At 50.4% G+C, this 70154-nt stretch overlaps 2 protein-coding genes and 1 long non-coding RNA gene across 6 annotated transcripts in view; 2 read left to right on the forward strand and 1 right to left on the reverse strand.

Moving 5' to 3' along the window:
* The window catches only part of LOC102019343, a 7128-nt gene extending 1465 nt beyond the window's left edge, over positions 1–5663 (forward strand). Inside the window, exons 2-3 of the long non-coding RNA XR_262521.1 lie at positions 1757–2006; positions 5353–5663. This is a non-coding gene — a long non-coding RNA (uncharacterized LOC102019343). The remainder of the gene's footprint in view (positions 1–1756; positions 2007–5352) is intronic.
* Positions 5664–14991: 9328 nt separating this feature from the next.
* On the forward strand, positions 14992–46708 carry Pstpip1 (proline-serine-threonine phosphatase interacting protein 1). 4 transcript variants are annotated; one of them, XM_005393479.2, is made up of 15 exons: positions 14992–15445; positions 35161–35261; positions 35478–35552; positions 39641–39675; positions 39877–39983; positions 41347–41409; positions 41912–42019; positions 42671–42716; positions 43237–43316; positions 43724–43822; positions 44185–44281; positions 44642–44732; positions 45435–45490; positions 45677–45804; positions 46493–46708. In XM_005393479.2, the coding sequence occupies exons 1-15, from the start codon at positions 15410–15412 to the stop codon at positions 46622–46624; spliced, it is 1254 nt and encodes a 417-aa protein (XP_005393536.1). In that variant the 5' UTR covers positions 14992–15409; the 3' UTR covers positions 46625–46708. The 4 variants fall into 4 exon arrangements, with proteins under 4 accessions (XP_005393536.1, XP_005393538.1, XP_013374478.1 ...); XM_005393481.2 differs by lacking the exon at positions 14992–15445 and adding an exon at positions 33266–33397; XM_013519024.1 differs by lacking the exons at positions 14992–15445; positions 35161–35261 and adding an exon at positions 38099–38263.
* A 7797-nt stretch (positions 46709–54505) lies between these two features.
* Positions 54506–70154, reverse strand: part of Tspan3 (tetraspanin 3) — a 21298-nt gene continuing 5649 nt past the window's right edge. Inside the window, exons 2-7 of the mRNA XM_005393482.2 lie at positions 64516–64707; positions 64033–64107; positions 62472–62573; positions 61371–61523; positions 61030–61113; positions 54506–55372 (exon numbers count right to left, since the gene is read on the reverse strand). Of these exons, the coding sequence (XP_005393539.1) occupies positions 55280–55372; positions 61030–61113; positions 61371–61523; positions 62472–62573; positions 64033–64107; positions 64516–64707 (699 nt within the window). The 3' untranslated portion in view covers positions 54506–55279. The remainder of the gene's footprint in view (positions 55373–61029; positions 61114–61370; positions 61524–62471; positions 62574–64032; positions 64108–64515; positions 64708–70154) is intronic.

Genomic DNA, 70154 nt, shown 5'->3' on the forward strand with positions numbered 1-70154 from the left:
GACATCCCAGGAGGAGTGTGGAGTTGATCCTGTGGCCCTGGGAAGTGTGTGGAGAATGGATCATTAGCAGAATCAGAAGAGAAAGAGGAGTCAGGCTATCAGCTAGGATGTGGATTCATCTGGGAAGAGTAAGGAGCCCTGGGTAGGTCAGCAGCAGCAGGGACAGATGGCGGGGACATTTTGGTGGCAGAATCAACAGGACCGATCTGACACAGCAGTAAAAAGCAAGCCCTGCATCAAGCTCAGGAAGGTAATCTACCTTTTATGCCCTATCAGGTAGCAAAAATATGATGCATATGAATTATATTGATTCTTACCATTAATTTCTAAATGGACTTTAATTTTTATTAACAGGATTTGGGGGCTTATAATTCAATAAAGAAGCAGACTTTTTTCTCCTGGGAGAGCGTTTAGACTAGAAAAACACTAAAAGGAAATTCTTTCCTTGCTGGGTAATAAAGAGAGACAAAGCAAGCAGGGCCTATGTAGAGCCCTGGAACTCGCTGTCACCGCTGTCACCCAAGGTCCCCGTCAAACCTCGGTGGGCATTATGGCAGCTTCTCTTAAAGGTTACAACAGGAACTCCACACATTCTCATTAAAGCCCATCCAGGTTCTGATAGGAGCTGATGATGGCTTGAAAACTTTGGCATTTCCAGGTGGCAATAAAGCAACTTTCTAAGCAACAAAAGGGCAAGCCTTTGAGCACGCTGCAGGTGAGATGAATTCCACAGCGGGAGCTAAAAAGCCAGAGATGAAGGCTCCTTTCCTACAGCTATTGGCCACCAATTGACAGCTCCCACCCCAAAACTAAATTGCCTTCTCTCTTGGTCCAAGAAATTTCACAGTTGGCTGTCAGTCTTTGATGCTCAGGTGGTGCCAAACATTTTAAAAGCAACAAAACCCCCCAAACCCTAACACCTCTTGTCCTGATGACATCCAGCTCCCTCCCTGCTTCCCACTGACTGCTCCAGGGCTGTAGATCGGGTGTCTGGAGGTTGTTATATGAGAGGACCTCTCTTCCCTTAGGAGCGCTATCTCTGGGACTGGCAGTTCTTACAATTCCCAGGTTGGGATGTAGCTCAGTAGTAGAGTGCGCGCGCGCACCCAGCCACCCACCCACACACACACACACACTCTACAGTGTCCCTTTTTAGGGTCCCTAGGCCAGATCTTCAGGACCCTGGAGCACATCCAGGTGTTCCAACTGCACCAAGGTGCTCTGTTCTCTGACCTTTGCCACCTCTGGGAGGAAATGGCTGTCTTCCTATCAATTCTTTCTTAGAGGTCAAAATCAGGCCCAGAGAAGAGGTTTCCTTTCCCCTCCCCAAAATGAAATGCTCAGCAGAGCTGGGCTAGAGGTGTTCCACTCCACCTCCATCCAGGGACTCCATGGGGGAGAGACTGGCACAGGGGAGAAAGTGCCTGGAAGTGCAGGTGGCCCAGCTGGGGTTAGGATTGGGTTGCATCTTGCTGGGCCCTTGCAAACACCTGTGTTCTTCCACACCTCACTTTCTTGGGTGTCCCCGTGGTCCCTTCATCCAGTGGTTCTCAAAGAGTAGTCCTGAAATGGGGAGTCACTGGCAGTTTGGTTCCACCCTAGACATTCTGAATCAGAACTCTAGGGGGAGCCCCGCTCCAGCTAGCACCCAGGTGATTTCCAAGCACAGTCAGAACCATGGGTTCCAGTATCCCTTTGATCGGTGTGTGCCTCAAACTGCTTCCCCTGGAGTTCAGTCTGTCTCTCTGCTCTCCAGTTCTGCACCTGTGAAGTCGCCTCACCGTGTAAGGCTGCCGAGATCCGCGACAGTTCTGTGACAGGCAGGAAGGACAGAGGAGAGCTTTTGGAGCCTGGGGAGGAAATCGGAAACCTGCTGGGGCCTGCTTGAATCTTCACACCTTTACAAAGGGTGAGAACTCACACCTGCAAAAAAGCAAACAACCAACCCAACACCGTTTAAAGAGAAAAAACAAGTGCCATTTGAAGGAGCAGCACAGCAAATTGAGGTGATGGCCATAAAACATTTTCACTTCTGACCAAGAATTGCTTAGGGCAGGTAATGGTGTGTTAAATATCAAAGGGGAGACAGCGGCCCTTGGACATTCAACATGGAGCCAAGAGGAATGGGGAGAGGAGAGGGTGTGGGCAGAGGAGAGGACCAGGAGGAGGCATCTTGATCCCCAGCCCTGCCTGGTGATGGGGACATGGGAAAGGCAGGAAGATCCCCCTGGCGCTGAGGGTCTGTGAGTCTGGGTGGCCATGCAGCAGCGGCCATCGTGAAGGTGATTCTCATATGAGCCATGAAACTACACTAGGGTCAATATTTTGCACATCTTAAAACTTTTAACGCAGATAATACACTATGTTGGCTCGATTCGCAAACCTGATGGAGGAGGAGCCTTTCAGGTGATCGCTGGGTTAGGGTCCCGGAGCCACCCCTGGCCTCGCCCTATTCCTCAGTCTCCCCTCAGGGTCTCCGAGGAATGCATGCTCATTCCCAACGCAAGCTTCTCCTGTTGTTTCCTGCTTCTTCTTGATGACTCTGCCAGCCTCTGCTCTTATGCTCCCCAGCTCTTCCTCAATGTGGCCTCCCCAGGAAGGGGAGTGGGGAACCTCCCTGGGATGGTGCAGGGAAGGTTTTTCATGCTGAGGGCAAGCGTAACTAGGCAGCAGAGGACAGAGACTGAGATCCAGGTTGACAAGCAGGATGTGCCAGGCACTAGCCAGTATCGGTGCAGACAGGACAGAAAGGCAGGCAGAGGCCAGTGCCAATAGGCAGGGCCTGGGTAGAGCTGGTGTGGTCATGCCATGCAACACTCATCTTGTCTGTTTGTGTTAGTCTAGATATGTACTTCAGGCTGGCCTTAGACTTGCAGTGATCCCTCTGCCTCAGCCTCCTTTTTTTTTTTTTTTTTTTTTTGGTACGGGGAATTGAACTCGGGACCTTGCACTTGCCAGGCAGGTGCTTGTGCTGCTGAGCTATATCCCCAGCCCTGCCTCAGCCTCCTAAGTGCTGGGATCACAGGCATGTTCCACCCTGAAGGCAGCCCAGGTGAGGTCTCAGAAGTGAACACAGGGACTGTCCCAGTGCCGAAGGGGCTAAGTATGAGAGGGTCATGGCCCTGCCATGGAAGCATCCAGCCAGAACCCTCTCTTCTCTGCCCAACACTTGCTGGCTCTGACAGTTGTTTTTTTTTTTCCCCAACAGAACCAGTTTTTGTCATAAAATTCTTGGACTACTTTAGCTTCTGGATTATAAAGTCTTTTTTTTTTCCATAGTGATGATAGCTCTAAACATCTAACAGGCAGAAAATGCTTTCCCTTCAGAAGGGAAACAAAAAGAAAAACACTAAGGAGATTTCATTACAGTGCAGCCAGTTCCTCTTTGGCAAGAGGCACAGCTGACCTGGAGCTGTTTTTATTTACTGAAAAGGAAAGAAAACTATTCACTCATTCAACAAAATCTACTGAGCACACACACCAGGGAAGGTATTCAGTTGGCCCCAGCCTGAGGCACCATCAATAGATGGGGCGATGGGCACAGGAGGGTCACAGTCCAGGCTGTCCCTGCATCAGTGACTGGTTTACCCAGGCTGCTGCCTAGTTTTCCTGGAGAGGAAGAAAGTATGACATCTACAAGATCAGAGCCTGTGAGGGCCACAGAGTCAGGGAAGGTGGTGCTGGCCTCCTGGGAGGAGAGGATGTGGGAAGTGCTGGGGACAGTGGTGCAGAGCTGGGGTGATGGCTGGGCTGGACAGGCCCTTGGGGGCCTCAGAGCTAAGGATTTGGGTGTCACCCACCAGGAACAGGGTCACTGGTGGGTTTTAAGCAGGGGAGAGTGGTGACCACGTTGCACTTAGAAAGACTCCTCTGAAATGACACAATATCTAGGATTTGTATGCAACAACTCAGACCAAAACCCAAAAGGCAATAATTCTGGGATGATTTATAAATGGGAAAGAGTCCAACTCTGTATCAATGGACTTGTCAGATAAACTATGACCTGTCCATGCAGAAAAGTACGAAATAGCACTAAAAAAGAATGAGGACTTATCTCCATATATGATGTACTATTAGTGCCTCACTTTTCTCATTGCTGGGACAATTAAAAGGAGGAGATGTTTCTTTTGGCTCATGTTTTAGGTTGTGGTTGGCTGGCTCCAAGGCAGGTGGCATGGCAGAGGGTATGGTGGAAGAAAGCTGCTTACAGCATGGTGTACAGGAAGTAGAGTGAGAAGGGAGGAACCACGGAGGGAGATGAACTAGGCCACACCCCCTCCAGGCCACACCTCCAATGACTGACTTCTGACCAGGCTCCACCTCCTGACAGTGGGTCAGCTATCAGTCCCATGAGCCAATCACCTCCCCAAAGCCCTACCCTGAGTACAGCAGGCTCTTGGGGGACATTTAGATCTAAACCATGAAAATTAGGTTATAAAAAGGAACACGTATACAAGATTTACCTAAGGAAGGCAAGGCTGCTGGTACATAACGGTACAGAGGCTGTGTTAATATTGGAAACAGACAAGTAATGGAAAGAAACCAGGGAGAATGGGCTATGGTGGGAGAGGGGAAGGACTAAAGTGGAAGAGAGAAGCAGAAGCTGGACTTTTCTGAGTATATCTTCTTTGTTTATTTGACTTTGGAGCCACAGAAATATTTCATGTAAGTAAAAAACAAAATTAAATCAAAAAGGAATCCCTAAAAAGAAACAAATGAACATGGATGTGCATCTGTTGGTGGCGGGAACACGCAGAGGAACTGTTCCAAATACAGTAATTGGTCTGCTTAGCCCTGAGGGGGGAAATAACCACAGACAAAAAGAGCTGCAGATACACAAACAAAACATCCTGAACCGCTTCCAACAGGCAATTGGCTGGCTGGAGGATTGGTATTGGTGCTGTAATACTGTCTGTTTACATTGTGGGATAAAGTCAATGTGAAATTCCGATGCTAGGATTTCTGATGTGGTGAGACCCTGTCTCAAAATTTTAAAAAATTTAAAAAATAAGAACTGGGGATGTAGCTCAGTATGAAGGCCCTGGGTTCCATCCCTAATACCACAAAAATAAATAAATAAATTGCAATTTTTAAAAAAGAGATGTGGTAAAGGGAAGGGGTGAAAAGGGATCTGAGGGGAAAAAAAGAGATGTAAAGGGAACTGATAGTTAAAACATTAAGAGAAATATCACCCATCACAATGTGTGGGGCTTGTTCAGATTATAACAATTTTAAAATGTAAATAAAATTTTGTGACATTTGAAAGACAGCTGGAAATTTGAACATGGCTGGGCTTTAATGATGTTAAAGTTTAATTGTTTTCAGGTGTGATTTTTTTTTTTTTTTTTGCAGGAGTTTGGAGAGGAGAAGAAGCATCAGCTATTCTCAGAAATTTCTTCAAAATCATCCTCCTTCGCCAGCCTCTTCCCTCCTTAGAATGCACATATTATCTCAACCTAGGGCCAAGGCAATGTGAAGATGAAAAATAATTTGAGGGATAAAACGTATTACGAATGGTACATTCTATTCCCACTGAGGTTTACCATTATTTAATCAATTTCTAGAGTTTTCAAGTACATTTCAAAGCCCTGAATTGTTGGAAATACTCCTGAAAAAGTTGCACATGGAGAAGTACTTATTATAGGTGAGGTGTTGTACAATCCTGTTGGATTATGATGCTGGTGTCCTGATTTTAGATAAAAACATGTTCCCCTGGGAATCAGGGCTGGTGCCACAAACCTGTAATCTTAGCTGTTCAGGCAGGAGGATCACAAAGTCAAGGCCAGCTCGGGCAACATAGCAAGACATTGTCTCAAAATTAAATTTAAAATGGGGTGGGAATGTAGGTCCATGGTAGAGCACTTCCCTAGCACGAATGAGCCCTGGATTCAATCCTCAGTATGGGGACAGGGTGGGGTTGGGGGGGTGTTCCCTAGTATCTTAAAAATAAACAAAGTATTTTAAAGCTAACACATAGGTGCCAAGGAGTCCCGTGTTGCTATTATTAACTCAAAGCAGTAACAGATTCTGCAAGTGATGAGTGACGAGCGGCTCGAGGCTGACAGAGGGCAGGAGCAGGCACTGGGACTCTGCCAGGTACCTGGTTCTGTACCAGCTCACTGTGTGATTCTGGACAGAACTCACCCTTGCTGGGCACTGGTTTACCATGTGCAGAAGTCATGGGGGTCCTTCCATAGTGGTTGCCATGGAGAATGAACGGCGCCCCCACCCAACCTGGCCATGAGTCAGTTTAATGCCTACCCAGTGGGTTCCCTGCCAGGAGACCAGATCTGCCTGGCTCCCTGGGAACCAAGGGAAGTGTAGGGGCAGGTACCAGGACACATTCTGAGAGAGGGGAGGGGCAACCACAGCGGGGCAGAGGGGAGGGGGATGTGGATCATGCATCTCCATGCCTACCACACAGTGGGCAGAGAAGCCTCTGTTCAACTGTGCATGGCAGCCTGCAGCAGAGAAACTGCAGAGGTGCAAGACTGCATCTCCACAGGCTGTGAAAATGTGGGAAGGCAAAGAAAATCCAACAACAGAGCTGTGCACTTGAACCGAAGAAGTTTCTGACTGTCAGGAGGGTCAGATCCTCTGCGCCTGCTGGTTCCTGATTTTGCGGCTGGAGGTTTTGAAATGTCCTGCTTGTCACAGCTCACCACTTCCGTCCCTCTCCCGTGCTGGCTCTGGGTTGCTAATGTGCTTCCTGGTGGCTTGGAGAGTCAGATTGGTCTTCAGTTCTATTTTGGGCAGAGAATGTCATTTCCCTTCTTTCCCTATTTCTGTGCAATTTGGACCTGAAGCCTTGAGGTTGGGGATGAGATGCAACTCTGAAAAAGAGATGTGACCTGAATCCTCCAAGAAGGCGACACTCTAGTCCCCAGGCCTCCAGGCCTCCAGTGCCCCTAGAGCATGCGTGACCATGGGTGAATGTGGATGCTTATTATTCCTAATAACGCTAGTAGCAGTAAAAGACATACTTCCCTAGGCTCCTGCAAACCATCAAGGCTTACAGGATTCAGTACCAGCAATAACCTAGTTCGTGACTTGCCTGCTCACACAAAAACCTCAATTCTCTCCTTGTCTATTCCACTTTCTGGGAGACAAGAGACAAAGAGCAATGCATAAATCCCAGCATGATGGTGGCACAACTATAATCCCAGCACTCAAGAGGCTGAGGCAGAAGGATAACAAGTTGCAGGTCAGCCTGGGCTCCATAGTAAGTTCAAGGCCAACCTAGACTACATAGTGAGACCCCAAATCAAAACAAAATGAAAAGTAATATGTTAGCTTTAGCCAGTGGTGGTGAACCTATGGCACATGTGTTTTTTCCTTTTAAGACAAAAGATGTTAATGTATGACTTGTTTTTTCTAAACTAAAACCTCAGTATTTGGGTTTAATTGGAGTGTTGGCACTTTGTGATAAATAAGTGAATTTTGAGTTGCAGTTTGGGCACTCGATCTCTAGAAGGTTTGCCATCACTGCAAGACCTACACTAAAAGGAATCCAGGACCCTTGGAGAAAATTTGATTGTAGAGCTGAGAACAGGTACCTTACAAATGAGCCTGAAATATCTTGTGCTAGAGAATAAAAATAACTCAGTAGATAATGGAGCCACATGAGAAGGAAATGGAAGGCACTTGCTATGGTTTACAGCCAGATGTCCCCCCAAGAGCCTGGAAGGTACTATCTCCCTCCCCAGCTCCTCCTGGCTCCCTGCTTCCTGTCTGCCATGTGGTGAGCAGCTCTTCTCCACCAGGTCCCCTTGCTATGCCATTCTGCCATGGAGCCAGCTGACCACGGACTGAAACATGAGCCAGAAGAAACCTCTCCTCCTTTAAATTGTCCCAACAACAAGGGAAGTGACTGAGACACCACCCTAAGGGCTCTCACACCAGCCAAATCTGGGAAAATTTATGCATCATAAAGAACAATAACGGTAATCGATTACAACCCATTGAATGAGCTAGAAATTCCCAAGTCCCACTAATATAAGTAAGTGAGTCGATAAATAGGAAGAGGGGAATCTTCTTGTAAGTGTAGATGAGATGCTGGAGTCAGAAGCACCAGTGTCTGCTAAAACAAGTGGGTGGCATTGTGAAGAGGACCAGGACCTGAATATTTACATAGCCTCACAGGATTTTCCTACAAGAGACTGATTCATCAGAAACTTACGGTGAACACCAGGTGTGGTGGCACACACCTGTAATCCCAGCACTTGGAAGGCTGAGGCAGGAGGATTGTTGCAAGTTTGAGACCAGCCTGGGCTACAAAGTGAGCTCAAGGCCAGCCTGAACTGCATAGTGAGATCCTGTCTCAAAAAAGTCCAAAAAAAAAAGAAACTTACGGTGAAGCACAGCAGGAGACATCACTTTAGCCAAGTGATCAGAGTTAACATCACCTGTAAGAGGACAAACCAACAGCCCAGGCTCCAGAGAGCCAGGTGCTAAGAAGAACCACTCGTGGGTGTCCTGCTCCCACCTACGGCTGTCACCTGAACCTAATCTGAGGAAAGGACCAGACATAAGCTTACACTGAAAGATAACCCACAAAATGACCTGATCGTGACCTTCCTAAGTGTCAAAGTCATGAAGTCAGAGGAACTGGCCAGCTATCGCAGATTGAAATAGATTAGGAGAAAAAAATAGCTTTAAATGACATTATAATTGATGGGAATAAGTTCAAATATTGTGACAATAGCACTGTATTTGTTTTTGTTTTGTTTAGTTTTGTTTTTTTGAGACAGGGTATTGCTATGTAGTTCAGGCTGTCCTTAAACTCACTATGTAGCCCAGGCTGGCCTCAAATTCATGGCAATCCTCCTGTCTCAGCTTCCCGAGTGCTGGGATCATAGGTGTGTGCCACCATGCCCAGCGATAGCACTGTATTGCTGTTACCTCCTGTCTTTCCTTCCGGCCTTCCTTATGGTGCTGGGAACCAAAGCTAGGGTCTCATGCCTGCTGGATAAGCTCTCTACCACTGAGGTATGCACTCAGCCGGCTGTTAAATTTCTTAATTTTGAAAATTGTGGTGTAGCTATGTAAGAGAATGCCTTTATTTTAAGAAGTATACACTTAAATTTAGTAGAAAGTTGCCATGCCTTCAACATACTAAAGTAATATAAAAACCAATATGCATAGTTAAAAATAGAAAAACAATAAATCAAGGAGGTAAAACAATTTAATGGATTTGAGTGGAGGGAGCAGGAATCCCCTGGACTCTTTAAACTTAAAATTCTACCAAAATAGCTGGGCATGGTGGCACACATCTGTGATCCCAACACTCTGGGAGGCTGAACCAAGAGGATCTCAAGTTTGAGCCCAGCCTGGGCAATTTAGAAACTTAGCAAGACCTTGCCTCAAAAAATAAAAAAGGGCTGGGGATGTAGCTCAGTGTAAAGGCCCTGGATCCAATTCCCAGGGCTGAAGAAAATGATACAATAATTAAATTTATGAACTAAAAAAGAGTAGAAGAAGAACATGAAAACATATGCCTCTTACAAGTGACCCGAGGAGGGGCCTGGAAGGCTTGTGTTACTTTTGTCTTGTCAGACAGTGGGGAGGCACACTGTGTACTTCTTACCAAGCGTAGAGTAACACTGTGAGAACCATGGGCTTATTATCCCTGCCTCCCGCTTCCTGTGTGAGGAAACCAACACCTAGCATGGTGAGACTGAAGCTCTCCAGCACTATGTCCAGTACCCACATACCTGAGCCCCAGTTCCTGAATATGGTGGGTGTCTGCCCTGGGCACAAGCTGTTCCTTCGGCGGGCTTGAGCCCCTCCTCTGGCTCTGAACTCTAGGTTCTCAGCGACAGTGAGACACCACCTGGGCTGAAATCGAGCTTGCCTTCTGCTGAACAAGTCATTTTCCTACTAAATTAGAGTCAGCTGACAGGGTAAGGGTGCTAAAAGCAGTTTAAAAGCACTGGAGAGATAGCAGCTGAGGAAACAGGTGAGAAGGGTGGGCATGGAGGGGCCAGCAGAACTCCTGCCATTGCTTTCCCTGTCGGCTAGGTTGCCATTCCGTTCCACGCTGGGCCCCAGTTTCCCTATTTCAGAATCAGGTGGAGCAGAAGTTCTGACTGAAGCTGTGTCTGAAACCTAAAACTATGCAGACGTTCTGGCTCCACCCAGTAGCAGGTCTAGGTTGGGCCTCCTGTACTTTATGTTTTTTTTTTTTTTTTTTCAAAGACCCACAAGAGGTTCACCTCTGCCCTCCGGCACAGAGCGTTCAGGTTTGGGACTCAGAGGTGCCCCCACACCCACACCCTGGGTTCCAAGTGCCCTGCCAGCTGGCACATGGCTACTTTGCCCAACTCTGAGGCTACTCTTGTTTATGTTCCTGACCAGCACCAGCTTCTAAAGCCTCACAGTGCTTGGAAACTGAGTCACTCGGGCGCGAATGAGTCAACCCGAAAGCTCTGGCAGCTCCGAAGAGCTGGTGAGCAGAGGAAATCTCATTTCAGTCAGTGCTGTCCTGGAGCAAACTGATAGCCCAAAGCTATAGTACATCTGCACTCTTTGCCCCACGAGAACTCTGGGAAAGGAGGTTTCCTGGTGTCAGAGTAGCAGGCTTCCATCTGAGGGCCTGCCCAGGGCCTACCCTCCCCACTTCCTCTTCTAAGGTTGACTTCCTCTCCTTCCCTCCTTCCTCAGCCTCTGCTCCAGGCCCGGCCCTCATCTCTACCCCGAATTCTGAGGAGGAGAGACCATCTTTCGCAGGGATGCCACAGCACGGCTGACCTCTCTGAGCTTCCATTTCCTCGTCTGTCCAATAAGGCCATAACACCCGCCATGGCTGTTGGGAAGATGGAGTGACAAAAGGGAAGTGCTCAGGACGGACACACTGAGAACCCACAGGCTATTACTGTCACTCTGTAAGGTTTTTTTCTTTTTTTGGTATGGGGAATTGAACTCATGACTTCACGCTTGCCAGGAAGGTGCTGTACCACTGAGCTACCCAGTTCCCCTGTGCAGGGACTTCCTGGCCTGCCCCCTCTTCAGCATGGCCTCTGTCCCTGGTCATTCCACTGTCTGCCACTCCATCTGTCCCCAGACAGGAAGGCTGGGTAAATATGGGTGGTGCACTGTGGAGGGGCTTGCTTTTTCCATTCTGGGGCAGTACAGTGGACCTGTGCTCTGGCTGCTGTAGGGACCCTGTAGCATTCCCCCCAGAAATAGTGAGACCACTACATTCAGCCAGGAGCTGGGGGCAACCTGACAGCCATGGGTAACATGGTAAACACTGTTCAGGATGCCCTGGCCACAACCCACTAGTACATGGAGGGCTCTCAGAGAGAGGCTGTTATTGCCCAAGCAGCATGTTAGCAAAGGAAGGGACAAAACAAATGCCCCTGAGACCAGTAGCAATGGCATGAACTCCATAGCACAGGCTGCCTGGCTGCCACTGGAAGCTTCCAGCAACTCTCCAGGTCCTGCTGTGTTTGAAAGGCTCCAGGCTTGTGCTTCAGGCTCGTCTTGGGTTTTAAGTGATGTTCCCATCTAGCAGGGCTGCCCCTGGCCCAGGCTGCCAATGCCCGGCACATCCAGCAGGTCATACTTCCAACCCAGGTACCTCATGCATCCTGGCACAGGGTTCCCAATAGCCTTGGAACTATATAGCCACTGTGTGTCAGAGATAGGTCCATGGGAAATGGGGTACTTGCCTCAACTTCCCTGTCCCTAGCTTGGGAAAGCATGTCATTCTGGTGGCTGGCAGAGAACCCAGTGCCTGGTGGGGTCTCATGCATGACCACATCAGGAGGTAGGGTGTGGATGGGACTTGTTTATAAACATGTTCATGCTGGAAGGAGTTTGATACTGAGTAACAAACACAGGTCACCCTAGGTGGTGACGCTCCCTGCAGTGGCCACTGCTTTGTTGCTTCTGTGGTCCAAAGGCTGGATAAAGTGGTTTCAGGACTGAGCCTGCTGGGCAGCCAGCTGTGGAAATCAACACTGTAATCACAGCTGATGCTACCATTTACTCTCAGTCCTTCAACCTACTGCTCCTTGAATTCTGCCAGCAGAGGTGCCCAAACGCTATGCAAAAAAACTGGGGCTCCGCCTGGGTGGGGCTCTCCCTGACAGTCTGGCCTGACACAGCTGCCAGACCTCAAGGCAAGCAGTGGGAACGGCGGCTAAAAGACAATGATTTTCACACAGCTAGGGCGGCTGATGGGGGAGGCCTTGGACTGCATGGTTCCCTTTCCTGGGGGTTGTTGGATATCTGGTCCTGCTCTACTCAGCCCCATGTGCGTGGCCTCATTGCCTGCATCCTCCACCTAGGATGATCACAACACCCTCTCTGGCCTCACCCCTCCCAGCCACTCTCTTTAGCAAGAGATCTTTCTAGAATCTTTCTGTTGCAAACCACTGGAGGCAGGAACCAAGTGTACCTCCCCTGTGGGCCCTGGCTTGCGGGGGTGACCAACAGTGTTTGAGGACCTGGGCTGAGGAGAAGGCCATGGCGGTCGGGGGTTGGCACCAGCATGCACAACAACCCCATCCAGGGCTCCCACTGCCATGGCAATGATGGTGAAGTGGCAGTGTGTGGCTGCTGCTGGGCCGTGAGAGCCCAGAGAGGTGTCCTGGAGGCCAGGGTAGGCGCAGGACACAGAGGACATAGGACATATGGCCAGACCTCTGCTTTCTGCCTGAATGTGGCCACTTCTAGAGTCAAGGACTTAAGCTGCTGCAGCTCCTGGTTCCAAGCCTGAGGAACAAGAGGAGGATCCTTGATGGAGGAGACTCAGAGAAAGGTCCCTGAGGCCTAAGGCACCTCCCTTGGAGGATGCGCTACCTGCAGACCCTTGTGCGGGTGATAATCTGCTTCCTCATGCCAGTCCTCTTGTTTACTTCCTCACTACCAAATGTATCTTCAATGGATACAAATGACAGTGGATAAAGAAGAGTAGGTGCCACAGCCATACTCTCGTCCCAATAGTCAGCTCTGACACCTCCATGGGCTGCATGGCCACCTGTCAACTGGGGTGAGCATTTCTCACAGTAGAATCAGGGAAAGCATGAAACCCCTTTAACAGAGGCTGCTGTAAGGGACAACTATGGTGGCTGAGGGCGTGTGCTCTGGGGCAGACAGACCTAGTACCACACCAGCCTCTGCTTTTACCCCTGAGACCTGGGCTGAGTTGTGTAAACTCACCCCTCGCTGTTCACCTGTAAGGGAGCAGCGGGGACAGAGGCAGACTGAGTGAGATGGTTCCTGTAAGTGCCCAGTCATGAGCAAACCAGAGTGATGGCTCTGGATGCCTGGACTTTGGGAGCTGCAAAGGTAGGGGACAGGGAGCACAGGAAAGACTCCTTTGTGGCTGAGAACTCCTGCTGGACCAGTGTGATTAGGAAAGGAAGGCCCATGTGTGGGCCCCTCGAGGCTGTCCTGGAGGGGTGGGAGGGTTGACCCAGACCAAGAAGTGGGCTGAGGCCTCCTGGGAGGGGAAAGGCAGACTCTGTGGCTGGTGCCTGTGGGAGGTAATGGGAAGAACACCTGGAGGGGCGGAAGGAGCCCAGTCGGAAAGTTCTGCCAGTGAAAGGAGGCTGTAAGGGCTGGGGATTTAGCTCAGCAGCAAAAGCGCCTGCCTGGCAAGCGCAAGGTCGTGAGTTCGGTTCCCGGTACCGGAGAAAAACCAAAAAAAAAAAGAAAGGAGGCTGTAGAGTGCGGAGTCTGTTGCAGAACTAATGGGCTCAGCCTATCTGACAGATGAAAAAACTGAGCTCAGGTGGCACCTTGGGGAGGAGAGGTGCAGCTCAGTATGTGGCTGCCAGGGCCCCAGGTGTGTCTTCACAGTAACATCTGCTGCTGCAAGTAGCAGAAGTCTGTGCAAGGCGCTGTGATGCTAAGTGTGTTTATTACCCCAAGCCCAAGAATCCTGGGGTCTGTGGCCTGGCTGCTGTGACATGCTCCCCTGATGGTGGTCCCAGGGCCTGGGTGTGTCCCTTCTCTAAACCCCAGCAACAGTAATTGGCATGTGGGAGCTTAGCTATTTCCGCAGCAGTTGTCATCTATCTTTTCAGCCCAGATAACTGTAAGCCAGGCACCAGGAGAGCAGTGATTCATGGAAAGATCCTGACTCCCCTTTTTACCAGCACCCCCTGGTCTTGGGACTCCTTGCTGGGGTCTCCAGCAGAGGATGCAGGCCCTAGTTTCACCCTATCAAACCAGAGGTTCTCCAAGTGTTCTTGACACTGTCTTTTCCAGAGACTGGGGGTGGCAGTCGAAGAGGCTGAGGCTCAGGGAGCTGGAGGGTCATTTAGGGTCCTTCAGCCACGGAACAAAAACTAGATCTCAACCTGGGCTTCCCAGCTCCTGTCTCTGTGCCTTTATGGTCCTGTCTCTCAAGCCTGAATCCAGTCTTTTTTTTTTTTTTTTTTCTGAGACAGGGTCTTGCTGTGTAGTGCAGGCTGGCCTTGAGTTTACCATGTAGCCCAGGCTGGTCTTGAACTTGTGGTGATCCTTCTGCCTTAGCTTCTCTGAATCCAGTCATTGAGCTTAAAGACTCCATCATCTTCTGGCAGCTCCGCCCAAAGAATCTTGCAGAGGGGCAGAGTGGTACCCAGGGGACCTTGGCATCTTGGCTACTGACCCCACACCCTACCCTGCCACCTTGTGCTCCACAGTCCCAGAGCACAGTTGTGTCTGTCCCGGAGCCTCAGCTCCTTGGGGACAGGACCTGGGACACCAGGCAGCAGGGCTGGAGAAAATAGATGCTGCAGGCTTGGGGGAGCCATGAGGATCCTGCCTTTCTGGGCCTGGCCTGGAGTGGGGCTGGGCAGATGAGTGACAGCCCCCGGGGTCCTGGGTCCCTAGTGTTTACACTATAAGTGGACTGTAGGCACCCTGCATTTACAGCTCTGATTATAAACCAGGCTGGGGCAGGAGCAGGGGCAGGCAGGGGCAGGCAGCAACGTGGCAGGTGGCAGGCGGGGCCGCACAGGGGAGCGCAGCAGCTCCACTTCCTGTGGGCGCGGGCCCTGGTGTCGGCCTGGGAGGTTGCACAAGCCTTCCTCACAGGCCCCAGGCTGCCTGCCTGCCTGGCTGGTGCACAGCCTGCCTCACCCAGCCGGCCCTGCCTTCCCCAGGGCTGGCATCCCATTCCCTGCCCTGGGGCCTGGCCTATGTCCTCACTGCAGAGGCTGAAGGGGCGGCCTCTGCCTGCCCTCCCATCTCTGGCCGCAGCTCCTTCCTCATTTGCCGCTGTTCTAGCCCTAAGCAAAACAGGTTGAGCCCTTTCCCTCCCTGTGGCAGTTGTCTCTGGCCTGTGGCTGCCTTCTGAGGGCTGCAGACAGCGCCGGCTGGGACAGGAGGGGGCCTGGACAGTGCTCCTGGCGCCTGGCCACGGTCGGCCCTGCCTGGGCAGGAGTGCAAGCTTTGCACAGCAGACGCAAGGATGATGCCTCAGCTGCAGTTCCGAGATGCTTTCTGGGTGAGTGAGGCCGCCAGGCCGTCTGGGCTGCAGTGTCCCAAGGTAGTGATGGGAGTGTGGTCTCATAAAATAGAGGGTGATCTGTGGTCCTTTCTTAGAGGTGGCCTGGGTCACTCTCCCTTGTGAGAGGGAAGCAAGGGGATCACTGGCTGGGGTACTTGGGTGCAGTATCTGCCCCCTGTTCTGCAGCAGGAGCTTTCAGGTAGCCCAACACTGGCGGGGCTTGAGTAGGCCATGTTGGCAGGGAATGAAGGACAGGTCAGAGGCCTGGGGACAGACACATAGGTTCAAATCTTGGCCTTGTGACTTATAGGCTGGGTAAGTCATTCGATGTTTCTGCGCCTCAGTTTCTCTGTCGGCATAATAGAGATAAGGACAAATAAACACCCAGCTGCAGGTGCTTTAAGTATGAAGGCCCCCGCACCTTGCTGCATGTTACATGGTAGCTCTCTTCCCTTGCCCAATCCCTGGCCCCCTACAGACCTTGGGGGTCCTCAAAGGAGGCAGCAGGAGTGGGCAATGCCTTGCCTGCTTTCTTAAATTCAGTGAAATTGTAATTAAGGCCTTTTGCCATGAAATGGGACACCTAGCTGGGCTTGTCAGTCCATGTAGCCTGCAGGCAGAATCAAACTACCCCACACTGCTTTCCACTTGCGCTCCGCTTTCCCTCTGCCCCTGGGGACCAGCGGAGACCTCTCTGGTTGGAGACGGAATGTGGTTATGCCGCTTATTCCCACTCCAGTCCCTGAAGAGGACTCCCCGGCCCTCTGCTCAGCCGCCTCAGCCCTGCCTGCCCCAATCCCCTATCCCAAGTGCAGCCAGGAGGACTGGGCGAAAGAGCCAGGTTTCCTTCCCTTCTGGGCCAGCTCTGTGTGAGTGAGCCGCTTCCCTTGTACCACTGCTCTGAGGCAGCACTGATGGGCTTCAGTTTCCCCATCATTACCGAGGGGGCAGAAGCCCAGCCCAGACTGTGCTACCCACAATCTGACGGGGCAGAGCTGGCTCCACCCAGGCAGACACCAGGGTGCCCTGGCCCAGCACTTTCCCTGGGGCAGAGCCTGGGGGGCAGGGATGGTGCATAGGGTTGGGCGTGGCAGCTTCCTGAGCAACATCCCGCCCACGCCTGCACTTGTCACACCCTGGGCTGTGGCAGCTTCATGGTCCCCAGATGTCTCCTCATCCCCAGGGCTGGGTGCTGGGTCTGCGCAAGAGGACAGCTTCTCTAGAAAGGGCCAGAGCAGGTCACTGTGGGCATCACTTGCCCCAGAGGCGTGGTCCTAGTGTTCTCCTGTGCCCAGCTGGCCCAGTGCAGGATAACAATGCACATTTATTGAGCTCTAAAGATTGGTAGGTGGCATGCTCAGGGCTGTGTATGTAGTCACTCATTTAATTCCCACAGCAACCAATGAAGTCGACACTATTGTTATCCCTTCATCAGATGAGGAAAGTGAGGCATAGAGAATGTAAGGGACTTACCCAAGGTCACAGAGCTGGAATAAAGCCTAACAGGCTGACTCCATGCCGGTGTCAGCTAGGGTATTTCGTTATCCCCTACGAACCTAGCATACCACTGGGCTTTGGCCTTGGGATCCACACTGGGGAAGTGGAGGGGAATTCTGTGCTCTGACCTCCCAGCAGGGCGAGGAGATCAGGGGAGGTGGAGAGAACAGAATTCTGAAGCTCAGTCCACAGACGAATCTATCCAGCAGCAGAAATAACCCTCAAGGGGCCTCTTCCTGCTTTCCAACCCAGAAGCTGTGCAGCCTTCAGAACTCAGCTGGGAACGACGTCCCTAAGTAATGGAAGGAAACCTTAAACCTGAGGTCACCAATGCTCACGGACTTTGCTCATGAGAGAAGCCCCATGGCTTTGAGTCAGGGCAGTGAACTGTTGTGTTACCCACAATCTGAGCAAACGGGTCCAGCACATGTAGCAATTAGGTGACGTCCACCTGGGACCAGGACACAGTTGGTGACAGATATATAGGTGGATCTGAGCGGTTAGAAGTGGTCTCTCAGGTAGCCAAGATGGAGATAGAGAAGTTATAAAAAGCAGATACAGTGGCTCAGAAGTGGTCAGGAGGTTCAGCAAGGGAAGGTTCACCCTCTCTCTTCTCGGGTCTTGTGCAGAGCTGTCCATGTGCCCACACGGTAGCTTCTGCAGCCTGCTGTGGGCTGTGGCAGGGCACAGATACAGCTGCTGTGGGAGGAGGGTGAGGCATACACAGGCCAGGTCATAGCCCAAGGAACGGATAATTTCATTTCTGTTAGGCACGCAAGACAAAGAACATCACTGCTCTGCAGGAAGTTTGTGGCTGAGTCTCAGAGTGGGACCTATCAGACATGATTGAGCTGAGATCTCAACCTCCTTTTAAGAGGACTTAGATTTCCTATAACCTGTGCCTGCACTGAATCAAAGGGCAGGAAAGCCAGGGAAGGCCAGGTCCTGCTGTGCTCCGCCTCATCAAACTGGATCATAGTAAATGGGGAATAGCGTGCGTGCCAGGTACATGTTTGTAGAATAGATGAATGGGCAGTTTACCTGCCTTCCTGAACCCATCTTATCCTCCATTTCAGGTTTGTTAGATTCTGCAGATGTGTTCTGAGTAAGGCTTTTGTCTAGAAGTTTCACCCACACTCCTGAGCTCCACCCATATCCAATCAGATGCATGAGACACTCTTGTCCTTAAGGAGGTCACAGTAATGTGCTGCAGGTCCCAAGTAACTGGGCCTGATCAGGTGTGTGCTGAGAAAAGCAGTGTCCCAGATCCCCACACCACCCAGTCTGGCTTTCGCAGAGGATCACTGGGTATAAGAGAAAAGGTGTGGTTCTAGACCAGATATTCCAGAGATCCACACCTATGGGGAAATTTAAAAGAAGGTAAGGGCTGGAGGGCCCAGCCCCTCAGGGTAGCCCCCAGGGATCAGGGGAGAGCAGGCCTGAGTGCTCCTCTGATAGGGATCCTCGCTCTGTCTTTGAGACACAGCTTTACCTAGAAGCTCCTTGCCCAGGGAACAGGTGAGGGCCCTGCCACTGGGTGGAAGTGGCAGGCCAGGTGACAGTGAAGTGAGGCTGGGCCAGGCCCACCCCTTCCCTCGGTGTCCTGCCCAGGGTGTCCCTCATCTGTGGCGCCTCTTCCCCTTCCTGGTCTCGAGACTCTGTGGTTCCCCATTTAGAACGTGACAAAGGAGGGCAGTGAGGGCCTCACTTTGGCCTGTCCCGGAGCTGCCTGTCCCCTGCTCCAGGACCTATCCCTCTGGCCCTGAGGCTCACATTTCTTGGGCACATCTTTTGCCCTAGGCTCTTAAAGCTAAATAGATACCTTCTAAAGAAACAATCCAGTTAATACAAGAACCTAAAGAGGACAGTGGAAAATGGAGAAAAACAGAGGGGAAAAAAATACCACCACCACCCCCCATCTTATCAATCGTTTCTGGGTAATGAGACTATTTTGCTGTGCTTCTGAAAGATTATCCTACACAAGTGCAAGCAAACCGTGTGCATAACTTTGTATTCTCTCCCCTTTTCTCTATTTAAAATTTTATTTTAGATTGTGGTGAAATACACACAATGTAAAATAGATCAATGGAATCATTTGTCTCTCAGGTGTATTCAGTGGAAGAATTTGTCCCTGGTTATTTGTACTGAGACATATTAATCAAAAGTGAAAGCATCCACTATTTGACAGGAAATTATTCTGATAGATACAGTAAAAGGGAATTGAAAGCATTTCCAAACCCATTGCACCACATAATTCTGCCAAATATGAATCTTACGCATTGTCATGAAATTTTTCTCTGGTCTTGCACTTTGCTATATGTTTGCTTCAATAAGACATAAGAGGTAGCACTTCTGGTGGCACACATCTGTAATTTCTCTGCTGGAGAGGCTGAGGCAGGGAGGTTCATGCATTTGAGGTCAGCCTGGAAAACACAGCAAGATCATCTCAAAACAGCTGTGTGTGGTGGCAGCTGTAATCCCAGCACTCAAGAGGCTGAGGTAGGAGGATTGCTGTGAGTTCAAGGCCAGCCTGGGCTACAAAGTGAGTTCAAGTCTTGCCTGAACTGCATAGCAAAAATCTGTCTCAAAAACACAAAAATAAAAATCATCTCAAAACAAAACAAACAGAAAACCCAGAAGTGACATGAAGTAAATTGGGATCACTGTGGTTAATGTGACTGGTCACTTTGGAAACCAGGGAGAGGCTGAATGTTATCCCGCGCAGCCTAGGAATTGAGTGAATCCTGGCGCTAGGCTCAACTGTACAGCGCAAAACAGGCCTGAAAGTTTGGGCAGAATGGTTGCCAGCAAGGTCTACATCACCATGACTGTTGTGGATTGTACCTAGATTACCAGAAATTCATACTCCCCTTTGGGAATTTGTTGGCAGGGGGGGGCGTGCACAAACCGTTCAACTATCCCCATAAGATTTACCATCTTAACTATTTGTAAATTCAGTAGTGGGCAACCCTCCTGCTTCTCAGTATGAACGATGTGAGAGTGGGTGTGGGGTCCTTGTCCTCAGTAGCTCTGTGGCTCCTGGCTTAACTGTTCTCCAGCTTTTGAATTCAGTGGACATGCTATGACATATTTGCCCAATCCCCTATTCTTGGACATGTAGGTTATGCCAGCTACGTATTACTCGGGGACATGATACAGGGGATGTCTTTAAGTATATAGTTTTCCCTGAGGGTTATTTCTTTTTTTTTTTTTTTTTTTGGTTTTTCTCCGGTACCAGGAACCGAACTCATGACCTTGCGCTTGCCAGACAGGTGCTTTGCCGCTGAGCTAAATCCCCAGCCCCTCCCTGAGGATTATTTCTGTGGGAAGCTTTTCAGGACAGGAGGCACATTTGAATGGAAGAGGGGAGCTGCTCTCTCATTCTCAGTGTAAACAGCTGCTCTGGAGCCCCTCATAGTCCTCTGCCTGGGTGGGGACCTTTATACAGGAAAGAGGGACAGAGAGCCATGGGGGGGCCTGGGCCTGTGGTGGAACTAGCCCCTATGCCAGCTTTGAGGAAGGACTCAAAGGCAGGGAGGCCATGTGCCCAAAAACTTGTGCCCATGACTGAACTTGTGCCCTTGACTTGTGCCCATGACTGAGGAGCAGGAGGGTGTGTAGACAGTGCAGGAGGTGGCTGCCGTGGCTGCTGAGGACCAGGCTGTCAGGTCTTTGTGCCACTAGCTGCTATGACATTGGGAGGACGGAGGGTGTCTCAGGTGCGATGTGGTGTTAGTGTAAATGGTGTAGATCTGCATCACGAGTCCCTCTATAGCCTGTGGTGAAGGGGAACCGGTACCGCCCCTAGCATGGACTCACGTCCGCAGGATCCCTGGACAGCCTCAGTGAAGTGGCCGCTGTCTCGGGAATGAAAAACAGATGGGCGAGGGACAAGGCCAGGTGGCTGTGAATATTTTCATGTAAAGACTTCTTTACACTGTGTAGTTTTTGAACCATATTAAAAGTATTGCTTATTCAAAAAATTAAAATGATAAAGAGGGCATATATTTCTAGTTTCATAAAAGTTTTTTTCTTTTCTTTTTTATGATAAAGAGAATTAAAAAAATAAAATAACAACATAGACAAAAACAAAACAAAGCAAAAACAATAAGAATGACATAGGGTTTCAAAACAAAATGATAGGAATTAACAGCGATTGTTATATTACATATTGTTATCTTCAGTGAAGTTGCTCAGATTATCAGATGTAAGAATACAAGATTAATTAAACCATTAAAAAGAATTTTAAAAACTAGGAATAAAATAATAAAATATAATAATAATAATATAATAATAATAATAATAAAAACATTAGAAACGATACAGAGCTTCACCAAACAAGATAGTAGGAATTCACCAATGGTTGTTATATTGTATATTGTTGTCCTCAAACTAGTTGTTCAGATCACCAGATATAAACATGGAAAATAGGTCAAAAAAAGTTAAGCATTAACTGTTCCTTTCAATAAACCACCAGACATGACCAGCACAATCCTCCCAGCTATCCTTTTATATATATATATATATATATATATATTCCCTTCCTTCTTTCTTTCTTTTTCTCCTTTCCCCTCATCCCAGTAGTTCCTTCTCTTGAGCAAAGTCTTTCCTTTTTATAATATCTATTGTACATTTTGGGTTTTATTTCAGGTTCTTACACTAGGGAGACAATATGATGTTTACACATGTGGGTCCGATTTATTTCACTTATGAGTATGGTCTCTAGTTGCATCCATTTACCTGTAAAAGCCTCGAGTTTATCTTTTTTTATAGCTGAGTAATACTCCATTGTATAAAAATACCACATCTCTTTTATCCATTCCTCAGTTGATGGGTATTTCATAAAAGTTTTGTTCTCCAAGTTCTTACTGCTTAGGTCAGCCCTAGGGGAGCTTCCATAGCTTCCATTTGTTGGGGGCCTATCGTATGGCAGGCATTGTGAAGGCCACACCACTGTGTCCCCCAAAGGCCTGTAAGGAGGGCGGAGTCTCCCCATCTCCACAGTGGGAATAGGACACGGGCAGGTCAAGGGCGGGCTGAGGTCACACGAATCCAACCCTGGTCCACGGGGCTCTTGCCAACAGCATATGGAGGTCGGCTTGTTTGCTTTGGGTTCAGTCATAGCTCACGCAGGATGAAAGGCTGGTCCCTGCATATGAGCACTAGTTTCTGCCAATTTGGAAGTAGTTTATTTCCCCCCTTCTCCCTATCACCTCAAGTTTCTGCAAGTAAATATAGAGTATGTGTGTCGTGAAAATATTTTAAAACAAAACCAAGCCATTCTCATCTACAGGGCCACGATGGTATTTTTAGGCCATGCTTGTGGTTCGACAGCTTCACCTCTTGCATGGCTGTGTATGCTTTGTGGTGCACGGACGCCCTGGGGACCAAGACCTTGGTTCCATGGTGTCTACTCCCCATAACGTGGCTGGCCGCGGCTGGTGTTAGAAGACAGCGGAGGTTTGTGGTCATGCTTGCTCTGCTTCTGTGACACCGGCAGCTAGTCACCTCTAGCATCTGTGGACTGACATGCTGTGGTCAAGGCCCCAGTCCCACCTTTGATTTTATTCCTGGCTGGGGCAGCATGGGCTCTTTGCTGACCACTATGCACTGGGCCCAGGAGCTCAGCTCTCCATGCTGCTCCTGCCCTGCATAGAGCTGGGTGACCCCTGGCCAGGACTGGGGGCCTTTCATGGGGTGCACATGGTGGGGGAGGACTTAGGGATTGCAAGAGGCCAAATGGAGTTCTAGGTGGAAAGTCCGGCAGGGACAAAGGAGAAGATGGGAGCAGCGGGGAGTGGGGCGAGGCGGAGCTGGATGCACCCAGCGGGTGTTGTGGAAAGTGACTGGTGGTCAGAGGCCTGCTGGATTGTGAAAGGTCTCTTTCTGCACACAGTGGCAGTAGCACACTCTTTCTTCTGCCTTTTGTACCCTCCCTGGTAGGGGCTATTTTCTCTCCTGTAAAAGAGTGTGGGATACCCCCTCTCCCCACCTGGTGCCTGGCTCATGCTGCAAACCATACAATGGAGGGAAATCCAATTGGAAACCAAAATTGCTTTGGCTTCAAGCAGGGAAGAGAGGTACCCGTGTGACCTGGCCACCCACACCAGGGCTCTCCTCTGTGCTGGCTCCACAAGGTCCCTCCGCTGACCCCTGGCCTCATGTTGCCAAGGAAACAGGCTGTTGTGAAGCTTCATCTGGCCCCATCCTTTGATGGGTGGGCTGAGGAAGTCATTTGCCCTTTTGAACTTCAGATTCCTCATTTGGGAGGAAGCGATATAAGAACTTGCATCACCTAAGTAAGGGTTTTGAGGATGAGGAGGCTCTGGCGGGGGTAGCGTATCACCTCCTGTCCAAGGCAGTGAGCAAGACCAGGAGCAGGTCTTGTGTGACCTCAATTGTGTGACAAGGCTCAAGAATCATTGACTTAACCTGACTTACCTGAAAGTGAGTAGAGTTGGAGGTTTGGTTTTTGGTGGTGAGGGTATGTAACAGAATTGACTAATCTTTTTTTTTTCCTCCTGAAGTTCCCCCACCTCTAGGTAGTGCCACAGTCTGGCAACCAAGACTTCAGCACATGGCCTTGAAGTCCTATTTAAGATGCAACCATAACATCCTCTCCCTATCTCCTATGTGACCTCTATTCTTTCTGTCCCTATGAATTTGACTTTTCTAGCTATCTCATACAAGTAGGACCATATAATATTTGTCCTTTTGTGTCTGGCTTAGTTGATTTAGAATGTCTTCATCCATTCTGTAACACCTGTTAGAATCTCCTGTTATAGAAAAATAATAACAATATACACACACATTCCATGGCCATGCATTCCTTCACTGATGGAGGCTTGGGCTATTTCTGCCTTTAGGCTACAGTGACTAATACTGCTATGAAAATCAGTATACCAGCATCTGTTTGGTTCCCTGTTTTCAGGTCTTTTGTGTGTAGACCTAGAAGTGAATTGCTGGATCATACGTTTATTTTTTTCAGGGCTGGGAATCAAACCCAGGGCCTGTACAGTAGAGTTGGAGGTCTGGTTTTTGGTGGTGAACATATATAACAAAATTGACTGATTTTTTTTCCCTGTGCTGGGGGTGGAGACCAAGGCCTCACGCCTGCCAGACAAGCATTCTACTATGCCCAGCAAGAACTCTACCACCAAGCTATACACCAGCTCCACTATGTTTAACTTTTTGAATAGCTATCAAACTTATTTTCATAGTGGCTGTTCTATTTCACATTCTCATCAGCAATACAAAAGGGTTCCAGTGTCTCCAGATCTTTGCTAACACTTGGTAACTTCTTTCTCTTACCATCATAGCTATTCTAGTGAGCATAAAGCAGTGTCTCACTGTGGCTTTGATTTGCATTTCCCTAATAATTAACAGTGTCGGGACCCTTTCACATGCTTGTTGGTCACTTGGATATCACCTCTGGATAATTTTATGAAAGGCCTATGCTCATTTTTTGTTGTTGAGTATCAGGAATTTTTGTTTTGTTTTATGTATTCCAGATGCTTATTCCTTATCAGGTGTATGATTTGCAGCTGTGTCCTCCCACTCTGTGAATTGTCTTTTTATTCTCTTTATGCTGTCTTTTGATGCACAAATTTCTCATTTTGCTGGTCCAATTTATCTGTTTTTGTTTTGTTGCCTGTGCTTTAAGATCATATTTAAGAAATCATTGCTTTAGGTCTGATATTCAGGTCAATGATTCATTTTGAATTTCTGTGTATGGTATAAGGCAAAATTTCTTTTGCATGTGGATATCCAGTTTTCCCACCCCATCCATTAAAGAGGAAGTCTGTCATTCCCCCACTGAGTGTTTTTGATGGGTATGTAAGTCTGTCTTATGATGGCGCATACTGTTTTAATTACTGGAGCTTTGTAGTATGCTCTGGAATAAAGAAGAGCAAATCCTCCAACTTTGTTCTTCTTTCTCAAAATTGTTTAAAAACGTGTTTTGGTTATTTGGGGTCCTGAATAGAGGTGCTTTTGTTGTTCTTATTTTATAGGAGAGGAACCTGAGGCTTGGGACCTCCCGAGGTTGTCCTGCTGAGACTGGCCACCAGTCCAGACAAACCCTATTACACTCCCTCCTTGATTCACTTAAGGACCCACCTGCCATGGAGTCCTCTGGGGTGATTGGCTCCTCCTATGGCTGCCCCACCTCTGGCTTCTCAGGCAGGGGTGAGACCCCCACCTCTTACCTTACTTCCTCTACGAGAGTCTGGCAGGAAAACTGACTCCCCGTGTCATTGCCTTCACACATGGTTCAGGGAAAGTCCTCCTCCTCCGCCCCCCCCCCGTACTAGGAATTGAACTCATGACCTTGCCCTTGCCAGGCAGGCGCTGTGCTGCCAAGCTAAATCCCCACCCCTAGGGAAGGTCCTTAAGGAACTGATGTCTACCCTGACCTTGGCCTGCTTGGACCTGAGAGGCCTGTGGAAGTCAGAACTCAAGCCCTACGTTTGGGCATCACAGCCTCTGAAGCAACAGGAGCTCCCTTCTTGGTTCCTCATGCATATCTGTCCTGTGGTCAGGACCAGTTAAAGCCCACTGTTCCAGATACAAGGACTCTAGACAACAGGTGGTGGGAGGCCCAGGAAGTTGATGAGTGACAGTCCAGGCTAGCGTGCTGGTTTGGGGTGACAGGCAGGGGAATCAGCAGGGAAGTGTGGCCTGGTGTCCTTGGGGCTGTCACAAATTCTAAAGAAAGACTGACAAGGGGTTGGGGGGCAGAGCAATGCCTCCGAGAGGGGGACAGGTGCTATCTTGGCTGTGTCTGCAGTGTCCTCACTGTGGTGTAGAATGGGAGGGAAATGGACCCTACAAGGTGACACAGGAAATGGTGTGGTTGATGCCAGGGTCAGGAGAAGACCAGGAGCCAAGACTGACCCTCCGTGCAGGAATTTCATCCCAGTCCTCAGATGATTCCTAACCCTAGATGGAAGGAGCTTGCACAGAGGCTCCGCAAGTGCTGGCCTGAGTCCTATCAAGAACATTAAATAGTGAATGGTTCCGGGCACAGGGCTCTGTCGGGCAGCCCAGCTCCCCAGCCCAAGGGGCAGCTTTTCTGCTCTGTGACCTGATGCTGGCTGTCAGGCAGGGCAAAGCTATTCCCAAGCTCTAAGACAGAGGGCGCCATCTTCATCTCTTTCTGGCCTTGGAACCCGGTGAATGCCCCACTTTGATTCTACCAGACTTCTGGTGGCCCTGGTGAGTCCCTCAACTTTGTGAGTCTCTGGTTCCTTTTTTTTTTTTTTTTTTTTTTAATTGGTGCCTGGTATCGAACTCAGGACCTTGTGTTTACCAGGCAGACACTTGTGCCACTGAGCTATCTCCTCGGCCCTGAGCCTCTGGTTCCTTGTCTGCAAATGCAGTATAAATTGCCCGCCGTGGTTAAAAGGTCAGGACTTGGAACTGACATTAATGTTGTTAATGGCCTGGGCGGCATGAGGAACACTGTGGCCTACCCCACCCCAGGCATGGGACCCCACTAGCCCAGGCTGGGAGGGAGCTCAGACAGAGCCCAGACCTACTGAGGCTGGCAGAGGAAGCCACTGTGTCCTCCAAAGGCTGTGGGGTCTGTCCTTGCCCTCAGGGAAGTGGCTAAGGCAGGTGTATGCCCCTGCAGCTCCATCTCAACCCTGTGAGGAAGCCCCAAGCCCTGGGCTCCTCACAGCTACAGAGCAGAGTGCACCCCTAGGGCCGAGGGAATGTGTGCTCACCCAGGTTTACAGATGGTACCACTGAGGCCCAGAGACCAGAGCACCTGATCCAGCTGAATGTTGCAGCGAGGACTCAACTGCAGTTCTGCTTTCCACTTCTTTGCCTGTGGATTCATGGTTGATGTGTACCCATCACCATGGCCACAGTTTCCAGGGCTCCTTAAGGGTCTGGGCCTTTGTCAGAACCCTCCCGTCCTCCCTCACTTGGTCTTCAGAGCCCAGGAGGAGGTGGCTTGTGTTTTTCTGCACTTCCCCCAAGCTCCTACCCTGCTAGTTCCCTTGCCCCGAACTAGAACCCAGCCCCTGCTCTGGCCCCACCCCGGGTCCTGGGCCTCAGACTCCAGCCCCTCCCCTCCCAGCTGCTGTAAGGACTCCGTCCACCCTTGGCCTCTGCCCTACTGGATGGACTGTCTGTCTGTCTGTCTGTCTGTCTGTCTCTCTCTCTCTCTCTCTCTCTCGATACTGGAGGTTGAACCAGGGTTTTCATACTGAGCTATATCCCCCCACCCTGAGTTTTCTAAATTGCTGACTTTCCCAGGCTGGGCTCAAATTGGGATCCTCCTATCTCAGCTTCTAGAGTGCTGGGGCGACAGGGAGTAGCACCACCTCACCTAACTTGGAAACTTCTTTCTAACCTCAAACTCTGTTGAGCCCAGAATAGCTCCTCTAAGTGCATGAATGTGCTATGGTTTCTACAAAGCAGGGTCTGTCTTTGCCCTCTTGGCCTGCTCTCCCCAACCTCTAACCTGGGCTGCCTCAGAACAGTTGCCGGGCACTCATCCATCTGCCCCTACAGGGACCCTTCCAGGCCTTGGGTAAGAGGCATTTGGATACAAGCACCCAGATCCCAGTATCATCTGGGATTCAGGTCCTCTCCGCAGAGCTCTGACCTGCTCTTAGGCCACGAGCAGCAGCCCAGCAGGTGATGCAGCTTCCTTGCACCCTGCATCTGTGGCCCCTTGACCCTCATTCTTCTCTTCCTCCGTTCCCTGGTCGGACCTGGAGTTGGCCTCACTGGCTCTGCTGCTTGAGCCCCAGTTTGAGACTCGGGATACCTTCTCTACTCTTGATGGCCCCCCGTGGATATGCAGGTGAGACTTATCCTTAGGACCCTTTCCCTGTCATCCCTCCTCCAGGATTCTCTGATCACTCATCCCTCCAGGCTGTGGCTCTCAGCCTGCCAATCAGTCCAGTGCAGAGGAGCTCGGCTGCCCCCACTGCCTCAGCAGCCCCCACTAGCCTTCATGCCCATGGCATGGGGGCAACCATCCCACCTTAGAGGACTGTCATCAGGGAGTGGGGAATGGCTGATTTAAAGGTGCTGGGTAATGCGTCATTGAATTCACAGCATGTAGCGTGGTCCTCAGGAAATAGCGGCCAGGAAGCCACATCCTCCGGGGCTTCCCTGGGTGCTCTGCAACCCTCAGCCTGTGTTTCTGAGCACGCTGTGCTCGGGGGTGAGGCCTGGGTCTCCCCGGAGGCAAGCCCAGGGCGCCTTCCACCTTCTCATGAGCATGAACCTTGCTGTCTTCTGACAGTCCATGTGGTTGGCTGCCTCCATCCATAGAAGACAGCAGCGGCAGAGGAAGATGGCAACTAATGAGCGTGGGAGGGGAGCGGAGCGGAAGCAGCCAGCGCCCTGTGCTCCTTGGTGGGTACGAGGAGCTGGCTGCAGTCTCTGGGTGACAGAAAGGACACCTAGTTGCCCTGTTCTGTCACTGCTCCCTCCATAAAAGATGATTTTGAAAAAAGATTTGAAAAAGAGCCCAGAAACACAGCAGACACTGGAGAAACATGTAGGAATGTGGTAGGGTAGGCAGGAAGCTTACTTTTCCCTTCTTCTACCTTCCTGGTCTCACCCTACCCCACCCCTGGGCATGCGCTGAGGTTGCTTGTCATTTTGAGGGGTCACCCAGCCCAGCCCAAGCTGATATGCAAACCCCAGGCCTTCAGCAGAGAGCTCCTGGTCTCCCAGTTGCATGGGAAGCCTTGGATGGGGAGGGGAAGGGGTTACCTGTCAGTGCCATGGCCACCCCTCAGCACCTCATCAGGAGGTCTGGGGTCCCCATGTGCTAGACAAGAAGCAGGCGGGACCTCTGAAGGAGTGAGAGAACTCAGGTCCCTGGTGCTGCTATGGCTGGTGATGGCGCCCCCAGTGGCAGATGCCACAGGCCACACACCTGGGCCGGTTCTTTGTGCGTTCCCTTCCCATCACTGTGGCCAAACCCGAGAACAAGTTCGGAGAGGTTTCTTCTGGCTCACCGTTTCAGAGGTGGCTGGTTCCCTGCCTGTAGGCCGCAGGTGCGGTGGGACAGAGCCAGGGACCTGATACGATCCCCTAGGCCTCACCCCACCCCCATGGTCCACTTCCTTCATCTAGGCCCACTTCCTGGTCCCATCACCCCTAACTGTTCTCTAAGTTATGATCGCATAATGGACGAACCCACTGATGAAGGTAGAGTCCTCAGGATTCATCACGTTTGAACACGGCAGACTTCAGGGCGCATTTTAGATCTGAACCATAGCATCTGTCCCCAACCCCCAGTGCCCACTGTTCCGTGGAGCTGTCCAATTCTGGTCCCTCCAGTGACACCCAACAGTGCATTCCACACAGCTGCTTTTGGGGTTCTCCTTCCTGGCCAGACAGCTCCCCAGACAGGGCTGGCAGATGACTTTCCTGGCTCCCTGTGAAACCTCTGTGTGGTTCCCAGGAACAACTTCAGTGCTGGTTCCTGGGTGCTGTGCCTCCCTCGTCCTTCCTTGCAGCAGCTGTACTGCCCCTACCTGCCTCACCGGGTGAGGTGCACCAGCAGCCTAGGGCTCCCCAAGCCCCAGGCTCACACTCCCCCGTCCCCTCTGGGCTGGAGCCACTTCCTCTCCCACTGTCCCTCCATGGTCTGGAGGCTTCCGAGGCACAACCACTTCACCCAGACTCCGGCTTCTTCCTGGCAACTTGGGGCTGGGGCCAAAGCCAGGCCTCTCCCTCCCGCCTGGGTTGTAAGTTTGGATATCCTGGAATTGCATGTGATGGAGTATTGTCCACTATGAATGCACCCCGGGGTGGGGAGCAGTGTCCAAGCAGGGCCTGGGCTGAGGGGAGATTCTATCTAACCAGGCACAGCCTCCAGCAGGCAGGGCAGGACACAGAGACTGCGCTTGTTATGCAGCTCCTGTGTGCTTGGCCTGAGCCTGGGCCTCTGCAGGGAGGTAGAGGGATGGAGGTTAAGAGCTAAGACCCAAGTCCCGACTGTGCCCCAGGTGACCTGTCCTGGTGCTAGTGTTCTTGGTTGTAAGTGGGGCTTGGAGCTCATCCTGGCTAAGCTCTGACCTGAGCTTGCTGTATCCACTTGGCCCATTACCCCAGGGAAAGAAGTCGAGGCTGAGAAAGGCCAGGGTTAGCAAAGAATGTGAAACACATCTAGTAGGTCACACTCCTTCCCATCTCTCAAACCCTGCTGGACCTTCTGTGACACGTGACCCCCACCAGGGCTGGGCTCTAAAGCATGGGCTATCAGGGGCAGGAGAGGCGGCCTCTAACCCAAGTCCCCATGAGATATACCAGGAAGGGAAGTGGCTTGCTTGGGGCCTGGTCTCTGTGGCACCCCACAGCCACCAAGAACAATATGGGCAAGAGAAGAGGAAGTGGCGGTAAACATGGAGGTGGCTCTTCCGCCCCACAGGGAGGGCACAACCTGGCAACGGTGTACCCCAGGCTCCCAGAGGCAAGAGAAGTGGCCCACTATAGGCAGGAGAGGTCAGCAGACTTTTGTACCTGCCTTCTATAATGAGTTTTCTGCAGCATGTCCCGCAGCCCTGAGGGGCTTGCTGGCCACACACAAGGGGTGATAAGGCTGGACCCACATTCCCCTTGTGGGGTGTTCTGGAGGCACCTGGCACCTCCAGCCTGGGACAAGTCACGCTGGTGCCATGGGCTGTTTGCTGGTGCTTCTCTTTCAGGCGGTGCTCCTGACCTAGCCTGGCATACAGCAGGCTCCTGAGAGTCGAGCCCCTGAAGTAGAGCCCAACATACAGCTTTGCTTAGAGGTGGATGGAATCTGAGGAGTCATTTCCAAAGTCATTTTTTTCATGCCAGGTGTGGTGGCACTTGCCTATAAACCAGCAGCCGGGAGGCAGAGGCAGAAGGATCACTGAGACATCAAGGGCATAGCTAGACCCTATCTCAAAAAAACAAAACTAAACCCCAAAAGGGTCCCTTTCATATTTGACAATGAAAAGCCTGTACTGAATGACTTACGTATGCACATGACTTGGGGGATAGGCAGACCTCAGTTTCAATCCCAACCCCGTCCTTTTCCATTAGAGTGGCTGTGGGCAGTCACACCTCCCCTCTTTGGGCCTCCTCATCGCTATCTCTGCCTTCCTGGGTCTGTGGCATTTTTGAAGATAGCGGCCACGATATTCTTGGTGTGGTGTGTGGCACAGAGAGCCGGTCAGTGGGGATTTTGTTACCAAACCAGGCCTGTTTTGTATTCCCCTACCACAAGCCCCTGCCCATCACTGATTGGGCCATGTATTCCAGGATGGCTGAGCATGTATTGGGAGCCCAGAGCCTCAAATCTGCCTTCCAAGGGTGGAGTTTGAGAAGATTTATAGGGTGCAGACGCAGGGTGGCTAAGGTGTGGGGAAAGTGTTGGCAGTTTATGTGCATGAATCAGGCTTCGTGGCTCTTCACAGAGTGGATGTTCAGAATATGGGGGCATTGGGTGGTCTGGGGATGGAGCTCCTGGAACTTGATGTCAAAGGTCACCATTGGACACCTGCACTGGCCCACAAGGAAAACTGGGGGTTTGAGCAAAACTGCTATCAAGTCCCTGAAAAGTGTCCTAGGCAACCACCATCATCATAATCCACGCGACAGAGGTGCTGTCTACTGCAGAGCTCATGGGAGACTAATAATACAAGGTGCAATCAAAACCAGTGGTGAGTGCTGCTGCCGCTGAGCGCCAGCTGACGGAGAGGCAAGATCCTCAATATGAAATCCAATAGAACCTGAGTGATAGATACTGTGTGAGAAGTTCTGGCTGGCTCAGTGCAGTCTCTGGGTTGTGAGCTATGATAGAGCTGTGTTTTACAGTGTGCTGTAAATCACTAATGTGAGATTTTTGTCCATTTCACTGGAGTTGCTTAGTCCTGCTGCTTCAGATTGCAGCTTTTTAAGAAATGCCATCACAGAAGTTGACACTTGGGTCTATGGCTATTATCTTGAGACCAAGGGTCAGAGTTCCTAATGCAATCACTCACTTTTTGTGTGAAAAAGCACATCAATCAAGACCCAACATTAAGGTGTGTGCACCATTTGATAGCTGTGCTGGAAGCGCTGAGGACTGTAGACCCGACAAGCATCAAGGTGATGTTGATTGTATTTTTTTGACATTGGTAGAAGTTTGCGAGCTGAGTTTGTACCCAGGAGCACTACCATGAACGCTGAATATGATCAGGGTTTAATTAGAGCATTTGAGAAACGATGGGTACAGAAAACAGCGTGAGAGATGGGCAAATGGTTCTGTCTTCCATCCTGACAATGTTCCACGTCACACATTGCTTCTGGTACAGCAATTTTCACCAAATAAAAACATGATGATGCATCCCTTCCCACCCTATTCATCAGATCTGGCACCTTGTGACTTCTACCTCTTCCCTAAAGTCAAAATAACCATGAATGGGCTATATTTTGAGTCGATTTGGGACACTGAGGCAGCCATGACAGCACGATTAAAGACACTCATGAAAGAGGACTCCAGAGCGGCTTCTGAAAGTGGCAAGAACAGTGGGATAAGTGTGTTCAAAGTAGGGGGAAGAAAATGGGGGAACCGATGGCAACGTGTCTTGTAGTGTAATATATTTTTTAAAAATTTAAACATTCACTGCTTGTTTTATCACATGTATCTTCTGCAGCTCAGCTGTGTGACCTACACAATTAGGGTTTTTAAAGCCAACTACAAGCAAGTAACGAAGGGGAAACGGGCTTGGCCGGAGAGAGGTGAAACAGGAAGGGAGGTGACTGTGAGCTGGAGGTTAGCAGAGGTGGGATTTTTATCTGCCCTGGGGCCTCGGAGACTGAGGTCTTGTTGTTTTGATCACTTCATTCCAAAGAATGGCTGTGGGGTCCTGGGGAGCTCCAGCTGTAAAAGGCACGTATCACCAACTATAGTCCTTCCTGTGGTCAGTGCCTGGGGGCAATGTGACCCACGCAGCAAGGGCTCAATTTTGAATTCATAGGGGGTGAGGCAGTGGGCAGGACAGAGGCTGAGGATGGAATGGATGGAGGAAGTGGGGTGGGTAAGCCAGGATTCAGACTCAGAAGGTGATTCTGGTGTTGGGCCTTGGATGGTACGTCTGCAGCAGAGAGGTTTTGGATGGAAATGTCGCTTCCTCCTTTCCTCAACAGCATGCTGAGCCTCGCTCTTGGGCTCCGAGCAGGGCTCTGAGCAGGGCTCTGAGCAGAACCCGCCCTTGAGGAATAGGAGGAGGAGGGGGAGGCAGCTGGGGGGTAGAGGAGGAGGTGCAGCGTGGAAGGGGGCTGGGCAGCCCGGGTCAGGCGTTTCCTCGGAACAGCCTGGTCACCAGTCACCGTGCCTGTGGCTCACAGTGCCCTGTGTGCCGGGGGGACAGAAGTCACCAGCCTCAGCACTGTGGGGACTGCGCTCCTGAGAACTCAGCCTGTGGGCCGGTGCTGCTTTCCTCTGGTTCCGGGATGGCCAATGTAGGTCTGCGTGGCTTCTCTCCCACTCTAGGGCTTCAGCGAGGGCAGGTTAAGGGACCCGTGGGGAAGCCAGGACCTCTTCTCACCCTGATCCTGTCCTGACTGTGGCCCCTGCTGGCCCTTGCTCTCCCTCAGTGTCTGTGGGACTCGGGGGCAGAATGCTTCCTGGCTGGGTCTGTGGTTTCCTGGCCTAAACCCACATTCAGGGAGGGCAGGGGCTGAGGCTCCTGTTTGTTTTCTTCCCTGACTACCGCTCCTTCCGACCTGGGGCCCAGGGGGAGGGCAGATGTGGCAGGTGAGTCCACTGGTCACTTAGCCGGCAAGTGTTATGCATGAAAGCTGCACAGATGAGACTGTGTCCTGTATCACCAGGTTGGGCTGGGGGCAGACGCCATGCCCAGGACAGGTGTTCTGCAGGGGCTCCCAGAACCATCTACAGAGGGCGACAGGAGTGTGGGGATCTCCATGTTATCCTGGTCAGCCAAGGCTAGGCAGACCTGGAGTGAGAGCCCATCTGCCTTTGCCTGTGTCTGATTCTCTGTAGACCTTCAAGACCTCGTGTCTCCCCAGAACCTGGCTCAAACACCTCTTCCTGCAGGAAGCTCCCTGTGATTTTCACTGAGTGCCCTCCACTCGTGCCCGTAATTTGAGGAGAGGCTGGGGGGGGGGGCAGAGGAAAGAGGCTGGGCTTTGCCTGGAAGACAGTTAAAGTGTGTCTGACCATGGGCAGGGCCCGGTGACCTCTGCGGGATGGGCACATGATGCGTGTGATCCTTTCCCAGCCTCTGAGGCTTTGGAGGGCAGTGCAGATTCAGTGCTGAATCTCAGGGCTTGCCTGGTGCACTCTAGGATGGGGGCCAGAGTCCTCAAGAGTGAAAGAGCCCCTGCTTACACCGGGACTCATCTCATTGCTGAGTCAGGAAAAGTGGGAGCAGACCGTTGGTCCTGGGCTGGGGGACACTGTAGGACCCCTGCACCCTGCAGCCTCAAACCCACCACCCCCCAGCTGCTGCACAGCAGCTCAGCCTCACACCTGGAACCCAAGATGCTCCAAGGTGCCTCTTACGTACCCCCTTGGGACTTGACCCAGGGCTGAGGTGGCTCGGGAGCGAGTGATGGCCTTGTGTGTGAGGCCCTGGGCTCCTTCCCCCGCACCAAAAGGAAAGGAACATGGTGGGGATGCAGCAGAGCTGTCCATGGCCTGGTGCCCATCTTGCAAGATTGGGGCTCTCGAGAGGACTGTGCCAGCAGTGCAGGCAGCTAGGCCAGCTGGGCACATGGCCAGTGCCTGGGGACCCACCATCACAGAGGCCATGGGGGGTGATACCAGCTAGACGCCCATCCTCAGTGCCAGGCCACCACGCCAAGCTGGGTCACCGCGCACCTATTGCCCCTGTAAATAGTGACATGATGGGGTTAAAGGGCGCAGGCACAGTAGCACCAGGCTCCCATGTGGGTGTGAACTGCAGGGCTGGTGATGTCCCAGGGCCTCGGTGGTGGCCCTGTCACCCGCTGTCCCATGTTGGTGTTGATGTGTCCTGGACTGTAACCTCTGACACCAGGCACAGTGGCACTGTCCAGTTGCTTGTCACCTCTACCGGTGCGAATGACCTTCGGGTGCAGTGTGAAGTCACAGCTAAATCCCAAGAGCTCGACCTCAAGTGGGGAGGGGGACAGGACAGAAGCTGCTCCAGGAGTGAGAAGGGACCCCCAGTCCATGCTCCCTACTGCAAGCTCACACATCCCTGTATCCTGTGTTCCAGTGCAGGGATTTCACGGCCCACACAGGCTACGAGGTGCTGCTGCAGCGGCTGCTGGATGGCAGAAAGATGTGCAAGGACGTGGAGGAGTTGCTGCGGCAGAGGTGCGGGGCAGCAGGGTGGGCGGGGGTTGGCATCTCTCTAGGCTGCTGCTGGGACATCCTGCTCCAGGAAGCCAGAAGCCAATGCCGGTCCTGCAGTCTGGAACCCACAGGTCCCTGAGGTGGAGAGGTTGGGCCCCAGCTTCTGCTAGCAGCTGTCCTGCCTGAGGCTGGCAGAGGGTCCTGGGTGGAGACAGCAGTGTCCACTGTGTCTTACAGGGCCCAGGCAGAGGAGCGGTATGGGAAGGAGCTGGTGCAGATCGCGCGGAAGGCGGGTGGGCAGACGGAGATCAAGTAAGCACCAGTCACAGCTCTGGCCTCTCCTTGGCTGGGGCTTCGTGACTTTGTCTCTTGGGTGTCCTATGGCACGGTAGCCAGGCAGGGTTGGGGCATCCAGACTGCTCACAGGTGCGGGCCCTGCATGGTGCCTGGTGATCAAATCCAAGTGCTGCTGGGCAGGACCAGTCAATCTTCTTAGTCTACCTGCTCACAGCCCAGCCAGCGCCAGTCCAGGGGGTGAGGAATGGCTCCTGTCCACCTGTCCCAGCTCCTGCAGTTATGTCTCAGCCTGGGCTTCTAGGAGGAAGAGGAAGTCAGGTGGTAGCACACTGGGGGTCCAAGGCCTGTTGCTCTCCCACCAGGATGGGGCCTGGGACTGCCGCTGTCCCTGTCAGTTGCAAGATAAGAACATCCCCTTCCTCAGCAGGTTAAATGGTCCAGGGCTTGGCACAGGCCTGGCTGGGAGGGTGCCCTGGGGAGTGGTCATGGTGGAGTCTGTGCCTGCCCCGGGAGGGGGACAGAGAGGGTGGCTGAGACTGGGCACTGAAGCCTGGGGTGTGGGCAGCTTCGGGAAGGTGTGGACACTCCCAGACAGGGACAGAGGAGGCTGGGGCTCAGAGCACTGGGCTAGTCCTGAACAGGGGCCTGAGGCCTGAGCCTGCACAGCCACCAGCCCCTCTCCCTGCACTGATTCCTGGAGGTGATGCGCCCTGCTCTACCTGGGACAGAGTCCCTGAACGGACCACACCCTTCCTACCAGAGAAGCCATGAGGAGGCCAGAGGAAGCTTTAGGAGTACTGGGGCTGGGGAGGCCACGCCTGGGGCTGGAGTGGGGTGCTCCATCCCCTTGAAGTGCTGAGCCCATATCTCGTCTGCCATTGGATGGGGTACAGTTGGGTGCAGTGGCACTGAGGGGACAACCAGGCTGCGGGTGGGGGCTGAGGGTTACACCCGGGAGAGCTGGATTTTCCAAGAGATGACTGGGGCTGCACTGGGAGGGTGGGAGGTGGCCATGGGAGGTGGGTCCTCTGAGCCATGCTCAGGGGACCGTGAGTCACTGGGACCAACAGCAGGAAAGGAGAAGTTGATCCCTAGGAGAAGGAGTAAGCTCAGCTGAGGGTGTGGGAGAGCAGGGCAGGTCTGCCCTGACTTAGTTTCCCTTTCTGAGTTGTGAGTCCCTGTGGAAGGTAGCACTCACCCCTGAGAGGTGCTCTGGGCCCTCATGATGATGGAAATGCCCATGAAAGAACCCTAGGCAGTGTGGAGTGGTGTACACCTATAATCCTAGGACTTGGGAGGCTGAGGCTGGAGGATCACTAAGAGTTCAAGGGTAGCCTGGGCTACACAGCTAGACCCTGCCTCAAAAAACCAAAGAAAAAAAAAAAGGAACCCCAGGGCTTACTGCCCAGAACCTGGCTCCCAGGGCAGGCTGGGAGGGGAGCAGGAGAAGCCAGCAGTGGCCAGGTGGGCAGGGCATGCAGTGGATGGGCATTGCCTATGGGTAGGGTTCTCGAACAGGGTCCATCCCAGTATCCCTCCTTCAGGGCCACCATGCAGCTCTGCTGTCTGCACACAGCAGCCTCAGTGGTTCTTGCTGCTGCCTAGCATGGTACACACTAGGGCAGTGAGGCTGGCTGTCACTCCTTTAACTGGGCCGAGCAGCCATCATCCACTCATTTGTCCTGTAAGCACTTGTGGAGCACCTATTATGTGCCATGGGTTGAGGCAAAGCCCAGATCAAGGAGAAAGTTGTTGTTGTTGCTGCTGCTCCTGCTGCTGCTCCTGCTGCTGCTGCTCATCCTCATCCTCGTCCTCCTCCCTCTCCTCCTCTTCTGTCTCTTCTGTCTCTTCCTTCTTCTCCTTCTCTAGGAAGCCCTTCCTTGGTTGAGGCCTGTTGTCCACAGGCCACTCTTTCTGTGCCAGCTTGGAGGCTTCCTATAGATGTGAGTGGGCATCACATTAGTCCCTGGTATAGACACATGTGAGGGAGGCCTGGCTGGTGGCCCGGCCCCAGGTGGGGGAGCCCAGGTGTGTGGGGAGTCTCTCTCAGTCCCTGGAGAGTGGTGAGCAGAGGACAATGGGAAGGAAACCAGGGGGGTCCTATACCCCCACCAATAGGCAGAGAGCTACACCCCCCCTCTACAACATCCCTCAGCCTCAGGTGGGAGCTGCCAGTAGCCCCAGGGAGTGGAGCACGGGGGACATCTCTGCCATCTAAACACCACTGTGGCGTGAGCCTCTTTTGCAGGCTGTTAACTCAGGAGCAATAGGGGACACAACCGGGACCTGGGGCCCAAGCCCCGGCAAGCCCAGCCCACCGGGAAGCTCACCCACCCAGATGGGGCTGCCCTTTCCCCTCTGCCCTCTGCCCTCCTGTACCCCACAAGCTTGGCTGTCTCCCACTTGCCCTCTCTGGCCCTGACAAGCTGTGGGTGCCCTGGCTCCCGGAAGCTCATGGGCAAGGGTTGGAGACTTGAAGTAGGCAGGGCTGGGCCAGCTTCCTGTGAGCAGGGACGGCTCCCAAAAGAGTATGGCTCAAACTGTACCTCCTTTTGCTGTAGACCTGAAGCAATGCGGTTTTCCTGCAAAATACTTTGTGATTGCTGTTCCTCTGAGCTCAGCAAGAACGAAGCCATCCCTGAGGAACCGATGCCCATCCCTGATGCCAGCCCACTGTGGGCACAGCCCTCTGTGCAGGGAAGTGCTGGTTGGGCTATCTGAGCCAGGTAGAAAAAGGATAGGGATGCCAAAGCAGGGATTTGAGGTGGCACAGGCCATGTCAGGGGAGAGTACAGGAAGAGCCCTTTATGCTGGGAAGCTGGACTTGTTTGAGGGCAGAAATGCAGGCCAAGCTTCCTGAGAGTCAAGCAGAAAGGGGCAATAGCCCTGGTGATGGGTGGCAGGAGGGAGAGGCCTGCATGGTGTCGCAGTCCAGGAGTCAGGGAGAGTGGCGTGGTCACAGCAATATCCCTCCTTCCTCGGGCCTCAGATCCACCTCCTCTCAGGCCTCCCTCATTTCCTGCCCGTGAAATGGGGATGGGAAAGGTCCCTTCCCTTCACAATTGAGGGTGAACCCTCTGGGCAGGATGGAGCCACAGTAGCCCATGAGCAGTGTGAGAGAGGAGGCCAGACCCCACTCCATTTAGCTTGTGGCCTGGGACCCTGCATTCCCGACTCTTCTCACAGGAGGTTCAGCTGCTCGGGGACCCACACGGGCAAGGCAGGGGCTCGCCGGTCGCCGGGACCCATAGTCTCCCTCAGGCCTGGCCTCTGGGGTCCTGCCAGGTTTCTGCTCCTCCCTGGCTGTTTCCCCAGTGGTCCCTGGAGATCAGGAAACCAGGCTTCTTCCCAGAGAAAGCTGGGTCCCGGGTGTCACATGGCCCTGTGGCCGCCATGGTGTGTCCCCACTCCTCCTTGCTGTGTCCTGGGTTTCCCTGGCTGGGGTTTGAGGAGGTGCTCAGGGTGAGGCTGGCCAGTTACCACTTCTGCACAGCCTCTCCTGCATTGGGTTCCAGCGGACATGCTGTTTGTGCCTATTTATCTGATGCCCGAGCAAATGGGCGTCCTGTTTTCACCTGCCAGCCTAGCATTGTCCCTGTCCCCCAGGCCTGGCTCCTCTTCTCCCCTCTGCCCATGCCCACCTTGCCTGTCCTTGCAGCCAGCAGGACCCACAGCTGTCCCCTCCTGCCACCTGGTGGCCCCAGCCGCTCACCAAGCTCCCTCTGAGCGCTCCTCCACTCCCCTGCCTGGTGAGCCGAGATCTGACCGTGGCCCTCTCCTGCTTCAGCTTCATCCCAGGTGCTGAGAGGAGACGACTGGAGGGAGGGGCGCACCAGGAGAGGTGCAGAGGCAGGGTTGTCCCTGTCCCCCTCCTCTGCCACAGCGGAAAGTTTGGATTACTCTCTAATTCCCACAGAGAGCTTCCCCTCTAGGAATTCCAGGATGGGGTTTATGTGGATCATCACGATTCACCTGCTACATAGGTCCCTCGGATCCAAGGCGGCCCGGGATCTCCCCACCAAAATAAAAACACTCTGGGTCTGCCAGGATTTCACGTTTGTGCACATGGTCTCCTTGGCAACCCGGTCCTTTCTGTCTTGCAGCACCTTACGGGCCTCCTTTGACTCCCTGAAGCAGCGTAAGTCCCCCTGTCCCTGCCTGGGGCTGCAGGGTAATGGGGGGAGTGGATGCCTGCCAGGAGGGTGAGGCAGGCTATCACTGGCTTTGTACTAGGCTCTGAGGCTGAGGGAGGATATATGGGGCAAAGAAGAGGAGGTAAAGGGTGCTGGGCAGGGCTGGGTGGAGGAGCTGTGGTAGGCTGAGGCAGGCTTGCCCCCAGAGATGGAGAATGTGGGCAGCACGCACCTCCAGCTGGCCCTGGCCCTGCGTGAGGAGCTGCGGAGCCTGGAGGAATTCCGAGAACGGCAGAAGGAGCAGAGGCGCAAGGTGAGGGGGGTGAGGCCCACGCTTCGGGTGGGGTCACCAGTGGAGAGTGTGGGCATGGCCAGGCGGGAGAAGAAGGTGCTGGTCTCTGATTATCCCACCACACAGACTGCAGGGTTCAGGGGCAGCGTGGGGTTGTCCAGAGCCAGCTTGATCAAGGGGTCCCTGGACACCAGCCCTGGGCCCCAGGGTCAGGGTGGAGCAGACCATGGGGTGAGGGCTGTGAGTCGGCTGAGCGGCCAAAGCCACTTCTCACCAGTGCAGGGACAGCTGGCCTTGGGGTGACTGTGAAGCAGAAGGTGTGGGAGGCGTATGAACAGAGGCTGCTGGGCCACGTGGGCTGTGGAGCCTCGTCCATGGGAGGGGTAGGACACAGATGGCGGGGGACTGCCCGAGGGAAGGGGCTTGGCTGGGTGGGGTGACAGATGCTCCTGGCATGGAAAGGGTCTTTAAAGAGTCAGAACTGGTATGGAAAAACACAGACGCTGCTGAGGGAGGAAAGCCCCTTTTCAAGGTGGAGAAAGTTGGTGCAAATATCCTCTTCTCTGTGCCTCAGTTTCTTGTAGCATGAGACTTTTGGCCAGCTCCCAAGCGTCGAGAACTCAGTATTCAGACAGAGCTCAGGATTCCAGGACAGGAATTCAGTGCAGCCACATAGACATGTGGCCGCTGGGGGGCGGCAGAGCTACAGCCGTGGTGCTGGGCAGTGATCTGAGTGGGGACTCCTGCCGCCAGGAGCCGGGGGTGTGGGCTCACACCTGGCCATGTGTCCTTGTCTGCAGGGGAGGTGGGCTGCACTGTGTCCTCAACCTCACCCTGGGGGTACTCGTGTCTCAGCGTGTGTGTGCCTGGGTGAGCCTGCGCCTCTGTGACCAGGGCCCCAGGGTTCCCAGCTGGCCCAGCCCTGAGTCCTGGGCACTGTGGCACTCAGGTGTCATTTCTAACCCTCCAATGCCTGCCTCCTCCACTTGAACAAGGGGCCGCTGTGCCGTGCATGGCCTGAGTACCGCGGTGCTCACCACGTAGAGGGTTTGGTCTGTGCTTGAGTTTGTGCAAACATGAGCAGTTCAGCGTGGATGTGGCACACACGGGCCACCAGGGCACATGTGCCGTGAGCAACTGTGATGAGGAGAGGCTGTGAAGGAGGAAAGCAGCACTCTGTCTTGTGTGTCTGCTTGTGCGTGTCCCTGCGTGGAAGAACTCTGGTGGAGCCCAAGTCCTCACTGTGTAGGAGGTGGCCCTGGTGCCTGGTCCCTCCCAGAACGAGTGGCTGCCATGCCTCAAGGCAGGGACGGTCATCCTCTTGGTCTAGTGGAGCATCCGAGGCTGTGGCCCCTGCTCTGAGCCCCATGTTCCCTGCTTGCAGTATGAGGCCATCATGGACCGTGTCCAGAAGAGCAAGCTGTCACTCTATAAGAAGGCCATGGAGGTGAGGGGCCTGCTCATGGGGACACCAGGCCACACTTGCACCTGCCTGGAATCCAGCTCCAACCCTAGCTTCTGGTGCTACAGTGGACACCAGGGCCCCTAACTGCCCTAGTGGATCAGCGAGGGCCTCTGGGGTCTTAAGGATAGGAAAGGATGGGTCCCACACAGTGTCTGTAGGGTGACCACACTATTGGCTGGGGACCCTAGAAGAGTCTTTGGGTGGTGTCCACAGGACACCAGGTGGGAAGGAAGGAAGGGTCCCCCAGGTGCCTCCTTGGGGACCACATACTAAAGTGGATACACTAGGGCCTCAGCTGGAAAGGATGCTGCCTCAAGCCTGCCAGCAGCCCCTGCCTCATCTCTGCCTCTGCCTCCCAGATCTCTGTCCCTGGTGGAGATGTCCTATGTCACCACAGGGGACAGGGAGTCTGGGCTTGGGGTGCGTGGCTCTGGGGGACCAGAGCAGGACTGCCTGGCCCTCAGCCCCCACCTCCACACCCCAGTCCAAGAGAACATACGAGCAGAAGTGCCGGGATGCGGACGACGCTGAGCAGGTCTGCGAGCGCATCAGTGCCAGTGGGAGCAGTGCCAGCCAGAAGCAAGTGGAGAAGGTGCTGGGGTCAGCGGGCCACAGGGGCCATGCAGGTTGGGTCGGGGGAGGTGCTAGGCCCTCTTGGACCCCTGGTCTCTGTGCAGTGGATTTCCTAGAATCTCAGGGCCTGGACAGAGGGTCCCCTCTGTCATCTCCAGTTGTACCTGGGACCCAGTCCTGAGTTCTGCCCTGAGTGCAGGAACAAGAAGAGCCTTTGGAGGTTGCAGAGAAAGGCCCCAAACCCAGCCCGTCCAGGCCCAGCTCTTGACCACTTGGGCCTTCAGGGCAGGGTGGAGGTGTCAGAGCCACCTAGGCCCAGGAACAATGTCACCCAGTGCACAGGCCGACAAGCTGAGGCCCGAAGGGGCAGGGTCCATGGGTGGGTTGGAGCAAGGTGGGCATCAGAGCTGGGTCCCAGCCACAGGCTCAGTGGCTGCAGCTCCACCCCAGGTCTTGCTGTCCATTGTGCAGTAGACCAAGGGGTGGTTTCTGGCCTGTTCCCTTTCCCTGGGCCCCATTGGGGGAGGCCCCAGCAAATGAAGCAAGGTGCCCAGTTCATCCTGAGCAACCCCTGGGTGGCACAGGGAGAGACTGCAATGAGAGCTACTCCCGAGGGCTTGAGGGCCTGGGGCCAGGCAGGGATTCAGTACAGCTCTCCTCGACTCCCCAGAGCCAGAACAAGGCCAAGCAGTGCAAGGATGCAGCCACCGAGTCAGGTACGTAGGCCTGGGTCTCCCCTCCCACTGATAGCCCCTTTTAACAGGTAAGGAAACTGAGGCACAAGGAGGCTAAGCAATGTGCCCAAGTCCCAGCCTTCTGTCCTCCACCCAACACCAGTCCCCACTAGCAAACCTCCGGGACACATGGCTCCCCCGAGCCAGGGCAGTTCCCTACATGTCCCGTTCTCTCTGGCCGGGGACAGGTGAGAGAGACCAAGACTGCTGGGCTCCCCATCCAGCAGCTCCAATGCCCCCTCCACCCTCCTCTTGGGCATGGACACCCTCTCTGAGCCCAGTTTCCCATCTGAAAAGGAAATGGGGTGCAAGAACTGCCAGTGGCCTGGACTCTGTGCTGCATCTGGGGCCCTAGCCAGCCCTCAAAGGGCAGTGAGGAGCTGGAGTCCCCCGGAGGAGGCCTTTGTCAACCCATGGGGCCCTGCAGGCAGGAAGCTCCTCTGGGTCTCCAAGGGATTGGGGGGACCTGGGCTGCGGCCTCCCTGACTGCCTGTGCTTGCAGAGAGGGCGTACAGGCAGAGCATTGAGCAGCTGGAGAAGGTTCGGGCCGAGTGGGAGCAGGAGCACCGGACCACCTGCGAGGTGAGGCTGGGCTGATGCCTCCGTTTCCCAGCTGCTGCTCTGATGTAATAGCTTTCTAATGCTGGGTTATTCCTGTCCCGGGCACCTGGCTCTGTGCCCCGGCTTCCTGTCCTGTACCATGGGTGCAGAAGCGAAAGCCAAGGTTCAGGCAAAGCTGAGATTCAGGTAAACCTTCAGCTCCTGGGCCCTGCAATGGCCACCTGGGACCAGGGCTCAGGTCAGGTCCTGTGTCTTCTTGCTGGCCTCACTGGAACACCCCCAGCAGCTCACATCCCTCCTGTGAGCCTGGATGGGGCACCGTGATAGGCTGAGGACCCTGGGGGTGGTCTTCCTGGCTTGTCAGCATCGGTGCCTGGCTGTAAGCCCCACCTGGCCCAGCCCTCAGCTCTTCCTCCTGTCACCCGCAGGCCTTCCAGCTGCAAGAGTTCGACCGGCTGATCATCCTGCGCAATGCCCTGTGGGTGCACTGCAACCAGCTCTCCATGCAGTGTGTCAAGGATGATGAGGTGGGTGGGGGCGGGGGTAGGAGAGTGGGCGGGTGTCCAGGGCTGATCCACAGCCCCCTGGCCCTCTGTGCTCCAGTCAGGAGTCTCAGATCTCAGCCTTGTTCCCAGCATCCCAGCGCTTGGTGCTGCCTGTGGGCTCTGGGTCCCTGCATCCACTCAGCCTGCAGCACCACCGGATCATGGACTCATCCCTGCCCCTCCGAGTTTCCTAGAAAGCAAAGTAGACATGACCCCTGCACAGGAAGTGCTCAGGAAGCAGGAAGCTGTTGGCTGGGGCTCTGAGCCCCATGAGGTCCTTCATTTCAGGCCCTGGGGGGGGGCCCGGACACCAGGTCCACAGCCTCTGCTCTCTCCCACCCCAGCTCTACGAGGAGGTACGGCTGACACTGGAAGGCTGCAGTGTGGATGCCGACCTCAACAGCTTCATCCAGGCCAAGGCCACTGGCACCGAGCCCCCGGGTAAGGCCTGCCTGGCCTAGGAGGCCACAGGGCTGTGTGGACCTCAGGCCGGGGAGGACTGGGTGGCTCACAGCTCTAGGGGCCAGGGCCAGTGCAGCCAGCTGGTGGGTCCCTGGCCTGCTGCCTCCCCGAAGTGAGTGCCCCAGGGTTCTCAGAAGCAAAGTGTGGATAGGGATAGGGATCGCAGGGAAGTCCCCAGCCCATCTCAGCCTGCTTGGTCCCAGCAAATCCATCTGCTACTGTGGTCCCGACAGCGGGGACCCTCAGGTAAGCAGCCAGGAAGTGGGGCCCAGGCCAGGGCATCAGGTGGAGGTCCAGGTCCAGCCGCCCACCTCGGTCCTCACATGCATGCCCTCTCAGCCCCAGTGCCCTACCAGAACTACTATGACCGGGAGGTCGCCCTGTCGGCTGGCAGCCCTGGCATGCAGCCGTCCTGCGGCATGATAAAGAGGTGAGCAGCAGTGGCGTCAGCAGGCGGGGACGGGGGCTCTGCCACTCTCCCGTGTGTGTGGTGCCTGAGAGTGCTGGGCACTTGGGAGGCAGGATGGCTGTCCAGTCTCAGGGATCCTAGGGTCCAGGCACTCACTGCACAATCACACCCCATTACTCACCATGACTGTGCCCTCATGCCAGCTTCCCTTCCTTTGGGTACCACTGTAAGCCTGGTGAGGCCCTGGACAGCAGGCTGCAGTGCCGGCACCCTCCATACACAGGGGCTGGGGATCAGAGCCTGCACCCTTGGGAATGCCTCAGGCTTCCCCCAGCCCTCCCTGCCCGGCAGTGGCCAGGTGCCAAGGTACTCGTGCTGTGCTGTGTGAGACCTGGGTCTGGCTGCTGTGGGGCCACAGGAAGAGGAGGGCTGGCTTAGTCCCGCTGGTGACAGCGCCAGCAGGGTGTTACAGCATGTGCTCCTGGGCCACAGCAGGCACGGGGACCTGAGTGTGTTGAGATCCCACAGTGCTCCGAAGGGTACGGGGTTTGGAGTGTTAGAGAAAAGGCACAGGAAAACACCAACACCCTTGGGGAGCCTTCTTGCCTGCAGGACACCCCATAAGTCACGCCCATGCAGGAGACATCCTGGCACTCTGTGGCTCCCCTGCCTCACCCCCTCCCTCCCAGGTGAGGACACCCACCTTCTTTCACCCCCACCCAGGTTCTCCGGGCTGCTGCATGGAAGTCCAAAGACCACATCCGTGCAAGCTCCTACTGGTAATGGGATGACTAGGGGGAGGGGGTCCCAAACCCTCTGACGCCGGGGGAAGGGGAGGAGGAACCCTGTGACAGACACGACCCTGAGAGGGAAAGGTCTCTTCCAATAGCAAGTGGGGTAGACAGGGCCATCAGGGATGGTCCTGAGAAAGGGGCAGGCCCAGCCTCACCTCTCAACCTCCACAGAGACCCTGACGCCCACCCCCGAGCGAAAGGAGTGTGTTTACGCAGACATCGCCATCCCTGTGCAGGGGGCACCTGCCCAGGATGGCCCAGCCCAGGACTATAGGGCGCTATACGATTATGCGGCGCAGGTAGGGGCCAGCTCTGCTCTGCACTCGAGTCTGGTTTGAGGGTCACGCTCTGCCCCTGGGATCAGGCTATTGGTATGGAGCGCTACATGGCCAGAGTGGGTCCCTTGGCCATGCTGGGACTGATTTTCTATGTCCCTAAGGCCTGCTCGAGGCCGCTGAGGGTGGCTGTGCTGAGTCTCAGGGTCTAGTCTGCTTCCTGTACAGAGTGGAGGGCTGCAGGTCTGCAGCCAGACTTGGCGGGGCTATGGCCAATGCCTGGGCAGCCAAGGGCTGGGTGTGGGCTGCACTGACCAAGGTCACGCAGGGACATGGACTCTAAGCCCGGTGCCCAGCTGAACAGCAGGCCAGGACAATGACTGGGTGCCCTTGTGCCAGTGGTCAGCCAGGGACACCTGGGGCCTGCAGCAGGGTTGGCTAGGTGGTGGCCTTGAGGGAGAGTGTGTCCTTGGCTCGGGTGGGCTGAGCACCTGACTCCCTTGTGCTCCTCCGCTGGCTGCAGCAGGCAGGGGAGGCTGCCGATGACACAGGACAGGGGATACCCACATCCTATCTGCCTCCAAAGAGGCTGCCTGGGCATGGCGCGGCTCAGCTGACCGCACTCCCAGCACATACTTCCTGATGGGGTGGGTTGCTGGGCCAGAGCCCCCACCGGCCCCTCTGGTTTCACACACTTGCCACCTCTGCCCAGAGTTCCGAGGAGCTGGACATTTCTGCGGGGGACATCCTGGTGGTCATCCTGGAGGGGGAGGATGGCTGGTGGACAGTGGAACGGAACGGGCAGCGTGGCTTTGTCCCCGGGTCCTATCTGGAGAAGCTCTGATCAACCCATTCTGCCTGTGGCCAAGACAGCGCTTGCTTCTCCCCAGGGGTTGGCCCCCAGGAATAAAGGTGTGCATTCTTGTCCTCCTCGCCTGCTGGGTCCCTTCCTCCATCAGAGGCAGAGTAGGAGGAACACAGCCACCCAGGCCCAATCCCACTGTGGACAAAGAGGGCTGGTCCCAGCTGCTGGAAACTCCCAGACTGCCACAAGGACATCTACACCTCTGGAACATGGAAGGGCTGGGATGGGAGACCACAATTCCCGGGGAAGGATGGGGTAGGTCTCGGGGCAGCAGCAGTCAGGACAGCCAGGTGTGAGCACCAGCAAGGTGAGGGGCACAGGAAGCTGGTGGTGGGTCTGCTGGAGCCCACGATGGGGTCTGGGATGTGGCCTCTGAGGTCTGGAGTGTCCACATCCTCACCTCCCCCGCCCCCAGCCAGGGCTTGCGCAGCCATGCTGTCACTCCAGAATGTACACAGGTGATGGTATTGTGCCCCATGGCCCTGGCTCTGCCTGGCCCCTCACTTGGTAGTCAGTATTAAGAGCCTGTCCCACACGCCCAGGCAAATGTCAGATGCCAGGGCAAGCCCTGCCTGAGCAAAAAGAGCAAGGCCATTTTACAGACACCTACCTCTATGCCACATCTTCGTCACCTGAGCGAAACAGCAGGCTTAGCGATTCAAACGTCATGGGTGAAGGATGGGACGGGCTTCCTTCCTCCTCAAAGGGCAGAAAGTGCTTTGGTCAGGAGTGGCCACCTCACAGGCCCGTGGGTGCAGGCAGGGCTGTGGGAGGGGGCAGGCAGAGGTGTGGAAGTTCGGCAATCTCCAGTGAGGGCTGAAGACCAGACCAGGTTGACATGTGCTGGGTGCCACGTATCCCTGCTGCCTGCCAGAGGTAGGCAGGAAAGAAGGTAGGAGGCCTCGGCCTCTATCCTTCCCCAAACGTCATTCGCCCCCATCAGGAACATCCTTTGGGAGCTGACAAACCTACCCCAGGTCTGACACCGCAGACGGGGACACCAGGAGAGAACAGTAAGTCAGCGAACAGCATTGGCTTTAAAGCCTGCCTGGCCAAAAAGGCCGAGCACCTCAGCCTGTGAATGCAGGACCAGGCTGGGCTATATAGTGAGACCCGGTCTCAAGCCCCTACTCCCAAAAAAGGCTGCTAGGAACCACCCCTCAAGTCCTGCCAGGGCTGGCCAGGTCCTGGGCCCAGCACCAGAAGAGTACAGTCAAGATACCCTGAGGACTCCAGTGTGATCATGGGGCAGTGACTGCTAAGATCCAGACTCAGGACTCGCATGTGATCACAGGCTGGGTGGGGCCTGCTATGCTACAACAGCAGCCAGAAGAGCTCTCTTCCCCACAGGGGCAGCCGGGCACTTCTAGCCCCTCACCAAGTGGGCTGACTGGGTCCTGGTGGCTCGTGTGGGAAGTGGCACCTGGCTGGAGACCCTCCTGCAAGAGAGAATCATCTGGACAGGACGGGATGGGGGACAGAGGGAGGTCAAGGAGAGGTCAGCAGAGGATTCTCAGCTGAGCCTTAAGAGAGGGGAGGGTCTGCCACAGCCCCACATGGAACAGGAGATGGCGCAGTGACAGGGCATGCACAAGGGCCCAGGAGGACAGGACTGACCAGGGGCTCAGGGTGTGTGGGGGCAGCAAGGAGGAAGTAAGAGCAGAGGCAGGCACCCGGGTGTTACTTATTCCCCACGAACACCTGTCTTCTTGATGGAGCACCCCATTCCACTGCAACCATTCTTTAGAAACCTTTGGCCTAGATATTCATCACTGTGACAGGTGCAAGGTGGCTGTGGGCCTGGTGGCTGACGGGTAACAACTGTTAGATAATAGCATGGTTCTCCAAAGTTCAGGCAGCCAGAGGAGAATGAGAAGCAACTTTTGGTCACAATTTATACCAGGAAAAAACTCAAGAAACGAATCCAAATCAGACCCATCCCCTCCGCAGCTTCTGCCACTGCCCTGTGCACCAGCTCACAACCTCAGCCGTGGAAGCCATCTGCACTGTGTGTGCGCACGCTTTCCAGCAGAGGACAAAGGGCCAGGGAACAGGAGCCGGCCCATGTGGAATTGGGTATGGACAACCTCAGCCTCTTCCTGACAGTGTGGGGCCAGTGTGGGGCCAGGGGAGAGCATGGCCTCTGAGGTCAGAACATCACCCGCCGAAGCCAGCTGTGACACCTCCTTGGGTGAACGTAGGAGGTCATAATTTTTCTGGGTCCAAATTCCATCACCAGTAAGCTGGGTTCAATACAACTATGCAAGTTGTTATTCCCATACTGTTCAAATTTGATGACAGCCAAATGCTAATTAAAGCCAAGGGCCTACCACTTAGGGAGGGTGAGGCAGGAGGATCCCAAGTTGGAGCCCTGCCTGGACAACTTGGTGAGACCTTGTCTCAAAATTAAACAATAAAAAGAGCTGGGGATGCAGCTCAAAGGCAAAGTATCCCTAGGTTTGATCCTTAGTAATGCGAAAGAAAAAAACCAAAAAAAGCAAGGGACTGTTGCCCACATCCTGCAAATCTTAGCCATTCTCAACAGCAGCTCTGAGCTCAGCATGACTCAATGCACACTCTGGGACAGCACTGGCCAATGGTGATGAGACTAAAAGAAGACTGGTATCTACACCGAATCCCCACATTCTACAGCATGCTAGGCCGAGTGGTCAGGCATGGTCAGGCGGAACCTGCGTGTCTGTTTCCCCACCCTGCTGTGGGAAGACAGGACACACTCAGAATGGGTCTTTGTAAAGGCACCAAGTAATTCCCTCAGGAGAACCCAGAGGTGCTATGATAAAAAGCCAGAGAACAAATACTTTCAAGAACTGTTACATGTGCTGGATACAAGACCAACACACAAAGTAGGTGCTCCCACATATCATGGTCCACTAGGAAATGCAACAAGAGAATTATTCCACTCAGAGTAGCAATGGACTGAGCTTCACAGAGAAGTTTCCCAAGCAAACTCCATATAGATCTGCAGAAAATAACCTAGACAACAGCCTGTAACATGGAGCTAGGGAGAGGCAAGTGTGGTGGTCCATGCCGTAACCCCAGCACTTGGGAGGCTAAGGTGGGCGGATCATGGCAAGTTCAAGAACAGCCTGGGCTACATAGTGAGACCCTGTCTCAGAAAAAAAAAAAAAAAAACCAGAAAGGAAACCAAACCGAACCAAAACAAAAACTGGGCAAAGGACAGTAAGTGAAAATCCAGGATAACAGCAGCAGAAACACTCTTGGGCCAGACTTACACTCAAATACATACTTTCATCTGCCAGACTGGAATTAGAGATGAAGGTTGGTAACACTCCAGGCATCAACGAGGGTCAGGAAATGCCCTTTTGTGCAGACAGTGGGAAGATAAATTGGTTATCTTCCTGGACAGCAACTGGTCAGATCTATGAAAAATTTACATACAGCTTTTGGTGCAGAGTAAATTCATCATGTACTAAAAATCTCCCCACGAGCCCATGCAAAAATGCACAGCACGGGGTGATGGAGGCTTTGAACGGGCACAGGTGGTTGGCTGTTTACATGATTACTCCATACCACATGTGCTTCAGCTCAAGAAGCACACCTGCCCGTGCTTCTCATCAACAGACTCTGTATACAAAGGAGGTCCCATGCAATTACAACACCTACTGCCTAGTGATGTGACGGCTGTCCTAGCAACAGGCCCATTCCTTGGGTATGGAGTAAACACACACAGTGCGCAGTCATGGGGACATACAGCATGTACAATTACGTACGGTGCAGGTCTGATATGGTAAAACACCATGACTGGTTTATGGGTTTAATACACTAGACTTTAGGTGTGTCCCATCTCCAGCCCATGGGCCACATGTGCTTTTAAATGCCAAAATAAAAAACATTTTTAAAGTTTTGTTACATACATTAGCTTTATTATGCATTTTACATGCAGCCCAGGACAACTTGGCATCACTTGTGGTCCAGGCAAGCAAAAGGCTGGTTACTGCCGCCTGAGAGTGCACTCCTGTGTCAGGTGCAGCAGGTGCGCTCCTGCCACAGCGCTTCCCAAGCTGTGTCCACCAAGTGTCCTGACTGCGGCAGGGCCACGAGGAGTGACTACCACCCAGGCTTGCTAAGTACACTCTACAGCAGCAACTAACCCCACACTCTCAGGACCCATTCCTACCAGGAAGTAACACGTGACTGTGCACACAGCACGGTTCACAGCAGCAAAGCTGAAGCAGCCTCAAGATCCGTCCACTGTACATTAGTTCACTGTGGTATTAAATTATCTGTACAGCTGACAGAAAGCAAGCACAAGTCCTACACTCCAACCCAGCAAGATGACCACACGGTGTTGGGAAGAGAGACCCTGTGGAATAAACGTCATGTAACAGGAAAAACAAAACCAAAACCCACCACCACGCCTGTTTCTATATATGTAGAAAAAGAGACTAGAAAGACATACACCACTCCTAACTGGCTCATCTGTGCGTCCTATTATTTAAATGGTATACGCATGTATGCAGTATTGGGTAGGGATTGAACTTGGGCCTTCGCACTGAGCTAAATCCCCAACCCTTTTTATCTTTTGCCTTGAGACAGGGTTTGAGTTGCCCAGGATGGGCTCAAACTTCTCATCTTTCTGCCTGTCTCTATTAACATTTTTAAAGCATCAATTATTTTTGCTTTTTTTTTCCTTTCTGAAAAAGACACAAGTCAAAAATCTGCAAGATGAAAGGCAAAGATATGATCTGAGCCATAAAAGGGAGATGGATCATAGACAACTTATAGTGTCAGAAGAGACAGAAGCGCTTCAAACAATGTGGGGTCAGGAAGCAACTTGAAGGGGCTCACTGGCCCATCGGGAAACATTTCAGGAAGCCTTTCCCCTTCACAGACAGTGACAATTACAGCCTGCTGACAGGAACAGGACTCCATCGTTCTCCGTGGGTGTAGGTGGACATTCAGAAATAAGCAGTGGGGAAGGGAGGGTGGACGGCCTGGCAAACGAGGACAGTAGCGGACTGGAAAAACACTCAGCCCGGGGAAGATGGATTAGGGCGAGGCAGTACTGTGTGCCAGCTCTGGGGAGAAGTGATAGGGAGCAGGGTATTTACACCATCGATGGTTGTCTACAGAGACGCTTAAAGGTTGGAAGGAAAACAGTAATTCCACCACTCCAGGGATCCACTGGCCGAATCCACCTTGCCTTGTCACACTGACTGTCCTCTACTGGCTGGCCACAGGGTGCTGAAGGGGGCAGAGGGGCGGGGCTCGAGGAAGAAGGACCCTCATCTTCCAGTACACACAGATTCTGCAGCATCCTCCACAGCAGGTTTCGCCCCCGTGGCTGCACCCACAGTGGGCACCTCCAGTGACCTACTCTTCTGCGCTGGGCAGGGTCTCCGTGGGGGCTGCTCCTCCGAAGGCTCTCAGCCTTTTGGGAGCTCTGAGTTTCTGAGGTTCTTCCTTGGTTTTGTCTTCTCTTCCTCTGGCCCTAGAGTTGGTTTTCCTAAGACGTTTTACAGGGGTTTTTCAGTAGTTAACCACCTTTTACACAGTAAACAGTTACTAACATTTTCCTGTTCACACTTTCATTAGATTAGGAGATCAAATTAACATCATTAGGGGTAGGGCACACAGACACCATGGACTTCCCAACATGGTACTCAGGAATAAACAGGGCGGGCTGCGTTCCAGCCACCTGGAATGCCAAACCTAACCCAATCTACAGGAAACACAGATAAACCTAGAACAAAACACAACATTTAAAATAACACACTACACTTCCTAAGTCAGTGTTGTAAGAGACAAAACTATAGAAATGCTCCAGATTAAAAGTCCTAGACAGATCCAGGACTGCGGAGGAACTGCAAAGGACACTCTGAGGTCAGCAGGGATGTGAGTGGTAGATTGCTGTCAGTGCTGGATGCACTGACTCTGGTAACCATACTGTGATCTGGGAGACATCTTTATTCTTAGGAAATACATGCCAAATTACCAGAAGCAAGAGGCCAGGCCTTATGTGGTAGAAGCAAACAAGTACATATGAGAAGAGGCAATCACAAGTTGAATGGGACAAATATTAATAGGTATGGCTCGGTAAAGGACACCTGGGCCTCTCATACAGAGTTTTATCCTTGTAACTTTTCTATGAGTTTGAAATTAGTTCCAAATAAAACTATTTTTAAAAAAGGCAACAGGCTATAGCAGCACTTCTCTCTCAGTCACACTCTCCCTAGGAGCACTTGGACCACGTCGGCATCCTGGAATCTGGCAGTGCTGTGGGTATGTAGTCATGGCACACCTGCCTGCCGCGCCTGCAGGGGGCGTTCATTCATCACACTTCGGGCATGCAGAGCGCCCCCTTGTGCTCCCTGAAGAGTGCACGCTAAGGGCAGCGTCTCAAGGTCATGCAAATCCCAGGGCTCAGCTCCATAAAAATAGGTAGACTGCAAGCACAAACTGAATCTCATGGCACTGGTCACCTTGGAAAAGTTCTTCTAGTTATTTCCAGGTAAGAGAGAAATTCTTTTCCAAAACAAGTGTGCTAGGAGCTGAACAGAACCTAAAGCCAACACAAACTAGAAGGATGTGAGTGGCCAGAACTCCTTACCCAATCCCATCTTTGTAGCTTCACTGCTAGCACGGCCGACCTGCATATAGTTGGCAGAGCAGGGGAGAAGTGGCTTTCTCCCAGGCAGCAGGGAAGGGTGTGTGGGTCTGTCTGTTGGGTGAGCTTAAGGTTGGACCTCTCCGTCCCAAACTGCCAAGTGCATACTGTCCCAAGGCAAGAGGGCAGCCAATGTCACCATCCACTGTTACTCACCTGAGCTCCACACTGCCAGGAGCAGCTGCAGGGGAGCCCAAATGGGGAGACACTGCCGGGGAAAGGTGGCAGTAAGGGTCACACACTCCTGCCCATTACTCGAATCAGGGATGAGAGGTGAGATGGTCCAGGGATGACATCACATCCCCTGCAGCTCTGGAAAGTCAAGAGCCTCTCAGGAACTTCCTTCCATGCTGTCAGTAGAAGTTAGCTTTTATTCCTCTCCTTCCCACCTCTTCTCATCTTCAGGAGGGAGAGACTTGCACAAGTCATCTCAGAATAGAAAGATCCAGAACAGAAAATGAACTCTGGCCCCCAGATGTGCTTCTGCCTTGCTCCCGATCTCTACAGCTCTCTCCAACTGACTGACCTAGAAACCTGCACTTATCCCAGAGTTCTTCCTCCTCTGTCCCAAAACCAATCCATGCACATTCTGCCACCTCCCCTACAGTCTGAGCCCACCCTTTACCATCCCACCAACAGCATCTGCTGCATGCCCTTTAGCTCTCCTGAACCGCACCAATCCCATGAAGCCTTGTCACGCTCCCTCCCATCCGTGCTCCAAACCTGGGAAGGGGACCAGCTAGGGATCTGGGCTTTGTCTCATCTCAGCTTCTTTCCTCGCTTTGCAGTTAAGCTCCAGGTTTATTCCACTTCACACCCTCATGCATCCTTCTTCCACAAACCCTGTGTAGCCTCCCGGCCCAGGGTCTGCTCCAGGAGTTGTCTGGAAGGCTCCAGACAACTTGTTTTCCTTCTCCCTCTACCACTGCACTATGTGAAAACCACCTGATTCTGCATGTCTACAGGGTCAGGACTCTGAACTCCCTGAGGGCAAGGACAGCTTCTCATGGTGTCTCCTGGCCTGGCACAAGAACATTCCATTATTTGTAAATATGCTAGACTGGAAAATATCAGGGGTGTTTTGAATACTAAGGCCTTTAGAACCTGGCAACAACAAAACAGAATTTGGCCAAAAGGTAGAATGAAAACACAGGCAAATCAGACAGCACTAACATTTTTGCAGCTCTAGAATTGAAATATCCCCACAATAATTAAAAAGTATTGAGGACTGATACAGAGTTTATTGAATTAGGATTTTCTATTTACAACTGAGATCACATCTACTTACTATTCTGCTAGTCTACATGGGTACATTACCTCTAATGACTTCAGACTTATGACGCTCAGTCACACACACTCACTCATTGTTTTAAAACAGTAGGGCATACATTACACTCCTCCTATAAAGCCAGCTTTGATTAAAAACCACTAGTTTCAAAGACCAGTCTGATTCTGAGGATGAACGAAGATACACGCTATGATCTAAAATCTATCTTAGCCGCTTTGTACAGTTGCTATCTTATTGGACTACAGTATATATTTGTAAAGGACACTGATGAGGGGCACCATCCGTTCATTTTACCAGACAGCTGGCTTCTTCTCCTCCCCACCAAGCCTCTGGCCAAGAGTTCTCCATTGTGAAGACGGAAAGGACTCAGCAGTCCCAAGGCAGAGTCCCATCACTACTCGGAGGCCACAGAAGCAGCCCCAAGCCCGCCTTTGTCCTACCACGCTATGCAACTTGCAAACAGTTCTGAAACGAGAACACTGACTGCCAAACTTAAAATCGAGGGACATAGAGTGTCGGTGAGAACGAGGCAAAGAAAGCCATGGGCGGAAAAGTAAGTGGATGGGGATAAAAAGCCAAGGTGTTCTGCCCGACACCAGCATTCATGAGCTTCAACCAGAGAACTCGGAGCCAGCGCAGACCTGCTCAGTCCACCTCCAAGCCACGTGAGACTGAGGCTCAGGCCAGAAGACCTCTGCTAGGCGTAGGTGCCCCCGGTGATGAGGAGCTCGTAGGCAGGGTCTCTACTCCTCCGGCACAGCACGATGCAGGCGCACAGCATGCCCAACAGCTGCGGAGAGAGAACAACGAGAAAGGCTGAAAGTCCCTTTAGGGCCAGTGTCCTGAAATCATCAAAAAAAAGTAACAGTGAAAGGAAGAGTTTCTGATGAATACAATACCTTTGAAGGAATTAAGTACTAAGCATCAGCTTCCTTGTTTCATACTCAGGAACTTGGTGAGGCCAAAACAGAATTAAGGCCCTTACTGTGTCCCCACCAGTCCAGTGCCATCTAAAGAAGCGTCTATAGCCATGGAACCTTCTGTGAGTACCCTGTGCCCCAGCGTGGCAGCCACCAGCCACTGGGAGCAACTCAGTATCTGAAATGCAGCTAGCACTGCTAAGGAATTACACTTTTACATTTTCATTTTAATTAGACACATAGGGGCTTCCACGGCAGATGGTAAAGGCCTACGGAGGGTATGACCAAGATGATGTTTGTGTATGGAGTCTCTTCAGGAATCTCTACTTTGAGGGGGACAACAGGCTTTGTGACCATCACACCACTCAGTACCCCAGCAGCCCTGTGCTGGACCCCACTCCTGATGCCAGAAACATAGTCTGATAGTTTTCACTTCTTTCACATTTCCTATTTTTGAAATCCAGGCTTGGTTCTGTGGCATTAGATACCTAGTACATATCTTTTAAAGGTCACTCTTCTTTCCTCATTTTATTTTCATAGATCCTAATCTTTCTGTGGTCGCACACTGAACCAGTAATAAAGTCATGTCCTGCTACTTTACATAAACAAGAGGTTAAGCTGAATTAAGGAGAAAACAATTCTAGAATTTTTGACCCAGCTTTTCACAGAACACTATAAACAGTAACCAAAGGACTAAATAAACAGGACCTTGCTGTTCCCACCCCTTGCAAACAATGAAGACCTGAGTTACCTGATTTTAAGTGCAGGGCCCTATACATGGGGTCACTGTAATCTCAGTAAAATGTACCCGGCCGCTCAGCAGGTGGAAGATCGCTGAGGAGCACAGAGAAGGTGGGTGTCCCCACCCAGCCCTCCACGGCTAACAGTTGTACACTTAGGTCTCACCCTTCCCGCAGCCTGGACCCTTATTGTTCAGGACACAGATCTGCTTGCTATCAACTCCATGGCTTCACCGCACCAGGACCTGCTGATGGTTCCTTGTGCGTGCCCCTTAGAGACACTTGGGAGAGCTGACTCAACAGCTAAAGCTGATGCTAGAGCGAGGCGCAGTCAGTATCTAATTCCTGGTGACTATGTTCCTGTTCACCGTCCATCGTAACACTCTTACAGCTATAAAATCAAACACAACTGGCTCCCAGGCAGTATCTAATTGGGCAACAAAAAATGCTAAACTCAGAAATTACTGATTTGCTAGGAGAAAAATCTCTCCCACTCCCTCCCCACATTCTTTTCAGTATGTTCACTTCTGCTGGGCAGTCAGCACTCTGAAGCAAGTTTCTTTCCTTATTCATTTTCATTAAATCAACTTGTGTTGATCTAAAAACTGAAAAAGCATGATAAAACTCTTTATGCCAGGTGTGGTGATGCATGGCTGCAGTAATAGCACTCTGGAAGGCTGAGGCAGGAGAATCCCAATCCCAGCCCAGACTGGGTAACACAGGGAGACACTCTGGGACGGAGCTCAGCTTGAGCTCCCTGTGTTTAATCCCGTCTCTCTTGCATGCATGTGCGTGCACACACACATCCAGCAACAAGTCTAAGAACAGCAAACTGCATAATAACTTGTTATCCTCACCAGTTAGATCATAGGCCCATTTCCAAAGCCTTGCTATACTGAAATTTTATTACTGAAACTTCCCGACAGACTTAGAAACTACTTTATGAATATTTTAGCTCCAATATTATTTCCCCAATGGTAACTTCCCCTGCAATATGTAAGTTCTGGGAACTAATCTACCTAACCATATATAATACCAGCAACTGCAAAATAAAACAAAAAAAAAAAAAAAAAAAAATCGAAACAAAACAAAAAACTGAACACACCAAATCACCTTAGTAAATACAGAGACGAATGGTGATTTATAACACTGCCTGCCAAAGTAAAATGTCCTATGATATTCTATGCAGGTGGTGGTATGGGGAAACAGGTATTCTTATTCAAGAATAAGAATTCTTTCATATAGGAGAAACTCTGGGAAAAAACTTTGGAACTACTTGTCAAAATTCACTGCTATGTTCCAACCTTCAGTTCATGGCTATAAATTTTTGCTAGATCACCAACATGCAGAACAGAGGATAGTCACTACTTCCATTTTTATAACAGCAAGACTTACACAAGTGCTCGTTAAAGTCAATTAGGTAAATTATATCCATAAAACAGAATATGCAGCCCTGAGATCAACAAAGTACATCTACATCTAAAAGATACTGATTTGTTTTTAAGAAGCAAGGTATAAACGATATGATCCCATTTATATAATACTTTGAGATGACAAATTTTTAGAACCAGAGGTGTGATTATGAGTTGTCAGGGTGAGGGGAAAAAGGTGGTATGGCTGTGAAGAACACTGGAGGAACTTGTCAGGTAGGAAGCCTTACTACCTGGAGGGCAATGCACTGAGAAGCTCACACCAGCCACAAGCTGTCAGAAGCCAACACATGTATGCAGACTTGTGCACAATCAATGGCTCACACTGCAGCCTTACCAAAGTGCCACTGAGGGACAGCAGGCAAAGCGTATGAGGGGACTCCCTCTATTATTTCTTATGACTGCACCCTACAATCTTCACTGCTTAAAAGAAGTCTATATACAAACCATCTGTGCAGTAAGTACAAACTGCATAAAAACTGACAGCACTGGCTTTATAGAGGGAGACTTGAAGTCTACACAGGAGGAGGCCCAGGACCTTTAAATAGAAAATGTGTAACTGGTCATTTGATAATTTAAGAGGCTGGCTTTTTGCAGAGAAGTGAGACATCTTGTTTAACAATGCAGCTAAAATAAAAAATCTTGCTCTAGTAGTTAACTAGTATTTTTCAGGTTTTTTCTTTCTTCATCATTTTGGTCCTACCCAAACCTAGACTGTTTAACTAGATTAGAACAACAGTCAGCCAATGTTTTCTGAAAGGGCCATGTTCCTAAATATTTTAGGCTTTGCAAGCCAGGAGACAAAAATTGGCCTCTGCTTCAGCCAGTCTGCCATTTTATCTCATTCTGTCTAGCTCAAGTGACAACTGTGAGGATTCCTAAGGGAATTAGGAATCCAACCTTCTAAAACCTGAATTGTTAGATCTGTAATCGGAGACAGAGTATGATGGAATGAGGGTTCAAGCTTTAGTGTGATGGTCATAGTCATACTGTCCTTGCTCCTTCTAATTTTTGTGGCAGAACGAAATTCTTTCACCATTTTAAATCCATGTTTTTCCCCCTTAAAAATCAAAGTTTTTCACTTTCAAAGCCACTAGGTTTTGAGCCTGTGAATGCTCAGAATCCCTGTGTTAGCTTTGCTAAACTGAAAATATCTAATCTTAACCAGCTATTCCTTAAGTCAAGGTGATTTAAGCATAAAATGTACATGGCAAACACACGTAAATTAGGAAACTAGTTAAAATATTTATTAGCTGCCTCTGAAAAATATTTGATGAAGAAATATCTGGCTGGCTAATAAGCTTAATGAGATGAGGGACATGGCTAAAGTGGTGCTTTTCATCAGTCTTCTACACACATACTGCATATTTCATGAGCACAAGCACCTACAGTTCCAAAGCTTTTCTGCTGCATGCTAATATGTGTAGCTTTCTAACCAAACACAAAGTCATTAAGACTGCCCAGACCAAGATTCCACTTGGGAAAAGAGACCTCCCCCTCATTTCATTATTTTCATCTAAATGAATGTGTTTGCACAGACAATCAAAATATGAAGTATATGCCTGGTGGTCACCGGTTTACTGTTACACACAGCCATGAAGCAAATGCTTAGAAGGGCAGAGACCACACTAAGTACAGGGCTAGGCTTTCTAATGAATGGTTTCTGGGCAGTTTGAATACGAGCAAAGTCAACAATCACCTCTTTGCCACTTCATAGGCAATGACCATTAAATATACTAGCTTCTGTTCAAATTTCCAAAGAACAGGTCATAAAAGCAACTTTAACTGACCTTTATACTAGCAATTACATTGGTTTTTATCTAACAATTAAAAATCTACACTTGCTTAAAATACATTATCTGTGCCTGAAACCTCTATTTCAGAATCTATAAGAATACTCTGATAACTAGATTTGGTGCCAAAGATATTCAATCACTCTCAAGTATTTGGCTATTCCCAGCTGTAAGAATCCTCTAACACATTTCCCTAACAAAATCCCTAACAGATACGGTATGTACCCAAGAAGCCAGGAGTGTGGGTAGATGTGCCGGGTGGGAAAGTAGCTGCCTATTATCTATCTTTATGTGGGAGAGGGAAAGGTCTATGTATTTTTTTGTGTGGGGGGGAGGACAGCACTGGGAGCAGATAAAGTAGAGGTAATTAAACAATTACCAGTTAATTTGCAGTAACTATTGTTAGTATAGAAGAAAAAAATTGCTTTCAGCGGTAGGAGTTAGGAAAACAGGTTCCCTCAGGTACCAACAACGGCAATGTACCAAGTGATGCCAAGGACTTCTGGGTGATTGTCACTGTAAAAGAACTATGTCTATAAATACAGCAGGGGCTAGAATCCCAGTTTTATATTTATTTACTTATTTATTTATTTTTTTGTCTTTTTGAGACAGGATCTTGTTAGGCAGTTCAGGCTGGCCTTGAGCTCACTTTGTAGCCCAGGATGGTCTCAAACTTGCAATGATCCTCTGGCCTCAGCCTCCTGAGTGCTGGAATTACAGGCGTTTGCCATATTTATTTATTTTTTGAGACAGGGTTTTACTATGTAGCTCAGGTTGGCCCCAAATTTATGGCAACCCTCCTGCCTCAGCCTCCTGAATGCTGGGATTATAGGCATACACCACCATGCCCAGTGAGAACCTGTTTTAATGGGAGATCTTTTCTGTAAAGCAATACAATTGTTTCTTTTAGAATAAAAGAACAGCATTCTTGATTTAGGCAAATGTACATCAAAACCCTCAAACAGCTGGGTGCAGTGATGTCACCTGTTGTCTCAGCTAATGGGGAGGTTGGGGCAGACAGCTGACTTGAGCCCAGGAGTTCCAGACCAGCCTAGGCAACATAGCAAGACACTATGGAATCAATCAAGCAATCAACCAATCAATAAACCCTCAAAGGCTAGGAGTAGTACACTATCCTGGACAACACAGTGACATTCCGCCTCAAATGGACTCTCAAGAACTGGAAGTTTTATACTAAAAGGCTGAAATAAATCTTTCCATTTCCAAACAGAAATAAAGCAGTTATTTTAAAAATTCTTTGATGTTCTATTACGATACCACCCAAGAATATACTATAACCACAGTTTGTACTTTGAATAGGTCACTCACTCACTAGTCACGGCAAAAAGGCAAAGATACATCCTTCTCCCACATGGTGCCTCCCAACCCCAGACCTCTGGAAGACCATTCTGGTTCTAGGCCTACAGTCAAAGGAATGGTACCACAATCACATCTAAGTTACCAATATACCCCAAGATTCACTCTCCGTGGCAACCGGACCTATTCAGGCTGACAGCTGAAACCAGCCAACTGTGACCCCAGCTCCCAAGCCAGCAGTGCTCACCTGGATGGCTGCAAAGGCCAGCGCTGCCCAGATGACATGCATCATGATCTCCTGCAGCTTCTTTACAACCAGAGCCTCACACCCCTGCAACACAGTCAAGTCACCCTCATCAGGAGTCGTTTTTTGAATGTGTGAGCAGATTACTACCCATTGGCAGAAATGGAAAAAAAGAAACTCAAAACAAGAAAAAAAAAAGTATGTGATTAGAGTAACTTACAGAAACAAAGCAAAAGACAAAGTAGCACTAAAGAAGAGCACAGAGGTAGAATGAAGTTTTAGTTAAAAAGGAGAGAGTGAGCGTCAGGGTATGTCATCAGGAGGGACTCATTACCACGGCTCACCTCAGCATAGAGGTCTGAGGGGTTGGCCAGGCTGCCGTTACAGTTGCTTGCAGTCTCTCTGCAGCAGCTAAGAGGGACACTCTGGTTTTTGGTTTCTTTGAACCAATCTGTGTTTTCCCAGTCTGAGTAGTTATGAATTCCACAACAGTGCAGCTGGGGGAGGAAGCAGAGATTATTACTCCTTACCAAACAGGTACGCTCGGCTTGAGCTTTAGCCTTCCACACACTACAGAGCTTTACAACGATGAGCTGTGCTCACTTGGGCAGCACATGTACTAAAAACCGATGAGCTTCTTGAGACCAGTTTGGTGTCTACAGGTCCCACATGACAGCCACCACCCACAGGGGCTAACTTGAGCACTCACAGTAAGGGACCAAGGTTTTCCTTTTAATTTGAACAGTAACACAAGCTCCACATGCAAAGCACACTGCCTCTACAAGAGGCACTTTCTAGCTAAGGAAAATCTTCCTATCTTGTACACTGAGTATCTATCACATTCTGAGTTAAATATTTCCACTGACAAAGTATTTAAAATGTTTTGTCTAAAATGTCTGTAGTTATTTTAGCATAAGACAAAAACATGTACAGGTAACATGAAATAAGACTGATAAAAGCTGGTAACTAAGGCAGGATTATTGGTGCAAAAATCAGGTATAAAAATCTCCTTTTGTATATGTTTCAAAATATATATACTGTGCTTGTGTATATATATACACATATATTTAAACACACTTCTGTTGTCCTTTCTGACCTGGTTTTCTACAGGTTTATGCAAACTTCTCCCCTCCTTTAGAATCCACCTGAACTCCCACCTTCCTCTGAAGCATACCTCTCTTTCTCTGCCACCTATCTAGTTAACTATTCGGTGAGGGGAGTCAGATAATTTTAAAAAGTCTAAGATGCTTCTACCTTGCCTTGACTAGGTGACAGACAGTAGCACAAACTTTAAGGGTGCAGATGGGGACAAAAGATTAAACATATCCTGAGGTTCTTCTGAGCTGTGAAGGCACACAGCCCAATAGCACATTAACAGCAGAGCTCATTTCATGCTGCCCCAGAAATGAGCGGCCCTCACACACCCTGACGTCAAGTAGGCTTACCTGCCTCTGCACATAGTCAATAGCCCGGCTGGCGGCATCAGGGTTGGTTCCATTATAAGTCTTATACACTTTCTGAATGCTTCGGTCAACCTCATTTTCCACCTGAACCAAAACAAAGAATTCAGTCCTTCTAAAATACTGTTAAGAGGAGCACGAGTCAAAGTTAATGCCTACATGGCTGTTTCAATTTGCCAGAGCGCTCTAGATTTTTTAAATGGAGGTGGATGTGTAGTGTTTCTCCTCCCACCTTTGTACAGATCCAAATCCGACAGGAGAAAGTTCTGACATTCTATCACAGAGATTAAAAATAGTCAAATCTGGCATGCAAGCTGGCAGGCTAACAATCCATTAGGAGAGAGAAAGCAACTGAACACTGGGAAGGATGTCCTAAATTGTAGGAGTATGTCTTCCTTTTACAAATAAATTTACAGTGTGTCCCAGAAGACCCACTCACTTTCCTTTCCTGAAGGATGTAAAAATCAAATGACTGTGAAGTCTTCATATTTTCAAAATAAATACCAACGGTATTTGTATTTTATTTATACGATGTTTAGACTTGGCCAAATATAAAGGTAATCAGCAGGTAAAAATAAGTCCTTAGAAGTAGCACTTTATGTGAATGCAGCTGCTCAATATCTGTTAAGCAGGAGGCAGGAAACAAACTTCCCACTGCCCACTGTAAGAGTGGTAAGCAAGCATCATTTAATAGAAGTCTGCTTGTACCAGGTTCTCCTACTGATCTCTAAAGCAACTGATTTGGTAACTAAAACAGTGATATGATGTGACTATTCCTCTAATAACCAGGTCACTGTAGGGACATTTTGGGGGAGCTGCACAATTCCTTCATTTTCTAGCAAGTTTGATTATCCACTTGGGGTAGGATGCCTTTGACTTGACACCGAAAATTAAAATGAGAATGATTCTACACATTTATTATGGCTCTAAAATTATACCAAAATTAATTTAAAATAGCCTGTGTGGGCTCAGGTACTGTAGGTGGAAAGCAAAAGCAAAACAGGAAAGGAAGGGGAAAGGAGAGGGAATGATTAAGAAAGGGGAAGGAGAAGTAAGGGAGTGCTGACAGAGGCTGCCTCGGTACTGCAATCAGCAAGAGCATGGTTTCCAGCAGGTGGGGGTCCAGAGGATCCCAACTCAACACATCTTTCCTATGTCCAGGACCAAGGCATTTTTTAAAAGTAGCAATGTAACATGAAATTCTCAGAAAACAAAGTCTATATCCACTCCCCTCAATGTGGAGACTCCATTGACAGGAAATCTGAATAAACTTCTCAGCTGATTTGCAGCTCACTGTGAGATAATTTAAAGAAAAGTAAATACCTACAATTGAGAACAGTAGAATTTACACTCTGCTATATTAAACAAGGTTAGCAGTCTTGCTATGCAAATACTTTTTAATTAACTTTAGATATTTTGAAACAGCAGTTCAACAGAAATAAGGCAAAAGAAAATGCTGGCTTTGATAAAATGAACATGTTCTATTTTACCTGAAAAACTTACATCCCCCTTTAAAGCATTATGTGAATCACAACAGACAACATACCTTTGCTCTGTAAACGTATCCCAAAACCACTACAACAACTTCTGTGACAAAAACCAAGAGCAGGATGATGACAAACTGTAAGAAAATATCGTCAAAAATTAAGAGCAAAAAAATAAGTCTAAATACTCATGCTAAAGAAGCAATTATCAAGTCTTTTGCAAACGGGAAGGGAATTAAAAAATGAATGAAGGTGTGTTAGGTCCAAGTACCAACTTCACATGAGGAACGTAATCATTATTTACTGCAAACATGCACTAATAAAATAGAAAAGAAAAAGTCATTTTAATGTTCTTAAAGACAACTTTAAATTAAAAAAAAAAGCAATTAACAGAAGCAATTGCTAGAGGCTTAGCACAAGTGCTAATTCTGTTCCATTATAACAGCTCTGGAGTCTATGGTGCTTCACACTTAATTCCAGAAGCCAGTGACATCGATGAGACAGCCCTGTGGGGTTGTCAAGCAGTTGTCAAAGCTCCAGCTTACCGTGGCGAGTCCACAGCGGCTTTCCCGGATTGTGGCACAGCAGCCAATGAGCCCAATGATGAAAAGCAGGGCTCCAACGGCGATGATCACCACAGCAGGGATAAGAGTGTAAACATCCTCAAAGAAGTGGTCGTAGTCATCATAGGTGATGAAGACGTAAGCGCCTACGTAGCACAAAATGCCAGCTGCCCCCTGTCAAAAACCAAAGTCAGAGCACTGTACAATATAACAATATGAAACTGTTACACCCACAGGTGCCATGTAATCTCTCACTTCTCTACTCCTCTAATCACACAGAACAGCACCTGGCACCTAGCAAGTCAAAACCGACCGAGCTCAGTTCACCTCACCTTACCCCTTCCCTTGAAACTGTCCTCCCATCTCCATCACTCCTACTTTCTCTTCAGTCCAAAGTTCATACCCCCTCCCCCACGTGGTTTCAACATGTTGCCTGGGGTAGCCTGGAGCTCCTGGCCTCAGGCTAAGACTACATGTGTGCAACCACAGTTCCTGGCTCCTACGGTTTTTTGTTCACTATATGAATATGACTTGGCAGCTTAATCTAGCTTACTGAATTCTGATGGCCATCACATCTGGGACACATCAGTTTATAAATGGTACCTGACCATAAAAATAGATGCTGCCCTTACAGTGACCCATGTCTGTTGCAAGGCCTTGACACATCGGCTTTTGGGGCATGTTGCTATAGAAGGAAGATGAGCAAGGGAGGGAAAAGAAAAGAAACAGGCTAGTGGGCCAGGGATACAGCTCAGCAGCACAGCGCCTGCCTGGCAAGTGCAAGGTCCTGAGTTTAATTCCCAGTACCAACAACAACGAAAAGAAACAGGCTAGTTTGGTGTATTTATTACAAATGTATGTGAACGCTGAAATAAATGCCCTTTTACTAAAATACTATTTTTTTTCCTTGATTACACATGCATATGCATATAAACATAATGTTTTGCTAAAGTGATCAGTCCTCAGGCTGAATTAAAAGAAATCCTAAATATGAATTAATCAAGTTGTACCCAGTCTGTTTTCACTAATTATCCATCCTTTAGAGTCTTAACTTCTTTTCTTACTCCAAAGGTGATATTTCTTTAAAAGGCATGAATTAAAATCATTTGTAGTGCTCGCTTTAGCAACACATATACTAAAATCAATTCTATTTCTGAGCTTCTGGTAAATGAAGTCTGTTTTGTTTTCAGGCTGCCTCCTAACTCCTAAGTTCAAGCAATTCCCTGCCTCAGCTTCCTGATGAGCTGGCACTATAGGTACATACCACTACGACCACTATGTCCAGCTAGTAAATGAAGCTTACAAAATCTGAATGAAAAAAAGACAAAACTGGGGGATACGTGTACAACAATTAACCCATTTATGCTAAAGATAGAGATTTTTTTGAACTTTTGCAAAAAATTCATCTGTACCCAGAAAAATCCATGGAACAAGAATTTGAAAACATTTCATTATGTTCCACTGTTATGGGTGTTCCAAAAATGGATCACTAGGTATCGAAGGGTGGTCATTCTGAAGCACAGGACCTGGAAGAATTCCTAGCCCTAGAGACAGCAAATGATGCGTTTTCTGCTGCTTGAGAATGGGCCAAGCAAAACGTTTCCTGTGCTGCCCCTCCACTCCAAGAGAGGCCCTCATCTCAAATGGAGACTTCAGGGAAATTAAATTTAACATGTACAGCCAGACTTCAACAAATGCCAAGGAAGGCCAGGAGGAGGTGCTATTTGCAAGACTGCTCTCATCTAACCAATAGGATAGTTTCTTTTACTAGGCTACAAACCAGTTAACATTTACTTGCCCAGCAGAGATGAGAATCTGAGAGTTCTATTTTACCAACATATAGGAGGGAGCTACGTTCCAGTCATGTATCAAAGTGCAAACTGCTAATATGAGACTATAAATCAAAGTATTTGTAAATATAGCCTGTTTCTTAAAGACAACTTCAAAATTTTCTTCTTTAATTAAATCTGGATATGGTGCTTTTATCTTCAGCTGTGTAATATTTATGAATGATACCAGTCCGTCTGAAAATACCGGGCAAGCATCTTAACAGCTGAAGACCTAAAAACAGCTCAAAGCAAATGCCTTAATGATATCCAGCTGGTGGTACGAGACTCGCCCTAGGAACAGGGACAGTGTGATGGACAGGAGGGAGGCTATGAGCAAGTCCCAGCCAGTGTGCACAGGGGCTTCAGCCACTCAGTTTTAAGCAGAACTGGTGGCTACTGGAAAAGCTAAAGAGAAGGTGAAAGTGTTAAATCCTCCTACTAAAGGGCTGCGACGGGACTGGAATCTATCAAAGGATCTGGGCTTTGCCAGTCACACAGCTGCAGAGAAGCAGGGAGCGGGGACAGAAGGCAACAGGAGAGGAGACGGAATGAGAACCTGGACACAGCTGAATGCTGCAGTCACTGCCGGGAATCTGAGCCTGTGAGGAGCAGCCGCGCCAAGATGGCAGGCTAAAAATATTTATCCATTTCCATTTCACAAAGAGGTGAAAAGAACTCAGGGGAAAGGCTGAGATCTGAAACTATACGAGAGTAATTTTAAAATCATTCCCCTTTACCTTTTAATATGCCAATGCTTCCAATTAAGTCACAGGATTTTAAACTTAAGGACAGCCAGCGCTTTTCCATGAACCAAGCTGTTCCTCAGAGTAAAGCTATTTTCATGAATTCCAAAAGTATCCTATTTCATTTTATTCTTTTAGCTTTCTATATACACAAATGTGAAATCTCTTAAAATAAGAAATTTCAATCTTACATAATTGCCTCTTTGATGTTTAAGAAAGTAGTCTGGGAAAGTCATTTAAATTTTCTTTTAAAAAAATAACGAGTTGATGAAATGTGGCAATTCACAAAACTACTAAGTTCCCTCACTTTCATCAAGCACAGTAAGACCAACCACTGCAATGTGGCAATATTAAAACAAACTTGCCACTAAGCAGGAGGTATTTTGACCAATTTTGCATGCTTGTATCTGGTAACCTGAGCAACTTATGTGATGACAACAATGTGCAGTATAATATCCACTGGTGAATTCTTACAATCCTGCCAAGTGACACTATGTATTCTCTCTAATGTTCTTTAAAATTATTGTTTTCTTATTCCCTTTAATGATTTGATCAATCATCTATTCTTACATCTGGTAATCTGAGCAACTTCCCTGAAGATAACAGTATGTAATATAATTACCACTGTTAACCTCTATCATTTGGTTTGAAACCCTGTATCATTTTTAATGTCCTTGCTTTGTGTTGTTTGTATTTTGCTATTTTTTGTACTATTTTCTTTAAAATAAAAAAAAAGGAGGTAAAACAGTTCTGCTGTCAAAAGTGTATCTATAAAGAAATTCTGAAGTGTGAAGATGGAAGCATCCCACAGAGCGCGTGGTGAAGAAGAAAGAAAAACAAGTGGTTTCTCGCAGTAATGCGCTGGAGACATATGGACGGATGAGCATGTCTGGAGCTGGCAAGAGTGAGGGCAGGAAGACGAGGCACCACCTGGACCGAGTTCACGCGAATGCAGGAGGCTGACAAGCTCGCCTGCCCATGTGAACTGCCCCTTTGGAGTCAGTTTTCCTCAAAGAATCAACTTGGAAGCAGAAGTGCTTGGAATCTGAGAGGGAAAAACAGCTGAGAAAGACTGGGCAAAAGTAGTACACCCTAGACTTTATGAAAAGCAGATTTTCAAAGCCGAGGCAGAAAATGGGAAGAAATCCATCATATATAGGCACCTTTAAATGTTTAATTCTGAGATTCCTGTACAGAAGGAGTGATCAAAATATACAATGAATACTTCATTTTTAAAAATGTATTTACAGTAAAGGGCACACTGCCATCAAGCCGCCTCAAAACCCTTCCCCTCACTTGGAGCATGGTGCATTTTTGTCACCACACTGAAGCAGGTCTGGATGTCCTTTCCTGTCTTTACAAGGTATGCTCAAAAACAGTGAATGGTGCTGCTGAGAGTTGTCCAAAGGAAAGGCAGGCTCATAAAAACATTACAGGACGTCCTCATCCACCAAATCTGGCACTGTGTGACCTCTGGCTTTTCCCCAAAGTCAAATGAACATGAAAGGGAAACATTTTAAATTGATTCAGGACACTGAGGCAGCCACAATAGCACAACTAAAGACATTCATGGAAGAAGACTTCCGAAACTGCTTCAGAAGGTGGCATGAATGATGGGTAAGTGTGTTCAAAGTGAGGAGGATTTTGACAGGGCTTATGACAACGTGTCTTTCACTGTAATAAACTTTTAAAAGCCAGATGTAGCGCACACCTGTGATCCATCCCAGCACTCAGGAGGCTGAGGCAGGAGGTCTGCCACAAGTTCAAGGCTGGCCTAAACTACACAGCACAATTGTGACTCAAATTTAAAAAAATAAATACTATTTTTTGATCATTCCTGGTAGTTTCCCTAGCTTACATACCTGACTTCTCTCCAAGGAATCACTGATAATGCTATATACTGCATTTCTGAAAGCTTCCCCAAATTCTATCCTTATACTATTACAAGTATCTTAAAAATCTTAAATCTTTTATACACTTCTTCAATAGTCTAGTCCAACTGTATCTTGCTTCAACTCTGATTTACTGTAATAAAACAGTTTGTGTCACTAAACACATTCACACCTTTTACTAAGCCACGACCTGCACATTTCATTTACTCTATGAACTTTGAAGAAAAATTTTCAGAAATTAAAGCTAGTATTTATCAAAGACTTCTAAAGTTATTAAAATAATGACATTTTTCCACCTAAAACTTGGCCAGTAGCAGCCAAGCGGTATTCTAAGAAATGTGAGGATGCAGGTTAACAGACAATCACCTCCGGGGAAGTAATCCATATTGGGCCTACGTTACATTTTTATGCTTATTAATTCTACACCCAGGAATCTATCCTTAGATTTTTAGAAATAAGTAGGATGGAAACAAAGTTGTGCAGAGTGTGTGCCCAATCATAACCAAAATTTTAACAGCAAACACAAAAGTCCTAGACAGAGGCATGCCTGCATTATAACCCTGAAATACTCTGATGAAGTATTACTTGGTACAGAATGTGGTACACCAAGGGGAAAAAACATGTATACACAAAGAAATTTTAAAAACCCAAAATGTTAATACTAGTTTCTCTGGGTGGTGGAATTATGGGTATTTTTTTAAATACCTTTTAGTATTTTCCTAAATAAACGTGTGTATCTATCATACAATAGAAAAATATTTTTAATTGTTTGAAACTGAGAATGCTTTCAAATGAATGACTTCCTAAATGTCCTTAACTACCCACATAAAGCAGACATCTCTTAGATTCCCAAATATTTTAGGCACCTGTCTACCATGTACCACTTTTCCTCAGTTTATGTTGATTTTATTGATCTTTTCTTCTTTTTTTTTTTTTTGGTTTTGGTTTTTTGGTTTTTCTCCGGTACCGGGAACCGAACTCACGACCTTGTGCTTGCCAGGCAGGCGCTTTGCCGCTGAGCTAAATCCCCAGCCCCTTTGATCTTTTTTTCTGATCATCTAACATAATTCTGATTCAGTACATGTTATCTTTTTCCATAAATACCACCAAAGAGACAGTTTTTACAATCCTACTTGGACTGGGGTGTAAAGCTTTGC

The sequence above is a fragment of the Chinchilla lanigera genome, unplaced genomic scaffold, assembly GCF_000276665.1.
Source record: "Chinchilla lanigera isolate Chin_1 unplaced genomic scaffold, ChiLan1.0 scaffold00049, whole genome shotgun sequence".
Lineage (NCBI taxonomy): Eukaryota > Metazoa > Chordata > Mammalia > Rodentia > Chinchillidae > Chinchilla > Chinchilla lanigera.

Coding starts and splice junctions, on each gene's coding strand:
- Pstpip1 (XM_005393478.2), top strand. CDS start 39,058: ATGCTGTTTGTGCCTATTTATCTGATGCCCGAGCAAATGGGCGTCCTG. Junction 39,676..39,876: donor CTTTGACTCCCTGAAGCAGC/GTAAGTCCCCCT, acceptor GCTTGCCCCCAG/AGATGGAGAATGTGGGCAGC. Junction 43,823..44,184: donor AGTGTGTCAAGGATGATGAG/GTGGGTGGGGGC, acceptor CTCCCACCCCAG/CTCTACGAGGAGGTACGGCT.